Source organism: Eschrichtius robustus, chromosome 5 (genome assembly GCF_028021215.1).
Source record: "Eschrichtius robustus isolate mEscRob2 chromosome 5, mEscRob2.pri, whole genome shotgun sequence".
Taxonomy (NCBI): Eukaryota; Metazoa; Chordata; class Mammalia; order Artiodactyla; family Eschrichtiidae; genus Eschrichtius; species Eschrichtius robustus.
The window spans coordinates 57,528,764-57,587,789 of record NC_090828.1 but is presented as its reverse complement, the minus strand read 5'-3'; the positions used below and the strand labels follow the sequence as shown (position 1 = coordinate 57,587,789).

Genomic DNA, 59,026 nt, shown 5'->3' with positions numbered 1-59,026 from the left:
ACTTCAGGTAACAGAGATAACATTAAATAACATACATTCTATGCACCAAGAACAATGTTTTATGTACCGAGTCTCTTATCCGTCTCTCCTAATGACTTCCCTTAGCGGGTTGTTAGTACTTGACAGCAGGTCTCCGTGCGGGGAACTTTTCTCCAATTCCACATTCAAAGGAGGTCCATCAGAGAGCATGATTGGCAATTTTCGTCATAATCTGCACATTATTAGCATCAAAATTGACGTGGCAGTTAACACTGGTGGGTTTTGATGTGCCTTTCTTCAAGTTCAAGGAAACCCCTCCAGTAGCTGGGGTTGGCAGAGCGGGTCTCAACAACCCAGCGGTGGCTTTGCAGAGGCGAAGGCGCAATAGACATGCGTGAGAAATAAGCCAAGAACCATTCTATCCGAGGAAAAGGAAAGCGAGGAGGGAAGGGGGTGAGGGGAAGAGTTCGAACTTAGAAAAGTGTCTAAGGAAATGCTTCAGGATAATATATATTTAGAAATTCAAGTATTTCCCAGATGGAGTGGAACCCAATCGTTGGAAAACTGAGCTGAAAACGCTTCTTCAAATACTACAGCGATCTGTCAGTCTTGCCCTCCCCATCCTTTCGTTTCCCTTTCCTTTCCTGGCCTGGCTGTGGCAATCTCATTAGCCATCACTTTTTGCATAAAATATGCAAGACGCCTCCATCCCAAACCGCAGATCAGAAGAGAGAAGGGGGTTGTGGGCCGAGAGACAGGCGGCAAGACCGCCGCCCCTTCCCATCTCGGCTTTGGGGCTTTGTCCTTTCCGGGGACGGCGGCCACCGCCCCACCATCCTTGTCCCCCGCACGCAGTAAACAATCTCACACACACACCCGCAGCCGCCCGCGCTCTCCATCCGCCCTCCAGGCCTTCTTCTCAGACCTCCATTCTTCCGCTCTCCTCGGATAGGGCCCCTAACAAGCTCAGGATGAGAGAAAAACTGCTACCTCTTCTCACCCTCGTTTAAAGAAAAGAATGGATGGAAGAAACAGAGAAGCAGCAGGAACATCGGGGGTGGATTTCCCTCCCGCACAAAGCACTAGCGCACACCATTCCCTTCTCTTTGTTGTGGTTCTCCTTGCTTCTGGCCACGTGGCTCAGCCGAGTAACCGGGCCTGACGGCTTAAGCCAGGACCCGAGACCCCAGAGGACTAGTTTGGGGGCGAGGAGATTGTCTTGGGGAGACCAAGAACTCGGGACAGAGGCAAAAGAGCGGGGTCTGGGCGGCGGGAAACATACTTAGAGGAGGGGAGGTGGCTGGGTAGCAAATACAAAAATAGAAATAATTTTGAGGGTAAGCACGCCGAGCTTTCGTGCCGGCTCTTCCCCCCAATTCGGGACAGGTTCCCTTAGGCCTCCCGCGCTGGGGCGCCCCCTGGCGACAGCCTCAGCAGCGGGCAGAGCGCAGAGGGCACGTGGGCGCACAGGGGGCACAGGGGGCGCTCAGGGGACTCCCGGGCACACTCGGAGCGGCGGGCGCGGCCCCCGGGCGGCGGCGACGTAGTTATCTGGTGAGCGGCGCCTCGTCCCTCTGGTCCGGCGGGCTCACGGCGGTCTTGCTAAGCACAGCGGCTGAGTAGGGCAGGAAGCCGCTCTCGGGGCGTGGCGCTGCGGCGCTGCAGCCGAAGTCCGAGCCCCCGGCGGCCCCAGCGCCGCCGCCACCGCCGCTGCCACCCCCGCCGCCTCCGCCGCCGCCACCCCGGGAGCCCAGGGCGGCGGCGGCAGCGGCTGCGGCCGCCGCGGCCGACTGACTGCTGTGGCAACTGAGGCACGAGCAGGGTGCGGAGCCGCCGCTGGGGGGCGCCCCGGCCGCCGCGGCCGCCGCAGCAGCTGCTGCCGCTGCGGCCGAGGCCGCGCTGTTGAGCCCCGCGGCGGCCGCGGGTGTCTGGTAGAGGCCCGGGTGACGGAAGCTGCACAGCAGCTCCGGCCGCGAGTAGGGATGCGAGAGCGCGCGGAAGGTGTCCAGCGGGCGGATGGAAGTGGCGAAGGGCGATGAGGCCGCAGCCGCTGCGCCGGAGGCCGCAGCGGCCGCGGCCGCAGCCGTGACACCCACGTGCGGGTAGTAGTGCAGCGGCACGTGCGAGTGGAAGGGGTAGGGCAGGCTTCCGGTAGCGGCCGCGTGCGTCATCATGTAGGTGTAGAAGCTGGGGTCGGCCGGGTGCGGCCACGACATGGCCAGGCGCTGCCGCTTGTCCTTCATGCGCCGGTTCTGGAACCACACCTGCGGGGAGAGCCGCGCCGCAGCCCGAGTTAGGGAGCGTCCCGAGGCCCCAGCCCCCGCCCTGCGCCTCCCCGCGCCTCCCGGACCTCCGAATAGCCTGGCCTACGCCCCTCCGACCGGGCCCAGCCCCGAGTCCCCTCTCCTCTTCCAGCTGGGACAGTGTGGGCGGCAGTGTGGAGCGCCGTAGGCACACCCTCCTAAGCGAACAGAGTCTTCTTCCCTGTGTCCAATTGCTGCGGCTCCTCGGGCTTCTGCTCCCTTGCTTTGGGCTGCGTTTTCTCGTCCCAACCCAACCTTTCCTCCCCTTCCCGCCACCCACCGGTGCCCGGCCTCGCCAAGCACCCGTCTCTCAATACCAGGATTTGCACGGGGATTCTAGGCCTCCTTTGACGAGAAGCTGCCGCTGCAGCTTTTCTAAAAAGTCGCCGCGCGAGGTCTTGAGTCCTCTGAGCTGCAAGGAATTGTCCCGAGGGGCACGGGTCCGGTTCTGATATTGAAGGGATGGTTTTGTTGGAATCTCTTGCTTCAAATGAGTGGCGGGAGCAACATCCTCTTAAACTGGGAAAGGGACTTTTCTACCCCTCCCCACACGGTATCTAATGAAGACATCATTCGTCACAACTCTAAATTAAAGAAAGCCCGACCAAACCGAAGGGAGACTTTCACACTCCTCCCCTATCCTGTGGAGTTTCCTCTTTTCTTTTTCTAGAGTGCCAGATCCTCCGTGAGGATAGCCCAGCCTCCCGGCTATCTCTCCTGGACTTATAATAAAATTAATCGCCTAAAGATATGTAAATAAGGACAATTTCGTTGCTCCCCCCGGGAGGTTGCTTTTTTCCCTTTGCCCAGGAGAAAAAAATGTTTAGAAAACTTTCTCAACCTAATCGATTTTTAAAATACAGTATCCTTTCTCCTTGTTGTAACGATTTATGTGAAAAATAAATCTCCAAGATCAAGAGCAAATGGAAAGTTTCACCTTTGGTTCGTGCCAGAGGAACAAAGACCAGACGGCTTTGCCGCCGAGGGGAAAGTGAGGCCAAGGACATGGGCTAGGGGCACCTGGGCAGGCGCTGAGCTGAGGCGAGCGTTTGCGGCATGGGCTGCGCCGTTCGGGGGCTTCCCAGGTCAGCCAGGCCGGCCAACCCTTCGGATACGGCAGCTGAGAAATAAATATGCCAGTTCCTTTGGTGACTCTCCCCGCGGGTTTTCAGGCCCTCAGCTAAATCTAGCCACCCAGAAAGGAGAAACAAAAATCAACCCAGACACCCTGGGGGAGGCTAGGACAGGCGCATGCTGGAATCAATACCTTGATAGTGGTTTCGGGAAGGTTGAGCGCAGCGGCCAGCTCGCACCGGCGGGGCCGCGACACATAGTTCTCCCGGTAGAACTCCTTCTCCAGGCGCGCGATCTGTTCGCGGGTGAACGCCGTGCGGTAGCGCCGCACCTGATCCGCGCCAGAGCCGGAGCCGACCAGCGCTGCGCCCGCGCCGCCGCCGCCGCCGCCTCCATGCAGGCTGCCGAGGCCAGAGCCCGACGCAGACGTCGTGGTGCCCGCGGCTGAGCCACTCTCCGCGAACCCTGGCAAACAAACGGCCGACAGCGCATGAGTCACCGTAAGACCAAGATCTCCGCGCTGGGGCTGCACGAGGATGGGGGAAGCCGCGAGAGGAAGGCGAGGCGCTGCCTGAATTGATGGGATCTGTCATGCTTACAAATTGCTGCCGTTAATGGAATCAATAAAGTTTGGGGAGCTCTTCATAACCAAATAATAGGAACTCAATTGGGAGGGGGGGGGGTTGTTTTGTTTTAATAAAAGGAAATTTTCAACTCAGGAGGAAAATTGGCCAAGGGAAAATGCCTACATCTAGACTCAGTTTGAGAAGCTCTGGATTTGCCATGATCTGGAGACCGCAGGTCAGCTTTCTGTACGGCCTCTAACCTTTCTTTGACAGTCTTTGGGATTTGGTTTAAAATATTTTAAGATTGGAAAGACAGCAGTAAGTAGCTCAAACAGGAACCATTCGGGGGTGGACTCTACTTTTCAACTGTCTCCCGCTGACCCAAGAGGGTCTCCCAGAGGCGCCCAGCGAGGCTCCCTTCGACTTAGAATGCCCCCTTCACTCGGCCTTGGGGCTCAGAGGCCGCGGAGTTCGGAGCAGCTGCCCTGGGCAGCCTTCCCCCAACGCGACTCAGTGGATGCCTAGGGGTAGGTCGGCTCGCACGGGTGTTTAGACCCGCTCGCAGAAACATTTTCTCGGACTCAGGAGCGAGGGCAGGCCCCAGGCCTGCGTCTCTCTGGGAGGTTCAAGGAGCAGAGCCGGAGGGCACGGTTCCACGCCTGCGTCCCGCCCCCGCCTGAACCAGCTCTGTGCAGCTCGCTGCAGAGGGTCGGAGAGGGGCAAAGGCACCAAGAACAGCCGGCAGGGCAGCGGAGGAACAGAGAGGATGGGACTGGAGAGCGCGTCGCGGGCGGCGCGATTACCTTTGCCATTGTTTTCCTTGAGCGGCGCGGCGCCGAGGCCGCCGGGCGAGCGCAGCGCCGAGCAGCCCACCTCCACGTCGCTGCTCATGTCCGCCTCGGCTGCCGCCTCTGAATAATGACCCGGCTTTTTTCGGCCCTCCGCGGCGGACGCGATTTCGGAGGAGACGGTGCTTTCGCTGCCCGGGTGCTGCAGGTTGAACAAAGTATCTATTTCGAATTTGCCCTTGGCAGGGAGGTCTCCCAGAGCGCTGTGCAGGGGGGCGGACGGCAGGCGCGGGCTGAGGCGAGCCGGGTGCTGCGAATTTTCCAGGGCCTCGAGCACAGCATTGCCAGCCGAGTCGGACAAATTGGAGAACCTCTTGCCGGCCGTGGGGCTGTGCAGCCCTCTCTCCATCAGAATCATCTCTTTTCTTATTCTTTCCATCATCTCAGCTTTCTAAAAAATGTCACAGTGGCCCGGCTGTCCCGTCCTAATGATGGGCTGCGCCTAGGGCTAATTCTCATTCAGCCCCAGCGAGCGCCTCTAAATATTATTATCTCTTTTGGAGGGAGGCGGAAAAATTGTGGGATGCCACAGCGAGGGAATGACTGGTCAAAATGACCCATACATCCTTCCGAGCCCGAGATGTCATTCATCAAAAAGTAGCGCTCGCTCGTCATTAAGGTACGAATGACGCCGTTCGAATAATCATTTATTGTAACAGGTTTATAAGCAAATAAATACACGCTCCTGTCAGTGGGTAATGAAGGCGGCTTCAGAGCAGACAAATAGATCCAGGTAGGAGGCGAGAAGAGACAAGAAGTGAGGAGGAAGGCTCCCGGTCCTTTGCCCGCTCAGAGCAGGTTCTGCTCGCCCGGGGGTTTGGCCTCGGGGGGTGAAATTGACAGTCTGATTAATAGAGCGCGCAGCGGCACATTTCCCCCTTCATTTAGGGGCATCATTACGCTCTCAGTTTGCTGGGTTGCCCCTTAGGTCCTAATCATGCAGCGCCTTCCTCATTTTTCCTCGGACACAGATACGTGTTAAATAATAGATAATGCTTTGATTTTCCAGAGTAGATCGTCGGGAAGTTTTGTTTGTTTGTTTGTTTTTAACATTTACAAGCGGGAGGAGGGTAAGGGGGGGACGGGGGAGGATGTAGGAAGAGTTGCGTAAGGAGAAGACCTTGCGCTCCTGTCTGGATTACTTATCTTTCGAATTTCAGAACCAAATATGTATTTTATTTAACAAATAAGACGCCGCGTTCTCTCTCTCCCAACTTCTTCGCCTCAGGCTGGCTACTCTCCTCCCACCCAGGAGGGAGAGACAGAGAGAGAGAGAGCGAGAGGAGAGACAGGGAGAGAGAGAATCTCATAGAGTTTTGAAAGCACTTTAGTGCTACGTGGCTGGGGAGGTGCGTTGGGCCCGCGCCTCCAAACGGAAATCATTAGGTCCTCTCTGATTTTTTAATACCGTTTGCAGAGTGAGTCCTGAACTTGAAGTCCCAGGTTTTTTACTTTTATAATCCTGCTGATGGATAGGCTTCTCGCCTACGCATTTTCCCTAGGGGAAATGAACTCGGCTGGACGATTTCATTGCAGAATTCAACAGCTAACTTTAAACACAGTCGCAATTTACAGCGCCATATGGGCCGCCCCAAATCCACTTTTACTTTGCCAGCTTTCCCCCTCCCTCCTCAAATCGAATTATTTGTGGCAAAGTTGCCGGGTTTCGAGGTCAAGGATGGGAAAGAAGAGACTTAGTTTCCTTCCCCTACCATCCCCCTGCCCTCTCTTCCCCACTCTGCTCTTCTTCCTTCTCTCCTTCCTCCTCTCCCCCACCCCAGCCTCTTACCTGTGGCCCCCGATATTCCCTGCGCTGAGTGTGGGCGCGAAAAATCGCGGACTAGCCTTGCTGCTGCTCCTCCCGACCTGAGCTTGGCGGCTGAGCCTCTTGGCGATAACTTTGATGGTCATAATGACGCTGGTGGCAACCATTTTAACGAAGATCAATCTTCACTCAAGGCCGTTGCACGTCTCCTCCCTCGCTTGCGCCCCACGATGCTCGGACCCCCAACGAGCTGTGCGGGTCCACCCACCAGCTGCCCAAGGGGAGAGATCCACGGCCACCGGCAGGAACAAGGGCGGATAGAGACGGGACCCGGAGGTCGGCCTGCGAGCTTCCGAAGCTGCCGAGAGACCCTGGCAATCTGGGCGCTGGTCTCGGGTCCTGCATCGCCAACCCAGACCCCAACCCAGGGCCCCCCCTTTCCTCCCTGCCGCCACACCCAGCACATCGGGGGTGTGTTAGGGGCAAACCCGAGATCTATTTGCCCATCTCTCTGTTGGCGCTTTCCTTTTAACTTTGGACCCGTTGGGGGCGCGTCAGGAATGTAAAGGGAGGCGAGGTGTGAAGTATATTTATATACATTTATACACAGAGTCAATGCCAAAAGTTTATCTCCTGCTCCCCTTGGCACCCACTTATTTCAACAACGCGAGTTCTGCTTCGAAAATCAATTCTGCCTCTTTAAGGTAATAAAACGGAATTCTCCCCCAAGGTGAGAAATGGAAAGCTGGATAGGCACCTGGTGACTGGAGAGGTGAGAGGTGGGACGCATAATGGGCGTCGGGAGCTCAGAGGAGGACATCACTCGGGTCCACCTCCGCCCCTGCCCCAGAGGCCACCCGACTCCGAGCACTATGAGCCCTTCTCGCGCCGGCTTTCCGGCCATTAACGTGGTCAGAGCTCAGCCTTGCGGATTATCCCACCTCTCCTTCCCTCTCCTTCCACAGTCCGAATGCCCAGTTCCACCATCCCTGGCAGGCCGCGCCCAGCGGAGGGGGGTTGCTGTCCCAGGAACTTGGGAAGGGTACCCCCTAGTCCCACTTAGCTTTAGGGACTGAATGGGACACTTCGGTCCAGGCTCCGGTCCGTGGCGGGGGTGGGGGGGGGGCAAGGCCCTGGCAGGGGGTGGGATCGGGCGGAGGCGCGACTTAAGCGGAAGTCGCAGATGCCTTTATTGCTGTCGTTTGGCGCCCCCGTCTGTTTTCCTCGCGGTTTCGGCGGCTGTGAGCTGCTTTCAATCGCAGGAGCCGCCGCTGGGGGCGGGGTACTGACGGCAGCCCCTTCCTCCTTCACCCCGCGGGTGGGTCTCCAGCTTCCTCCCTTCCTCGGGGACCCCTCGGCCCTCGTGCCAAAACCTGTGGCAAACCGGACCTCAGTCTGTTGAAAAGGGAAAACACCATTTCTCGGCGACACCTTCATTCATTAGTGGTTTCCAAAACTATTTTGCACCTTTTAAATAACACTAACATTGCGTATTCTAGCACATTTATCATGAAAAGTATGTTCGAGACCATGTCAGGAAAACTACTCACACTAAAAGACACCCATAATTTTTCACTGAACTGCGCTTAGCAGACAATGTTTCATGGGAGACGGTGAACATTCCATTACAATATTTAATGTCCCTTAATTTATGTAGATTCCACATTTACCAGTAGTAGTAATATTGGCCCACCTATATAGAGCTTTAACTCTGAAATTACAAGTGCTTTTTACATATATTAGCTTCTCTAATGCTCAGAGCAACTCTAGAAATCATTCTATTATTATCCCTTTTTCAGAGGTAAGAAAGCTTCCACACAGAGATTAGAGAACTTGCTTGTGATTTAAGTTATCTCTGATAGTATCCAAACTATACGGTATTTTAAAGCTTTGGGCAGCATTTATTGTTGGTTCTTTTATTTTGCATATGTCTTCTTTAAATACTCAAAAACATTGAATCTGCATAGAGGTAGTGAGAAGACTGACACAGTTCTGTTGGGGTTCATTATTGAAATGCCCAAACCTTGCAGCTCTCCCGAAATGTCTAGGCTGAGACTGGAAACCACCTGTCAAAAGTCCCTGGTTATCAGACGCAGCCTCCAGGCCATCAAAACCTCCTACTCACTACCAAGGCACAAGACTCACTCAAAAAAAAAAAAAATCAACCCATGCCCGCGTGGTTTGGCAGGAATTTTTAAGATGCGTTGGGGTTGAGGGTTCGGAAAGGGCTTTCTCCAGAAGGGCTGAAAAGCACTTTTTACTCCAAAGGAGGAATTACATGAAAGAGGCCTAAATTTGTTTTTGTTGTTAGGCCTCCAGACTAAATATTTGTTTCTTGAGCAGCGGCGGGTCCTCCGAGGTGAAGTGGTAAACACTTTTGGCCTTCGACTGAAGGTTGTAAAAATTTGTCCAGGCTGCCCGAGGGGAGGAGCGCCGGTAGAGCCGGAGCTGTCGCTGAGCCCCGCAAGCTCCGGGGCCTGGCTCCTGCCTTCGGCGAGGAAGGCTCCGGGCCAACGGGGCCCGAAACCCGCAGGCCCGCAGCCGGACGCAAGCTCGCTCGAGGACTGGGGCCGCCGAGTGCGGCGGGACAGCAGGACGGCTAGAACCCGGGCTGAGAACACCGGGTACGTTTTCCTTAGGCTGAGTGCGGTCCCCACGGCTCGGAGGTTTCGGTTTATAAGGGAAGATGCGGGTCTGGCGACTACAGGGCGGACTCTGTACTGGCAACTTTTTGCTGCCATCCCTCGGCAGGCCGGCCTCGCGCCGTCTCCTCCCGGCCTCTCTGGCTCCTTCTATTTCTCCTCCTCCTTTCCCCTACAATCCCGCGCCCACCAGGACCGCCTTGGGTGGGGGCTGGGAGAGTACTTTGTCCCTGGACTCCGGGGCTACCCCGACTGAAGCCTGCCTGATGCTCGTGCACCCTCGACGCGACAGGAAAACTTGCAGGGACATCTAGCGCCGAGCCTGGGGAACTGCGCGCCGCCCAGCCGGGAAGCTTACCCGGACCACTTACTCCTCCGCTTCCTCCTCTTGGCCTCCTCCGCCCACCGCGCCCCGCCCCGCCCCGCCCCGCCCCGCCCCTTCGTGGTTAGGCATTTCCCTAACCTTCATCCCTTCCTGCTGCCGGTGACCACAACTGGATTTCCCACCGAGACGGTGGGGCTCTGCGGAATGTGGGTGGGGGTGAGACAGATAGAGAGAGAGAGGGACATTTATTTTCTTTCATCTCAAAGGGCCGACAGAGTGAGCACTTACTGGACTTCAGTTAACAATGATACTGCTAGAGAAGTATTCCGAGGATAACCCCACACCTTGAGTTGTCGGACAAAACAGCGGAAGATGGTTTTCGGTCCCATCTTTTGTTTTGCGAAAAAAGCAGCAAGCTACCCGGGTCCTCGGGCTCTGCACCCACCCTCCGGCTCCCCCTTCGCAGTGAGATTAGTGCTTCTTTGAGAGGGAAGACTCTCGCTGTGTTTAATTCCCGCCAGGACTGTAGGAGTTCTCTCCATCCCAAACAAGGGCCCACCGCCCTGCGGGAGGTAAACCTGGTTTCACCAAATAACGCTTCGGTTTGAAGAGGTTTTTTTGTTGTTGCAAACAATTTACATTTAATAAAGCCTAATTGTGTTATTAAATCCAAATGGAATACATCTCAGACACAGAAAGTGCCTAAACTCAGGATGCCACTGTCTGGCTTTTGCTAGAGACCCCTTTCTTCACCCCGGGTTTGCTGTTTTTTAAATCCTTTTGATATCTCCAGCCTGAGCGAAATTGGGTATTGCCTGCAGAGGGAAAATTAGCGCCAAAGCTGGCAGAGCACAGACTTGGTTAAGAGCACTGTCCAGCCAGTTCTGCTGGACTTTACTTTGGAATTAAGACTTTATTTCTACACTGAAGTTTTGGCTTCTTACAAGTTAATTAGAGTGGTGTCCTGCATTTTCTGCTGTGGCCATCAAGGAACACACTTTCAAAGGAGTCCCCAGGACCCCATTCTGTTAGGACCCGGCTATTGTTGTCCTGGCCCTAATGGCCACCGATTAGGTCGTTAATTGAGCTCATTTCTGTCTTGGCAAGCAGAGGAACTTGTGTTCTTCAATAAATCTAAATCGCAGTCTGCATCTACCCCTTCCCCAACCCAGGACAGGGACATGATTTGAAAGATCAGCTACAAGGAGGAAAAGAGAGGATGTGACTTCCAGAATATCATCAGTTCCCAAAAAAGGGTGCTTGGGCAGGCAAAGGAGGGAAAGGAGCAAGTGATGGGAGGGGAGAGCAGAGGTGACCTGATTTTCTCTGGTAGAGTAGGACTTTGGGCAATGAAGGGCCACCTTGAGTTTCTCACCAAAATCAGGAAAGATGGCAAAAATCACTGAATAACAACACATCAGTTTTTGGAGACATTTTTGTTTGCAAAGACTTTCGTTTAACAGAGACTATTTCTGTTGTTAAAGCCCCAACATAATACACCTATCCACCCACACACAGCGTTCAGTCTGTGCTCCTGGCCAGCTAAAGAAAATTATTCCCATTAAGTTTAAACCTAAAATCACCTTGGATACAGGGTATACAAGCTAAATGAAATGTTCCTGCAAATTCAGCCTCAAAATTCCTCCACTACCTACCACCCCAGCTTGTAAACTATGTGTCGTCTTAGTTCATAAACAGAGCAGCCCTGACTTTGCCTGGTACTCAACCACTGCCCTATGATCCAATAGGAGCAGCTGCCCTGGGATGCTAGGTTTAGGGGACCTTCATAGGGTCCAGTCAGAGCCTCTTTCCTAAGGGGAATCCCCTCCCCCAGGGCCAGGACCTAGAAGGCTGTACTGGAAGAAGGTTCAGCTGCAGAATAGCAAGAGGCTATGCTCCTTACTGTTCAAAACTTCCCTGGTCTCTGAATACCTGCTAGGATGGGTAGAGAAGCTCCAAGTCTTGCCAGAGTTCCACAAGGAAACTGGAGGCAAGGCCACCATTGAGAAGTGTCTTTCAACCAGAGCATTAATTCAGACTTTGCTTCCAGTCCTGCACAACTTAATTTGCTGCATGGAAAAGTAAGCCAAAAGTGAAGGGCTGTCCGAAATCAGCAAACCTTGACAAGTTCTTCCTTCCTATCTTAATTTCACTTTCTTCACTTTTTTAGCATATAATCAGTCATTAAAATGTATTTATCAGATGGAAAATGGAGCAGAAATTCCAGGGCACAAAAATCACAGAGATATTTAGTTTTGAGAGAGTGAAAGTTTGTTGGTTCCAGTTATGTCTTAGAAATATTTCAACAAATTTATTTGAGGTAACAGAAAAAATTTTTTTTAAGTATCTCCGTGCTTTCCCTCTCTGAGAAAAAGAAGGGGATACAAAGGAAAAATAAGAGCATTTCAGGGGGCAGCATCCCATGACTGGTTTGGTACTGAAATTGTTGGGTAAAGAGAACCCAGCCAAACTCTTCCAAAAAGTCAGCAACCCTGTCACCTGGCTCTGGCTGGCATTTAAAAAAAACAAACAAAAACAAATCCAGCTTCTCTTGCTAACTTCTGCCTTCTCTCAAGAAACCGAAATTGTTCTTACTAGCAAACTTCCATTCTCTACAATTTTCTGCAGAGGCTTAGGCCCCTCCCGTCTTGAATTGATCATGAACATGTCTAGGACTTCAAAAAGGTCAAACAAATTCGCCTGCTTTTCCTTTCCAGCACCCCTCTCATAACTTTCCCCTTTATTTGAGCCTTTTATGGTTACTGCGTTTTGCGTGTCAACACTCCCAACACCAGCAGCCCACCCTGCGATGACGGGCCAGGTCCAAGAGGGCCTCCCTGGCTCTTTTAGTTGCCCCATCCAGGTCCTGTCTTGGTCCAGAACAGTGGGGCTAGGTGACAAGCTGGCTTCACCAATCACAGGCTCAGGGGAGTGATTTTCTTGGAGGTGGGCTGGACTGGGGTGTTGCTGCTACAGAACGAAATGGGCTCACTCTGAGGGCTCTCCCACCCACCCCAGTACTGTCGGCCCATCAGATCTAATGTCGCTCCTAAAGTGGAGCCTTAGAGTTGCCGCAGGACTCACATAGGCTCCCCGCTAATGTCTAAGATGGAGGATGATGGACTGGGGTTCTGTGGCTGAGGAATGGAAGGAAGGGATGAAGAGAGGGCTCAGGGTTGTGATCCCCACACCCTGGCGGGGCTGCCCGGAGCCCACCCTACCCCCTCGAAGTCAGACCCTGTTGCTCCGGGCTGCTCCCATCACGAGCCCCAAATTTGCTTGGGAAAAACACCCTCTTAACTTGCCCCTCTCACTTCTCTGCAGTTGGCAGCTTGGAAAAGAAAACGAAAACAAAGGTTCCTGGGAAAGTGAAGTTTTCAATTAATTGGTGTGAGTAACGGGCGGGGGTGGGTGGTGTCTGCAAAATGCAAGAGGCAGTTCGGCTGCTGGGCGAGGCGCAGAAATTTCCTGGAGGGCGGCAGAGTGGCTTTCTCCCGGCGCCCTTCAGAGGGTCTTTCTGCGGACCCGGGGAGGCTGCGCCAGGGCTGGGGAGCCCAGCTCGGGAGGCAACTCCCGGCTGGCCTGAGTGTAGAGGCGAATAGCGTGGACCAGGCGTTCGGACTTTTTTCGCTGGGGCAGATCCTCTGGTTCGCCGCGCCGAGGACGGGTCTTTTCGTCCGCTTGATTTATTTGTAAGTCTCTGTCCCCGGCCCCAAGGGCGGCTTCGTGGGCATTTTCCGGGTGGACGGTGTGTGCGTATTGGGGGAGGGGGGGGTCTGCTCCAATTGGTCTTAATTCGGAGGATCGCCCGGGAGAGCACGCGTTAAATGCCTTTGCCCCGTAGCAATACGCAAGGTAGAGAAAATTAGCTTCCTCGGGTTTGGGGTCTAATCCGAGGAATTAAACAACAGGATCAAAAATCGGTCTGTTTTCACATCATTCTGATCATCCCTGTCCTTCTCCTTCATTTAGCTGTGCAGCTCAGGGAGCCAAGGAGAGGTGGCAAAAACTGCCGTGGCCGAGACAAGGCGCAGGCCTCGGCGCCCGCCTCAGTCGCAGACGGGGCCTAGGATGGGCGGTCGCGCAATCAGCTCGTGGGGGTGGCTGCGGAGCAAACGCCTGGGTCCGGGGGAGGGCGGGAAGGGGCGGTGGGCTGCGCGAGGGCTGGGGAGGGGTAGGGGCCGGGGTGGGTGGGTCCAAGGGGCCGGGGCCCGGAGCCAGGCTGTCCCGCGCCCCCACCCCCACGTGGCCCTGCGCAGCCAATGGCACGGCCCCGAGCGGGAGCCCTCGGGGAGGGAGGTGGCCCCCCGACCGGCTCAGGCCCCCTCCCAACCTGAACTTCGTTTTTATAAACGTCCCGCGATGAGCTAACCTGTTGGAGGGCGGGCTGGCGGGCGGGCGGGAGGCTCGCAGAGGGAGAGAGGGCGAGAGGAAGAGGGCGGGAGCGAGAGAACGAGAGAGAAAGGAGAGGAGGGAGGAGGCGCGCCGCGCCATGGGGTCGTGCACGGGGCCGGGGCCGGGGCCGGGGCCGGGGCCGGGCCAGGCCGGGCCATGAGCCGCGCCGGGAGCTGGGACATGGACGGGCTGCGGGCAGACGGCGGGGCCGCCGGGGCGGCCCCGGCCTCCTCCTCCTCCTCCTCCTCCTCCTCCGTGGCGGCAGCGGCGCCGGGCCAGTGTCGCGGCTTCCTCTCGGCGCCAGTGTTCGCCGGGACACACTCCGGACGAGCGGCAGCGGCGGCGGCGGCGGCGGCAGCAGCGGCGGCGGCGGCGGCGGCCTCGGGCTTCGCGTACCCGGGGACCTCTGAGCGCGCGGGTTCCGCCTCGTCGTCGTCATCTTCGGCTGTGGTCGCGGCGCGCCCGGAGGCTTCCTCCTCCAAAGAGTGCCCGGCGCCCGGCGCGGCCGCTGCAGCGCCCCCGGGCGCCCCGGCCCTGGGCTACGGCTACCACTTCGGTAACGGTTACTATAGCTGCCGCATGTCGCACGGCGTGGGCTTACAGCAGAATGCTCTCAAGTCGTCGCCGCACGCCTCGCTGGGAGGCTTCCCGGTAGAGAAGTACATGGACGTGTCGGGCCTGGCAAGCAGCAGCGTACCGGCCAACGAGGTGCCCGCGCGAGCCAAGGAGGTGTCCTTCTACCAGGGCTACACGAGCCCCTACCAGCATGTGCCCGGCTACATCGACATGGTGTCTACCTTCGGCTCCGGGGAGCCTCGGCACGAGGCGTACATCTCCATGGAGGGCTACCAGTCCTGGACGCTGGCCAACGGGTGGAACAGCCAGGTGTACTGCGCCAAGGACCAGCCACAGGGCTCCCACTTTTGGAAATCATCCTTCCCAGGTAGGGACGTTGGGAAAAGGGGAAGGACAAGAGGGAGAGATGCAGGGAGGGAGGAAGAGGAAGAGAGAAAGAAGGAAAAGAATGGACTGGGAGTCTACGCCCCTGCTTGGGAGTTGGGCACCTATCCTCCTCTCCCCAACCATGGTTAACCCAGTGGAACAGTCGGTCCAGTTTGTGTGAAATCTGTAAATTCATCCTTTTGATTTAAATTGCCTCTCTCACAACCCTTTTCTTCCTGTGTGCGGGCACAGGCCTATTTTTCTCCTAAAGTTGAAGGTCTTTGCTGCCCTTTGCTCAGGCCTTGGCCCCTCCTCCCCAAAGAGGTGTCACGGAGTTGAGCCCCACTTTTGAAGGATATGAATACCCCAGAGTGACCACTAAAGCTTCCAAGAGCTCACAAGCTCCAAACACAGGAACACGAAAAGTCAAAGTTTGAACAAGCAGCCTAGGTATTTCTTTTTAAGTCTGTGTATGTTTGTGTGTTTGCAACCAGCATTTGCAGAAACTGTCCTTATGAGAGTCCCCAGCAACTACACCATAAAATCTCAGGCTTGTTAAGATGCCGGTTTGAGAAACCATGATGATCCATCATACTGGCCTTCACTTTGAAGTGTAAATAATCTTTCTTTAATAACATGTAAATAATATGTCTGTGTAAATAATAATAAAGTGTAAACAGCCTGTCTTTCTTCATTCTCTGTACCCCCTCCAAGTCTACACACACAGTCCCCAGCTGGGTGCTCCAGACATCCCGGTCTAATTTCTCCTGTGCTGTTTTTTTATACCAGGGGATGTGGCTCTAAATCAGCCAGACATGTGTGTCTACCGTCGGGGGAGGAAGAAGAGGGTGCCCTACACCAAACTGCAGCTCAAAGAACTGGAGAACGAGTATGCCATTAACAAGTTCATTAACAAGGACAAGCGGCGGCGGATCTCAGCTGCCACGAACCTATCCGAGAGACAAGTGACCATTTGGTTTCAGAACCGAAGAGTGAAAGACAAGAAAATCGTCTCCAAGCTCAAAGATACTGTCTCCTGATGTGGGCCAGATTGGCCACAGAGAGTTTAAATGCTTCCACTTGCCTCCAAAAGACCTTTGGAAAGACTTGAATATGTATTTAATTCCCCCATTCCCCTGCCAGTAATGGCAAATTTTGTGAATTGTTTTTCTCTCTTCCCCTAATCTGGCTCTAAAACCTCTTGCTGCCCAACCTGACTTCGTAGTTCTGTTTCTTACTTGTTTATTTTTGATTTTGCTCTTGTCTAGGTTTATTTTTTATGACTTTTTAATGTTCTGTTTCTCCCTCCAGGCCAGTATAAAGGACTTGAAGTATTTTAAAATAATCCCCCCAAATGAATTTCAGAAGTGCCATTTTGATTTTAGGGTTTTATTTTTTTAAATCACTTTTTATGCCTGTTTCCAGCACTTCTTATCTTCATAATCCATTAGGGCAGAATGATTTGCAGTCATTCATATCCTGTGATTGGGTAATTGAATCATTAGCTCTCAGGAGTCTCCCTGAGGCAAATGGAAACAACTCTGGGCAAGCAGTGTTCTAGGGTCACTGGGAAAGTCTAAAAATAGGAGGCTGGAGAGACTGTGATGGCTTTAAAAGCAGCTACCTTATTAAATAGGGTTTGTATCAATATTGGAGTGAAGACAATCTTTCTGACTTTGGGTCTTTCACTTGCTGTTGTAATTGTGTTTAATACACCTTGTAGATTTGTGCTTTTATAATCTTTAATTTGGAAATAATGTGTCCACATGGACGCCTTCATTTCTCTAGATGCAGATATTTAAATGGCTGCAATTGGCAGAGTGACCCACGGATGGTATAAACGCATCCCCTCTCCTTGGCCTCCAGTCTGTGGGGCTAGATTTGAGACCATCTCCTCAGTTCCCTGAAAGAGGCTTGAATCAGTGTGGCCATGGGTGGGAACTTTTATCCAGAACCCAGCGAAGAACTTGACTGTCTGAACAAATGTATTGGGCTCTCGTGGAGCTTTAAAACATCTAACAAATGTGGAGCTCTGAAGTCCAGGAAGAAAAAAAAAGATGTTTCTGAAAGTGATGATAAATAACTACTTTTAAAGTGCTGCATATTTATACAACTGAGAGATTATTTTTGTAGATGCAATGTCTGTGAGCTGAGATACATGGGCAGTGCTTCAGGCATTTAAAAATCATTTTTTACTCCTAGGGAGATGCAAATAAACAGAACTCTCTTGTTTCTTCTGAGTCTATACATTTGTTTTCTTTTTCCAAGCTTGTGTTGCCTCTAGAAACTGGTCTTATTTATTATAAAATCTTGTTATCCTGAATGCTATGGGATTCCCTATAGATGAAGGAAACTCAACACCAGTTCTGGTCTGTAAAACCTCCAGGCTCACCACTTCCATCACCCCTTCCCTCTCCTTTTCCTGTGCCTTTAAGATAAATAGTGATAACTTTAAATTAGGATATAATTTGTGGTGTCTAAAATTATAGTTTTTACCAGACCAGCTCAAAAAAAATTCCCAATTAAATTCTACTTCTGAAAAAGAAACATTTCAGGCTTATCCCTTATCGCCTTCTCCCGGCAGGCTGCACACAGCAGTTGAAGACTGAAACCGTAATTATACACCCTAAACCTCTAGACGCAATTTTTAGGCACTACGAACTTTCTTTCTGAGGGCTTTTTGCTACTCAGAGAAATGGCCGCTGAGGAGCTGGATGCCTCGTCGTTGTTAGCACCCGGGCGCGATGAATTCAATGGCTGCTTACTTTTGGTATGTGAGTTAAATACAGTTGTGTAAAACCTCACACGATATGTAAACTCTTCTGGCGGGAGGATTCCCCTATGGATCTGCCAGAGAAGGCGCAGAGACCCAAGGTTCGGAGCTACTTTCGTTTTCTCCTCCTCGGCTTGATTTCTTTCGTATCTTGCAACCGACTTCGAGCAGGCAACTTCGTTTTAATTGAGACAGGCAGAGAGAGAGAGAGAGAGACAGAGAGACAGAAAAGGAAAAGTGACCACGATTCAATCTTTCAAGTAGAAATAACCCCTGAAAATGGGGCCACACCGTCCCGACCTTCCACTTCGGGAAGAGTTACTAACATTTTCTTTTTCTCACAAGACGTGTTTTCATTTGAAACGGGCCTGTTTCCCCTTCTTCTCCATCGTCCCCCCCACCCCCCGCCTTCTTTTTTGTAAATTCCAGACTCCAGGGCCGCATCCTATTTCCCAGGTCCATTTCTCAGGTTCCCTGACGTGGATAGGGAGGATTGCCTCGAGGTTTTCCTTTCATCTGTAGTCTGCCGGTCAGTTTTCCCCGCCTAAGAGAAATGGGAGGTTTGCTGAAGATTAAAACTGCGCTCAAACGCTCTCCAGTGGAATTTGAATTGACGACTAAATCAATAACAGATGAAGACTTTGTTATTTATATGCATTCCTTTTATATTCTGAATTGAGGAGGGAGGAGCGGAGCCGGTCGGTGGTCGGAGGGCTTATAGGGAGGCCCGCGAGGCGAAGGGAGCTTCAGGGAGAGGCCTTTGCTTCGGGTGGAGACTGAAAGGCCGCAGGGAGAGCGCCTCCAAAACCTGGAAGGTTACGAGCGCCGCCTGTGGAGAATCAAGGCTGGTGCGTCTACGCGTGATTCAAGAGGCGAAGGAGGCTTCGGATCTGGGACGTACTGCCACACAAAGGGGCGGCCGCGACGCTTTCCAGTCTCTGGCAGCCCGCTGTGTCCCTCTGACTCCACTGTCCCGGCCAGCTTTGCTGCTACGATCTCCGGCTTTCCGAGACGCTCGGCCGCGCCTGACAGCGGGCCTTGACCGCACGAGCTGGCGACCCCAGGCCGGCTGCGCCGCCCTTCACTGTTGATCTTGACCGTGCGGCGGCGCCTCACCAGGCGTGGAGCTCGCTCGCCATCTCCTGGGCAGTCCGCGGCATTGGCAGAGCTCGCCGTTTAGCTCCGCAACCAAATCCTCTTTTCCCATTCTCCAGCTCACCAGCAAAGCCTCCCTCCCCCCCTCCCTCCCTCCCTGTCCCGTCCCCAGCTGCCAGCTCCACGGTACAACTTTGTCTGCTGCACCTAGGAAATTATAAACCCAGGAGATGAGGTGGGGCGGCTGGGCATCATCTGAGCCAAAGAGAAATGGAGTCTAGTTGTTCTAGTCTTTTCTATTTCTCTTTTAATTCCTTTACACCTCTAGTCCCATAGGGCAAACCGCAGCTATGCGGCTGCCAAAGCGTCCGAAGAAGACACACCTGGACCTGGAAATACCGGAGAATCGTTGTATAGTACTGAGGTAGGAAGAGAGAAGACTGCAGGGACCCGTTGGAGCTGGAGCTTTCAGACCTAGGGAGGCTGTAGCTCCTGGAAAACAGGGCAAGTTTCTCAAAATGAGAGCCTAGGTTCCCTAAGTCCCTAGGAACTGAGGTTGCAGCTTGCGCCTACACCCCGCGCCCCCCCCCCCCCATGAAAGGACAGGGAATGGAATACGTCTCTGTTTCTGAGCTCCTAAGGAAACTCCGACAGAGCCCTGAGGAGCCCAGACTTGCCCAACCCCTACCCCTACCCCTACCCCCACCCGCACCCCCTACCCCCGCCCTAGAGCAAGAAGAAGAGGCCGATTGCGTTCCCCAGAGCCGCCCAATTGGTCGCCATAACTCACACAATAAAGTCGCAGCGCGCTGGTCAGCCTTGCCCTCCGGCGGCGCCTGTGTGGTCTCCGTGCCGGAGCTGGCGGTCTAACCAATTCCAGCTTGGCTCGGGGACCGCGAGGCGGGCTGCAGGCTGGGGCGGGCGCCAGTCACGGGGTAGCTGGGGGTCTTGGGACCGGAGGCAGGAAAGGAGGATCCTTAACCCTCCGGCCACACTAGACTGGAGGAACAGCGGCGGGGACTGCCACATTGCTCCCAGCGAGGGAGCGCTGCCGCCTGCCACCCTGTTCGCCAGACCTCCGAACCCGCCAGCGGCCCGCGCGCCCCTGGAGGCTCTGAGCAGAGGAACGCTGCTAGTCCGCTGCCTCGGTGTGCCCTGCTGTTCCCGGCCGGTGGCTCTGGCTCTTCTGTTCTTCCACATCAGATCAGGGGAGCTCGTCCTGCACGCCATGGAGTGGATTAACACCTTGGAGTTCTGGTTTGAAGGGCTGCAGTCTCCAAGGTGACTGCTGGCGATTAAAAGAATGTAGCCTTTGGCCACGATTGGCCAATCAAGCTGTCCGGGTCCCCAGGCCAGCATTCTCCATGGACCTGGATGGTGACTTTCTTAGGAGCAGAGGGCTGGACCATGGAGAAGCACACCAGGAGTGATGTGAATCCTCCTTCCTGGGCGCCAAACTTAGGCAGAATTTGTGATGCATTCCTCTTCTATCAGCAAACTATGCCTGCGGCCGGGGATCTAGGGCTCAGGCAGCGCTGGGTCTTCACTGCCAGATCATGCGTGCAGAGTCCAGTCCAGAGGGATGAGGTGGGAGGGACGGGGTAGGAGTAGCTTTGCTCAGGCCTAGCGACAGAGTTAATGGCTCCACCAGACCAAGGGCTCTCTGGACAAGCCAAGAAGTGCACCGTACTGGAAAAGGCCTCAGCTGCGAGTTAAAGCTGGTAGAAGCAAGCCTGGCCCATGTAGCCAGCGGAAAATGGGAGTGCAAAGCCGGTCAAGACCAAGAAGGGCCCCAAGAGACATTGAAGCAAACGCACCCGATGCCCAATGCCCCCAGCTGCTGAAATCAACCTGGAAACTCGAAGAGGCTTCACCTTTGCTCAACATGCCTTAGCTCTGCTTGGCAGCCTCGTCATTCTCCATCGAATACTGCGGGTGTTATCATAATACCCTGAATGGGGGGGGGAGGGGAGAAACGGGTCGGGGGATGTAGGCGGTGCTGAAATGACCGGCTTTGAAGAACCTGCAGGCAAAGTTTCGTCCAATCGTTTGAGCCTGTCCTCTTATTCCCGGTTGTAACTAAATACTGCTGCAAGCGCAGCCCAAGCCCTTTGTTGGAGATGTGTGAGCACAGTCTCTACAGAGCCGGCTATGTGGGCTCGCTTCTGAATCTACAGTCGCCCGACTCCTTCTACTTTTCCAACCTGCGGCCGAATGGCGGCCAGTTGGCCGCGCTTCCCTCCATCTCATACCCGCGCGGCGCGCTGCCCTGGGCCACCACGCCCGCCTCCTGCGCCCCAGCGCAGCCTGCCAGTGCCACCAACTTCGGCAGCTTTTCCCAGCCCTACCTGGCTGGCTCTGGGCCTCTTGGCCTGCAGCCCCTGGGCGCCAAGGACGGATCCGAAGAACAGGCCAAGTTTTATACTCCCGACGCGGCCGCCGGGCCGGAGGAGCGTGGCCGTGCGCGGCCTCCCTTCATCCCGGAGTCTAGCCTGGCCCCCGCGGCCGCTGCTCTCAAAGCGGCCAAGTACGACTACGCGGTTGTGGGCCGCGTCGCGCCGGGCTCTTCGGCCCTTCTCGAGGGGACACCCTGCTCCTCCGGCTTCAAGGACGAGACCAAGGGCCCGCTCAACTTGAACATGACAGTGCAGGCGGCGGGCGTCACCTCCTGCCTGCAACCTTCGCTGCCCGACGGTAAAGGGTGGCCACGCTCCGCGAGCGGCACACCCCGGGCCGGGGTGGGAGGTGGGGTGCAGGGGAGAGTGTGTAGAGGGAGGGAGCCGCCAGGGGCGGGCAGGCAACCGGGAGCGGGCCGGGCTGACTGGGGTTGGGGCTGTGTTGCAGGCCTGCCGTGGGGGGCGGCCCCGGGGAGGGCCCGCAAGAAGCGGAAACCCTACACTAAGCAGCAGATTGCGGAGCTGGAGAACGAATTCCTTCTCAACGAATTCATCAACCGGCAGAAGCGCAAGGAATTGTCCAACAGGCTGAACCTCAGCGACCAGCAAGTCAAAATCTGGTTCCAGAACCGGCGTATGAAGAAGAAGCGCGTGGTGCTGCGTGAGCAGGCGCTGGCGCTATACTAGCTCCCGGTGTGGCCCCGGCCGGGCCAGGCTGGGCCTGCCTTTTTTCACCGAGGCCTGGCGTGAAGGAAGAGAGGGGATAGGGCTTTTCCTTCTGCTCCTTCTCTGCTGGTTCCAGGTACCCTCCCGCTCAGACGGCAGCCCCAGAAGCCTGCAGGAGGTTTGTTTGGAGGCCTGGCCGGTTGAGCATCCACTCTTTCCCCTTTCTCAGAGAAGCCTGCAGAAGTTGCAGCACAACCTTGGCCTTGAGGCTTCCAGAGTGGGGGTCTGGAGTCATCTGTCCTAACTCTTAACTGGGGCATTATTATACCCAGGGCTCACTCTAGTGTCCTTGTACTTGGATTTCTGCTTCCACCTGATTAGTCTTCTTTTCCCCTCCTCCCCAGCCCTTTCTGCATCTAGCAGGTACCTAACTAGAGCTCAGAGTGGAACTGAATTTAGGAAGAACTCCCGGGCAGATTAGAAAGGGCTGAGGGCACAATTTTGTCTCTTTGCAGCCAAAGCCCCTTGTGGCAAAGCCATAATCTCGACTTTGCAGGAAGGAAAAGGCGCCGTCCCCCTCCTGTATGCCCTGGCTGTTTTGGGAGGACAATAGCCGCCCTAGACCTTCAGACTTCAGGAGGAAAAGGGAGTAAGGGGCATGGTGGCCAGACTCCAGAGACACCTCAGAGTCTGGCTGAACTGACCCCTCCAGCTGGGCTGAATGGATTGGATGCATCCTTCCCATGGATGGGACGAGGGAGGCTGGGGCTCCACAGCAAACTGCAGCTTCCAGACCAGACTGGTAAAATCCCCCTCCTTCTTCCACCTCCTCACACATGCCCACTGCAGAGCCCTTCACTCTGCAACTGGACCCCCGGAGCTGAACTTTGGTGAGGAAAGCTGATAGTTGGCTTTCAGGCTGGGCTGCACTAGGAGGAGGGGGAAATATCTGGGGGGAGGATAAGGGAGTGAGCCAGGAAGGGAGGGTGTCCTACCTTCTGACTGTAAATATGGCTTTCCTGTCGAGGTAGGCAAAGGTGTCGACTTGTCTGTCTTTCTTGAATTATGGTAATGGACCACCATAGGGAGAGGTGAAGTCTCCCCCACCAGTCAACAGTCAGGAGGGCTAGGAAGGAGGCCCTTCAGATCCTCAGCCCCTTCTCTGCTCTAGACCAAGTAGAGAGAAGCAGAAGTTCCCCTCTCCTCACTCTCTCCACCGCCCACCAGTTCCACCAGGGGCCCTGCCACTGTGCTTCTTCTGAGGCCATGTCTGACCGGCTCCAGCAGAGCCTGAGAGACTCCGGATCCTGCCTGGCTTCCTTTGTGGAGGCTGCAGTTGCTGAATGCCAGATAGAGATGTCCTGGGTATGCTGGAGTGTCCTGCCTTAGCTTTCAGGGAACCCAAGGGCCCCCCAGGCTCCTTCTACCATCTCTGCCCCTTTTCTGTCTCCTTCAGAGAAGTAGCACCCCGCCCCAACTTCTAGCAAGATGCACAACAGCCAAAGAGTTGAAGATTCCTTACCAAAGTATGATGATGATTTATTTTTAGTGGAGGACCAGGCCCGAGATCTGGAGCGGGCACCTCACGGGGAGCCCTAAGCCTCATCACAACTGACCTCAGTTGATGTTTAGATGAATTGCATTTTTTCTGCTATCTAATAGTTTTCATGCATGTTTTGTTTTGTTTTGATTTTGTCAAAAACAATAGCGTGTATATATCAGACATACAGAAATGTTTTGAGTGGAAATAAATATCCAAGTCCCAGTCATGCTGTCATGGGACTGATGTCGATTTTTCAAAACGTTTCAGATTCCTTTCTAATGTTTTTCAGGCCACCAAATTCATTTTTCTTTCCTGGTTGCGTTTCACTATGGGTGCTGACTGTTCATTAAATGAGAAAATGGCTTCCAAGTCAGTCAGGAAATGGTGTATAAAAGCCTATAAACAAAATGTGTATAAAACATCCAAGGTGGGGGAACCGTGAGCAAATTTCAGCGTGTCTCACACACTAAGCGAACCCTCGGCTTGTTGCTGGCTGGGGCTTCCACGTTTTGCCTAAATTCTCAAACTTTGAAGCTTGCTGTTCAGGGGGCTGCCAAGATATGTTCCTCGGGTTTCAATACAAAACATCTCTCCCTGCCATGTTTTTGGGTCAGGCTTCTTGTGAGTAGGCTATGCCCTGTGGAAATCCTCCACACTGGCACCTCTGCCTGAAACCCAGCAGACTCCCTTGGGAAACATGACCTCTGCACCCCCTAGGCCTTCAGAGCCTCTATCTCAGGCCAGGAAAGCTAGGGGCTGCTTGGTATTCACCGAGCTCTTGCAGATCCCAGCTCCCAGCTAGCTCAGAGATGGAAACTAGAGAATTGCTAGCTTTTAGGAAGTGGGAGAATTAGCAAAACCGTTAAGTCTCTAATTCTGAGCATTCAGTGGTTCCAACTCCCCTTCCCTGAAGCTAATTTGATGAAATATATTTTAAACAGCTCCTTAAAAAAAAAAAACAGGAATAAAGGAAGCAAGAAGCTGCTGAGGGAGGCCCTATCGTTAGAAATGTTTCCCCACCTGGTGGGGCTCAGGGAGGTGACGGTACCAGAACTGAGTCTCTCTGAGTCCCAGAAGGTTTGCCCCCTTCAAGATAACTGAACAAAGGCAGAGGCCACACTCAGACCTCAGGTCTGGAGGGCTGGGTAAAGGGCCAGGGAACCAGACTTAGACCCAGGCCTAAGACAACACAGGGAGACCATTTATTTGCAATATATACCATTAAATCATTGTGTTCTTTTTTCTGTAGCCTGGGATGTAGGGTGGGAGGAGATATTCATGGAGACCACTCCCCAAAGAAATTAAAATTATTCTAAGTGTAAAATCTTGTCTGTCAATTGGAGCTTCAGCAGTGTTTTTCAAATCCATCCTTTTTACTGACCCATATGAATACAAAGGCGGTGGTGTCCTCTCTCCCTTCCTAACCAAAGTCCTGGCAGGGATTTGGAACCACGATGAAATTTGAAAGAAATAAATACCCGAGAGAAATGCTGAAATCTAAGTGTTTAACATTCCCTCGCACAAAGACAAATGCGTCCTCCGAAATGCTGCAGTCCAGGCAGGCCTCTTGACCAAGGAAAAGGTTTTTAAATGAGAAAAAACGGCTTGGTCTGGCATTCAATCGGCTGCGAGCTCAGAGGGCCGACCAGGAGACGCTTTTAAGGCCTGGGGGCTCTCCCCACGGGAGGCGGGCTGGGGAGGCTTCCGGGAGGCGGGCGGGCGGAGGAGAAATCCAGAACCGTTGTAAATATTCATGTCTGTGGAGGTGGAGGGAGGGTGTGCCCCTTCATCCCGCCTCTCCCAGCTGCATCCACCCCCCGTTAGTGGGGAGGGGGGGCTCGGTGCCTGTCCGACCGTCCTTGGACAAAGGTAATCTCCCCACATTTTTGTTCTTCAGTCACTTGACTTAAGGAGCCCATTCCGAAGGCTCTGCAGGGAAGGGACTGGCTCTGGGTGCTTTCCCCGCGTTTCTCCTCTTCTTTCGTTTCCTAAAAGAGCATAAATAATTAAAGTTTGGCAGGGAGGAAAAGCTTTCTTGCAGAACTGTAGTGGCAATAAATGAAATGACTCAGAATCCCTTCCCCAGTCAGCTTTTACGAGAGCTGCCAGACAGTGTCTGTTCACGTTCTCCAGATACCAGGGGCGCCCTGACAAAGTTAAGGTCAAGTTAGTGTCTTATCTTGGGTGGTTCGAAATTACCGCATCGCGTCCGGGCGCTGCGCGGAAAGCTACCGCTCGCGGAGCTGCTGGCTGTGCCCGGAGGGGCCAGTGCGCTCCCTGCGCTTCGAGTGGGGCCGCGCAGGCAAAGACAAGGCCACAGCTCTGGGATCTTCACGGTAGGTTCTCGAGCGGGACGCGCGGGTCGGGAGGCTGCGGTTTTCCTTGGGTTTCGGGGAAAGGATGGAGGAAAAACCTGCGGCCAAAGGGCGAAGCGGGCTGGGCCCAGAACGAAAGCCTTGGCTTGGGGGTGGGGGTGGGGGTGGGGGTCCGTGCTAACGCGCAGAGAGGGGCCAGCCGCCCCTTACCCCTGTGCACCCGCGCGCCGCTGCAGATGGCGCACCCTCCCCCGCCAAAGCACGGCTCCAGCCCGAGTGCCGTCGCCATGTCGTTGAACTTGAATGGTTCGTCCTCCCCCATTTCCCTCTTTAGCGGTCGGCAGGCTCTACTTTGGGGGCAGTGGGCTGCCTGCGCCCCACCCGTGCAGAGAGAAGGTACCAGAACCTTGCGCACTTGCAGACACGTAAAGACCCAGCCGGGGGCCCCTGCGGTCCCCGCCCTGGGTCCTGAGCAGCCCCTTGGCTAGTGTGCAGTGTCCGGGGAGCCATTTTAGGAGACAGATCCAGGGGCGTCGACTACGAGCCCGAAAGGGAGAGGCTTGGGCCGCGGATGGAGATGGGCAGGCAGATAAGTGTGCTGGCGGTCTGGGCTAAGGAGAAGGGGGCGAGCTGGCATCTGGGCGAGAGTGCCAGCTGCGTGGAAGGTGCACACAGGATGGGCAGTTCTTGGGGGTGGGGGCTTCTTGCCCTCCAGTCCCACCGACCTGTTTGCGCAGTGTTCTGAGGGAAGCTGAGATGGGAGGGGGGCGGAGAAGAGAGAGTGGGAGGGAGAATGGGAGGGAGGAGGAAAAAGAGGAAGGGGGGAACATTGGCCAGAAAATAGATATGATCTCTGATCACCCGCCTTTTCTCTGTCGGCATGGTGGGCAGAGCTCACGGCACCAGCACTGCGGCGGCCGGGGCCAGGGTGGGAACCAGCTTCACAACCTGCACTGCCTCTCCTAGGCGTAGGGCTGAGGCCCAGGACCAGTGCTGCGATTGCCTGGCAGAGGAATCCTGGGGAGAGGGGCAAATTCCTGCCCTCGGTTCTGGGATTTGGGTTTGGGGAGCTTCTTTCTGAGAGACTGATTTTATCTTTGGAAAACGCTGGCTTTCCCGAGGCGGGAGCCCAGGCCTCGCCTGGACCCCCCAGGCTAAAAAAGAGGAACGCAGCCACTGCCGAGGAGAGTGAGGCCTTGGGGCGAGTGGATGGGGGGCCCTCAGAGCCAAGTGGAGAAGAGGGGCTTGAACAAGGAGGCAAGAACTTCTGAGAGCCCGCCCCCCACCCCACCCCCAGAGCTAACGGACCTCCGGGGGGCCCACAGTGACTGTGCAGGCCCTAGGGTGCCGCAGGAGCCTTGGAAAGACACGGCACGGATGCGTAGGCCTTGGCGGGGCTCCGACGCCGAGAAGGGGCTGGATGTGAGGCTAGTTGGTCCCAGTCCAGGCCAGAAGGCAGAGAGGGTGAGGAGGGCGGAGGCACGGGCGTTTTGTCTCCGCTTGCGGGAAAGCGGGAAGCCAGGCACCCTGAGAGTAGGAATCCAGATCCTTTTGTTCACCAGACCCCCCAGCTTCTAGAGGGCCACGGGGTATCTTCGCTGGCTGAACTCCCTTCTTGCTTTAGCACTGGGAGAGAAAAGGCAGAGAGGTGACAGGGAGAGAGATAGAGGTGGTGACACATAGCTAGGGGAAAGGAGAAGAGGATCAGGGGACAGACTGAGACAGGAAAGGTGGGGAGTAATAAGAGGAAGGAAGAAGAAAAAAGGAAACGGGGAAGTGAGAGAAGAGAGGACAGGAGAGAAAAGTGAGAAGAATGAAGGGAGACAAGGAAGGAGAAAGAGAGACAGAAAGGAGAGAGGGCGACAGGGCCGAGGGGGCACCGAGGTCCTGGGCCGGGTGAGCTCCTGGTAGGGTTTTGGCGTGAGTTTTTTGAGGCTGGCATTCGTGCTCCCGGTCGTCCATGGAGAGACCCAAGTTACTCCGCGGCGTAGGCGCTGGGCAGAGAAATATGTAAATCAGGGCTCCATGCGCCCTGAGAGAGGCGCAATTACGCCCCTTGAACAAGAAGCAACAAGCTCCTGGCGGGCAAACTGAAGAGGGTGGCGGCGTCGCGGGGGAGGGAGCGGCTGCAGGAAGGGGTGTGGGGGGTGGGAAACTCACACCCTCACACCTAGTCCCCTGTGCCCGGAGCTGGGTCTCCCCCCTCAGCTCTCCGCTTCTTTCCCTTCCCTCTTCCTCCGCCTTCCTCCCCCTCCCTCCTCCTCCCTGCCGGCCTCGGTCCGCGTACTTAAAGGCGCGGGCGGGCGGGCGGCCCAGCCGGGCGGTGGCAGATGCACCCAGCAGTGGCAGCCGGCGGCGGCGCACAGGTGACCGGCCTGAGGCACAGCCTAATCAGGGGGTGCCCGGGGAGAGCTGGCTGGAGAGGGAGGCCGATCCGCCCCCAGCGCGCGCGCGTCTCGGCGCCAGGAACCGTCCCGGAGTGTGTTGGCGAGCACTGATATAGATATAAGGACATTTCTCTCCATGGCGTCACGTGACATAATTACCACCAGAATCAATCAAGATGAATAGCACGTCAGCTCCCGGTGGGGATTTTTGCTTAGTTGATCCTGGCCCAAGCCTCTTGTGCAATCGATGGCTCAGGTTGGCGGCGCGGGGAGCGGCCCGGGGCTCGCCGGCGCGCACGCCGCGGAGCCATGAACGACTTTGACGAGTGCGGCCCGAGCGCAGCCAGCATGTACTTGCCCGGCTGCGCCTACTATGTGGCCCCGTCGGACTTCGCCAGCAAGCCGTCGTTCCTGTCACAACCGTCGTCCTGCCAGATGACTTTCCCCTACTCTTCCAACCTGGCGCCGCACGTCCAGCCCGTGCGCGAAGTGGCCTTCCGCGACTACGGCCTGGAGCGCGCCAAGTGGCCATACCGCGGCGGCGGCGGAGGCGGTGCAGGGGGCGGCGGCGGCGGCGGCGGCCCCGGCGGGGGCGGCAGCGGCGGCGCCGGTAGCTACGCTCCCTACTACGCTGCGGCGGCGGCGGCGGCGGCGGCGGCGGCGGCGGCGGCCGAGGAGGCGGCCATGCAGCGCGAGCTCCTCCCGCCCGCGGGTCGCCGTCCGGATGTGCTCTTCAAGGCGCCGGAGCCGGTGTGCGCCGCGCCCGGGCCGCCGCACGGCCCCGCGGGCGCCGCCTCCAATTTCTACAGCGCCGTGGGCCGCAACGGCATCCTGCCGCAGGGCTTCGACCAGTTCTACGAGGCTGCACCCGGGCCCCCGTTCGCCGGACCGCAGCCCCCTCCGCCGCCCGCGCCGCCGCAGCCCGAGGGCGCCGCCGACAAGAGCAACCACAAGACGGCGGCCAGTGGCGGTGGGGGAAGTCCCTGCGCCAAGACGACCCCCGGCTCGGAGCCCAAGGGGGCGGCAGAGGGCGGCGACGGCGAGGTGCCCCCGGGGGAGGCGGGGGCTGAGAAGAGCGGCGGCGCAGGTAGGCACCGGACGTGGGGTGGGCGGCTGGGCGCGGGGGCCGCGGGCGCGGGGGGGCGGAGGGGCCTCCCTCTGCTTGCGCAGTTTTATGTGCTACTTTATAAGCGTTCGAAGGGGTTTATACATCCTATAAGATTTCCCGGGCCGTTGTAAAGCGTGTTTACGATAGGAAACCAATTTAGGTGGGCTTAAGGTAGACTTCGATGAGGACATTAATCGCTGCAGAGAGCTTTCCCCCAGTTTTGTGCGTGCGGTGAGGGGGGTTGGTCCTAGAGACCATGGAGGGAGGGAGGAGAGATTTCAAGCCAATTTTTGAGTGTGGACACTCGAGCCTCCTGCTTTTAAAGGGGTGGGGGGGGGCGTTGGGTTGGGGAGAGTTTGATGCTTGAACTGGACTTTATCCAAGCCGCTGGCTGCCCGGCGCGCTCGTGTTTCTCTCCCTTCCGAGTCCAGCTCAGAGCCTCCCTCGCCCTCTGCTTCCCCACCTCGATGCCAGGTCGTGTGTGTGTGTGTGCGCGCACGTGTGTGTGTCTGGGCGTGAACACACGTCCACGCCCGCACTCTCCTGTGAACGCCCATATATCATCCCCCACGACGCAGGCAGGGCCTTTCAGCGGCAGCAGGAGACGTCCCCAACGGGCCGAGGCCTGGCCCTCGCGCGGGCCTGGGCGGGCAGCCGGGGGGTGGGCAGGCAGTGGCCTCTCTCACCTCTTGGTCTTTTTGCCTTGCAGTGGCCCCCCAGCGATCCCGAAAAAAGCGCTGTCCCTACACCAAGTATCAGATCCGCGAACTGGAACGGGAGTTTTTCTTTAACGTGTACATAAACAAAGAGAAAAGACTCCAACTTTCTCGGATGCTCAACCTCACTGACCGGCAAGTCAAAATCTGGTTCCAGAATCGCAGAATGAAAGAAAAGAAACTGAACAGAGACCGTCTGCAGTATTTCACTGGAAACCCCTTATTTTGAGAGCTCCAGGAAGCACCCCTCTCCCCTGAGCCCCACTCACCCACTCTCCTCCCCACCAGCCTGCCCTGGGCAGGCCCAATGTCCTTGGGTTTAATGACGCCTCTTCTCTGTGGAACTCCACGATTCCTTCCCACGGTCAACTCGGGACCTCCCAGCGACCACTGCAGCCTGCGGACGAGGTCGGGGACTTGGCCGAACGGATCCTAATAAGGGGAAAATGGTAAATGCAAACGTCCCTTTACAATTTTACCGCCAATGCGCTGTTGTTCTCCCTCCCTCTCTCTGAGCTCCCGTGGGCACGCTGTGGGATCTGTAGAGAGTTAGGCCAAGGGGCTGGAAGGCGCTTGTTTTTGTTCTGAGTTTAAGGGACCGCATCCCTTCCCCTTGGTGAATGCAGATTATTTAAACTCTGGGGAATGTACCTCTGGTCTGTCGTATCAAGGCATGGGTCACTGTCTTTTGTGTGAATAAATGGTTTCTAGTAAAATGGAGGTTACAGCTTCAATACACTGTATGAATTTTCCTCTTTGAAGAAGTTTAGTGTCTGATTAGGATATTTTAGTGGCCAGAACCTTCTCTTCCAAGCAACTGAAAATCAAGTGAAATGCTTTTTAATCCCGCTAAAATAAGAGTCGTTCCCTCCCATCCTTTCTAGGCTGCACTGGCATTGAAAATCACTTTAAGGATGAATCTCTGAATTGAAGATGTGAGCCAGCCATACTGGTGCTGCCTTCTCCAGGCCATGAGGTTGGGGCAGCAGGAACCTAAGAAACAAATCTCCTTGCCCACCCCACCCCCAGTGTAGTAAACTTGGAATTCCTGAAAAAACAAAAGAAACTTTAAAAAAATAAAAACTGCTTAGGAGACCAAATTCACTCTTAACAAGCTGTCAAGGAGGCAGGGTCCCTTAAAAGAAGAAATTAAAACTAGAACCTCTCATTGGAAAAAAAGAAACTAGTTTGCTAAAGGGAAGGTATCAGTGGGTGGAGAGGGCCTGGGTCCTTGTTGGTGTCACAGGGGCTTGGAGCAGAGAAGGTAACCCCTCCTCCCTGGAAATAGGGCCCAGGGCTGCAGACCCACTTCTCACCACATTTACTGCTTCAAGGTAAAGAATGTGGTAGGGGCCGCACTGCACTTTATGTTGCAGGGCCAGGCCAGGCTGTTTACAAAACCTTGAACTGTCTAGACAACACCATAAAAGCTAAAGTTCTAAACAGCTTAATTGAGTTATATTATACACCTTCTGGTGGGCCCAAAGGAGATTTCCGCAATGTGCAATAAACGGGAAGAGTGAGAAGAGCTTCTCTTTCTCTGAAAAGAATAAAGTGAATCTTATGACTCGTAACCTCTCGTAAGCCCAAAGTCAAAAAATAAATCCATAAGAGGCACAGCACCCCATGCATCTTCCAAGGGGGCATGCATTTCCAAATGCAAAATTTTTTTGATTACCAAAGCTTTTGGGGGGAAGGAAAAACATAAGTGCATAAGTGTATGCCTTTGAACTTCCAAAATGTCAAGGTCATGACCTTTAACCTTTCTGAATAATTAGGTGCCTTAAGGTTCTTCTGTGATATTCAACTGCCACCCACTCTCATGCACACATGCTCACACACATCCAGACCCACACACACGCTTATGACCACACAGAATCATATCGGGGGCTCACCATAAACCTAAGCCAATTCCTGATTTCAGGATCAATAGCCTTAATTTCCCTTCAAACATTTGTGTAATTCAATAGCAATTGACTGCTTTTAAAAATACTGGTTATATTAAAATGTCTACCAGCATGCTTTTAGTACAGCTAGGAAATGCTGGGGTTGTTTTTTTTTGTGGGGGGGGAGTCATATATAGCAGTCCTTTAGCTCTAATGAAGAACCGAGGTTTTAAAAACAGGTATTTGAAAAAGGAAGGTATTACAGACTTAACTTCGTTATATTTGAAAAAATTTGTCACCCTATCAAATAAATTATTGCACTTCCTATGATATGGAACAAAAGAAAATATATTTATACTGTTTCCAAAAATGTCCCTCAACCTTTGGTTAAAGATGCAATAGAAACAAAGCCTACAGTGGAATAACTTCGTTCAGAAGGGGATTCCTTTGTTTGGAATTCTAGGCATCCGTTACAATGTCAGTGCCCTAGTAATGTGATCGTTCCAGGAGATTTAAACTGGTTTATTTCTTTCTCTCTCCGTCTATCTCTCTCTCTCGCTCTCGCTCTCTCTCTCTCTCTTTTAAACTGCGTCTAAATGTAGCAAGCTTGTATGTCCACCACCGTAGGAGAGCCGAACCTAGAGATACCATTTCGCGTTTGCCTGGCCTCGGAGAGCCACACGGGGGCGTGCTCACGTTCCAGAAGCCGCATTTGTCGGAGAGGCAGCGGTACCATATCTTTCCAATACTGGATTCTAATACTGGATTCTAATAGCGGTTAGAAATCGCTGAGGTGTTTGATGTTTGTTTATTCTAAGCAGCCATGAGGTTGGGAAGTTGTATAAAGACAGAGGAACGGGAGCAGATTCCTGAAACAAGAGATCACCTAATCGTTGTCTTCTTAAAGATAAAGCTGTTGCAAAGAATACCTCGGTATAACCTGGTGGTGTCGAGGAGAGGTTTTTAAAAGACAAATATGTGCATTTCAAAATAGGTCATGCCACTGCGAGTTAATTAAATTACGGAAATCAGTTTTCTTGGTGGTTTGAGTGTGGAGAGCCATAGGAAGGTAGAACCACCCCTGCCCAAAACCGCGTCCGCCTTGCACGCTCTCCGACCGCCTGGGGTGATTAAAAGGCTTTTGTTTAAGACAGATCAGGGAGCCGGCAACTTAGCTGAGTGTGGTCTCAGAAAAATGAGACGCGTGGGGACCTAGCGGGTCGTTCTGCGGGAGGGATCCCCCCACCCCCGGTCGTGCCTGGCGCTCGGGGCTACCGGGAGGCACAGGCAGGACTGAGTTGGGGCGCCCGGGCCAGACTGGGCTAATGTGGTTGCGCGGAGCGTCAGGCAGTCCGGGAAATGTTTAAACTTCAAGGCGTCGTGGAATGGGGAATGCATTTGAAGCAAACGGGCTTTGCTTTTGACAGAACCCTGGCCAGCCTTCCAAGCCGTCTGCTGGCCTTGAGCGCCGAGTTTGATTTTGGCACAAGCTCTTGGAAGCAGTTTTCTCACTGCGTGCCCTCCTCGACCCCACTCCCACCCTGAAAAGCCCCTGACATTGCAGAGGGCCTGTGCCACCATCCGCCGTCCAAAAGGGAAGTTCCAAAATGAAGGGTGGCAGTTCCAAAATGAAGGGTGGCAGTTCTTTCTTTCCCGAAGTTCATTGTAAGTACATGCAGCCTCGGAATTAGTGAGGACCTCCTCAGCCCCGCTGTCTCTACTCCCTCCCTCTAGGCCCTGGACCGAAGACTCTGGGTCCACCCCTGGGAGTTGGCATCTGCTTCAGTGGAGGCTGGGGGCCATGAGTCTCCCCACCCTATGGGAGGCGCCAGCCAGAGGCATTGATGTTCCCCACGCATACCCTGGCTCCTGCCTGTCTGACCGTGGGCCCAGCTTAGCTATTGTGAATCGACATTTCCGGGAGCCTAACCCGGGCCTCAGTCCAAGTGGGGTGAGAGCCCCCCTCCCCAAATGTCATTGCGTTCCTCTTTAGGCAGCTCCAGTGGGGGTGCTTGTGGCCTTTCAGGGACCCTTGGCTTTGACTGGCAGCCTCCCCCAGATCACGGATGCTTAGCAATCTGCAGTTCCTTTCCTCTCAGCAGCGCCCAAATTGAGCCTGAAAAAGGTCAGGGAATTGGATCAGGACTTCTGGGGGCTGCAGACCTGACCCCTCTTGATCATTCACAGTGTGTGGGGCTCATAGAGCATGGCCACATGTCTTGAGTCGCTGAGGTCTCAGATCCTGAAGTGGAGGGAAATTGGGAGAAGTAGTCTTTTGTGTCTGCAAAGGGAAGAGGTTCCTAGACTGCCGGTCCTTTTGCATGTCTCCTTAGACCCCTCTTTGCATTGGTGGTGGCTTCTCTAGCCTCCCCAGTTGCCCCCTTGACTTCTTTTCACATTGGCTGGGAGATGCACGGTGCAATCCGGAAGGGTGCTCTGAGGAAGCAGCTTTTAAAATTTCTGCCCATCCACTCTGCCCCCCAAAAGTGGCACAGCCCTGAGAGGCCACTCAGGGCCCAAATTCAGGGTGAACCTAGCCCCAGGTCCACTCAGGCCCAGGGCCGCTGCTCTTCTTCCCAGTGACAGGAGAGCAGAGATACAAGCCATTTCTTGATTACAAATGCTAATTTCTTGCTAAAGCGACCCTTTTAATTTTTCTCTGGAAAGAACTGTGCCAGGGAGAAGAATGTCTTGGTACAATTGTGGATATTCATCTCCTTTATTGTGCAATATTGATTTATTATTAATGGTAACTGCTCTAACTGATCTAAAGATGATCGAAAACAGCAGCTATGCAGCTGCATTAAATACTTGTAAGCAAAATAAAGCCTGGACTTGAAAGCCTTGCTTTTTCATTCCATTTGCTTTATCTTAGCCTTAGAGTCTTAGGCAAACTTTCCATCCTCCCAGGCTCAGATCATTATCTTGTATTATTTCTATTTTGCTTGATTTTTATAATAAAATCTCTCTGAAATATTGGCAGTCTCTGGCCTCAAGGAGCTGGTCTGAAGACAGAAATTTGAAAAAGAATAAAAGAGAATTTTGTAATAATAGATCCAAAATTATATCTGATACACATTTTTTCCCCTGTGAGTGAAGAATACCTATTTAAAACCAAATCCAATGTGGGAGTGACTTTTGAGCTTGAAGGCACAGGGAGCTGAAACAAAGTCCCCCCAAATTCGGAAGGCAGATCCTGCCTGTCCTGGCTCATGGCAGACCTACCCGTTCGGTGAGGAATCGCTGGTTTTTAGCTTGGATGTTTTATTCATGTATAAATAAAGATTATGAAAGGGCATTTGATGGGCATAAAATTCTCAATTAGATTGAACACTCTTGCCTCCCTTGTGGGATAGAGAGAATTGGACAACGGATTCCCAGCAGCTCCCTTGGCCGACAAGCAAAGGGAGGACAGTGCTGGAGCGCCAGGCTGGCGTCAGGGCGCCTGCCACGAGCGTGTGGAGTGGGCACTTTGTCCAGCCCTGGGCATGCTTAGCTGTGGCTGAGATCATGATCTCCGTCTTGAGAGAAAGCAAATTTCAGGGTGCTGGTCAGTGGCTGTTAGCTTTGAATAGGACCTTAGCAGACTAGAGTCAAAAGTTGGGTTTTTTCCCTGCCTTCCTCACTCCCCCACCCCCAAGCTTAAAAACAGCCACCCCTGCCGAAGGTAATGTTTAAACCTCCACTTCTTCGGCGGCATCCCGCAGCCAGAGCAGTTAGAGGCGCCAGGCTTTTAACCTGACAATGATGTTGTATTTGAACAGCTGCGTAAAGGTTTAAAAGGTCTGTCTCACTGCCACTGCGGAGTTTTTTAAAAGGGGTTATTGTTTGGGCGAGGGCACTGTGAGGGGACAGCCGAAGCGGTCCCAAGGATGAAAATAATGTCCAACGACTGTTTCCACCAGGTCAGGGGAGATTCCTTTTGGGGAGGGGTGGACAAAGGGTTTGTTGAAAAAGGTTTTTGTGAAGGAGCGAGCGGGCTATTATGTCCCCCAGTAGGCTGAGCATCAGGCTCCAAAAAAAAAAAAAAAAAAAAAAGTTCTGCTGAGGCAGAAACCCAATTTGCGCACAAGTTCAGTCTCTGGGCCTGAAATCCAAGGCCAGCCCATGACAGGACTAGTGTGGGGAGAAGAAAACACGGATGCCTTCCTGGGCAGAGAACTGGTTTACGATCAGAATTTTCGGGGCCCTTTTCCTCTCTCGGATGCAGGAAAGGGGATCCGGGAAGCCGGATCGGCTCCAGCGCCCTAGCTGGGGTCCCTCGTGCAGGGCAAACCTTTGGAAATCAAGGTTAAAGCTCCCTGCTGCTGCCCGGAGGCCACGGCTTCCGAAGGACTGCTCACCGCCTGCAACCAGAGAACAAGGGAGGAAGTTGTTGAAGAAGTTTCTCATAAAACTCTGAGTTTCCATGGTGGTGCTGGTGGTTGTTCTTTTAACGAGGTTGACCACAACCCCAGACTAAATCCTCTTTATAGAACTTTCCCTCACCAAAGGAAACAGAGGACTGAGGTTCCCCCACCTCTTTTTTCCCTCCCTTCCCTTACCCAAGCAGAATCGAATCATGTCAAATACTTTTAGGAATTGTCCAAAACTATAAAACTCAACTTCTGACAAAAGTGTAGCTTTTAATATTTGACAATTTGTGTTAAAACAAAAATTGACCTTCTTGGTTAGCAGCGAAGGGGAAAAATCAATAGTATAATTTTCAATAATTCATAAAGCAAACGCCATTATGCTAAATCTTAACTATTAATCTTATCCTTTACAAAGTCTCAATTGATTTGTTAATAAAATATCTTCCCGTGTGTGGCAACAGCGGGTATAACTCTTTAAAAACCTTCAGAAGCCAGAAAATTACCAAGTAGCCCAAGAATGTAGATGAGAATTTTATTGATCACCCTGATTCTTCTTAATATGTATTAATAAATTCCACAACCTTTTGTACCTTGCACTTGTCAGAAACCAGCGCTTTTACAAAATCCATAAAAGGAAAACATATTTTCTGTGCAGAAGAACCAAATGACACCTTTGCATCTCTCTCTCTCCTGCTTGGCCCAGTTTTCTAAAACTTCTGGAGTCTGAGGGCGAGAGTTTCCTCCTTTCCTAGAAAAGTCTTTTCTCTCTTCCTTCCTCTTTGCCCTCTACTATCAGGGCGTGTGGGGAGGGAATCCTTGGTTTAGTTGGTTTAGTTCTTCCGCTGGGAACCCGGGGGATGCTTTCGCGGATAGCGAACTTTTGGCGAGGGATTGTCTCCGGGCTGAAAGCTCCCAGCGGCCCGACCCGCGGAGATTGGGGTGTGGTTCCACGGAGAGCCGAAGGCTCGGGTAGCCCACCGGGGCGCGGAGGCGCTGGGAGCTGGGGCGGGCGGGCCGAGTCAGAGGACAGCGCCGGGGCCGGGCCGGTCCTCGGGGCTCCGCGGGGCCGGCCAGCTGCGTGGCCTCTCGGCCCTCGCGGCCCTTCTCGCCTCCGCTCCCCAAGATATCTTGGCCGCGTCTCCGCACCAGAGCTCTTTCCTGTGGACCCTTGGGGTGGTATGTCTCAGAGCCTGGGGAATCCAACTCACCTTCCCAGGCTGCCTGGGACAAAATGAACCAGGCTGGGCCCCCAACCCCGCCCTCGCCCCGGCCCTCTTGGGCGCCTTCTGCCTGGGCGTGTGCGGAGAATGCTTCTGTGTGCTGGCGCCACGGCGCCCCGGCTTCCCTCCCCGCGTGTGTCCTCCCGGAGACCCCTCGGGCCGAGACTTTCCTTCCGCCTGCGGGGCCCAGCGGCTGGAGTGGGGGACGCGAGTGGGGCGGGCGGGCCGAGCGAGCCCCGGGAGGCTGGCGGACGGCGGAGAGTGCTGGGCCGGTTGTCTCCAGCGCGCACTATCGCGGGCGCGTAGTAGATGTCGCTGTTGTCCGTGCTTACGCGGCCGGCTGGCCGGCTCTGGAGCACGTGACCTGCGAGGAGGCTGCGGCTCAAGGCCATTTTCAAATCTCATTGGCTTGGTTGTCATGTGGTCGGCAGAGGCATCCACAATTACACGGGGAATGTTTTCCTAGAGATGTCAGCCTACAAAGGACACAATCTCTCTTCTTCAAATTCCTCCCCAAAATGTCCTTTCCCAACAGCTCTCCTGCTGCTAATACTTTTTTAGTAGATTCCTTGATCAGTGCCTGCAGGAGTGACAGTTTTTATTCGAGCAGCGCCAGCATGTACATGCCACCACCTAGTGCAGACATGGGGACCTATGGAATGCAAACCTGTGGACTACTCTCGTCTCTGGCCAAAAGAGAAGTGAACCACCAAAATATGGGTATGAATGTGCATCCTTATATACCTCAAGTAGACAGTTGGACAGACCCGAACAGATCTTGTCGAATAGAGCAACCTGTTACACAGCAAGTCCCTACTTGCTCCTTCACCACCAACATTAAGGAAGAATCCAATTGCTGCATGTATTCTGATAAGCGCAACAAACTCATTTCTGCTGAGGTCCCTTCGTACCAGAGGCTGGTCCCTGAGTCCTGTCCCGTTGAGAACCCTGAGGTTCCTGTCCCTGGATATTTTAGACTGAGTCAGACCTACGCCACCGGGAAAACCCAAGAGTACAATAACAGCCCCGAAGGCAGCTCCACAGTCATGCTCCAGCTCAACCCTCGCGGCGCGGCCAAGCCGCAGCTCTCGGCCGCCCAGCTGCAGATGGAAAAGAAGATGAACAAGCCCGCAAGTGGCCAGGAGCCCGCCAAAGTCTCCCAGGTGGAGAGCCCCGAGGCCAAGGGCGGCCTTCCAGAAGAGAGGAGCTGCCTGGCTGAGGTCTCCGTGTCCAGTCCCGAAGTACAGGAGAAGGAAAGCAAAGGTCGGTATGAGCAGAGTTGCCACCCCAGCGGGGCGCGCAGCCCGGGAACCCGGCAGAGAGAGGGAACGCCTGGGTGCCCAGTGCCGAACCCAGCAGCCTGGGGCCCCGACTGGCAAGTGCCACTCCTCCCCGCTCTTGGAGGGGCAATCTTAGTCCCGAGATGGTTTCTGCTTTTCCCGCGCTGCCCTCGCCCTCCTGGCTACTCCTGGCCCCGCGCTGATGGCGCCCCGGCAGAGGAAGGGCTTGCTGGGTTTATTTTTCCTGCGCTAGACCTGAAATGCAACAAAAGAGCGCAAATGAGACCTGCGGCTGGTAAACACGGCCCCAGAACCTCCTTTCTCCAGCTCAGATTTGTAGTCCCAGCCCTGCCTTTCACCCAATGATGATTTTAAGGTGGTCCAAGGCACCGTGTTCGTGTTCAAGCGTATGCACCCCGCATCCTGCGAGCTTGGGGGCGGCAAGGGGAATGAGATGGCTGGGCCGGTTGGTGCTTGGGCCGAAGAACAGGGCTCCTTGCCTCTGCGGAGCTAGGTAACCTTGGCTTTGTCTGGGGAAAGTGCCGAAAGCTTTGCAATCCATTTGCAAAGGGGGCAAAGGCAGAAGGGGGAGAGAATGGAATGTGTGTGGCCCACCCAGCAGGGCCAGCCTTAGGGCTGGTCAGGGCAAAGAGCCAGGGGCTCTGGCTTTTCTGCCCCTGATCCTCTCCCCCAGTGCTCAGAGTTGGGCCACAGCAAGGAGCTACATTTCTGGGAGAATGTTTTTGTGTGGGGGCAAGAAGGCATAAGAATTCAGGAAATTCTTGGGCACACAACGATGCCCAAACAGGGCGGAGAAGTTGTACTCGGTTATCTTTTGAAAGAGAATTGGCACCTATAAACCTGGCTGTGCGGGGCTCCCTGCCTGCCTAGGAGAAGTGGGAACGAAGTGGCAGACTTGGGGATCTGAGGAAGCAGTGGGGTTTGTAGGCTTGTCAGGCTGTGGCTTGCTTCTTCCACTCTAGCCCTGTTGTAAGATGATCACTTAGAATGTTGCTGGTGAGATCCTGAAAGTTTACTATTGTACTAATATTTTGTGCGGGTCAGAAAGGAGAGAGAGAGAGAGAGAACGCTGACACAGAGGGCGAGAGTACCCACCCATCGTGTCATTTGGGGTATTTTAACTAATCTGGCATCATTTACAAATCCCTTCCAGGGCCCACCTCGTGTGAGTAATGTGTAATACCAGCATTTCCCAAAGGGCCTGGCTGCCAGAGGGGTCATGGCCAAGGGTACATTTGAACAGACTGAGAGAAAAAAAAATTCTTGATTTTTTTTCTTTCTCCCTTTAATTTTGTTAGAGGAAATCAAGTCTGATACTCCAACCAGCAATTGGCTCACTGCAAAGAGTGGCAGAAAGAAGAGGTGCCCTTACACTAAGCACCAAACGCTGGAATTAGAAAAAGAGTTCTTGTTCAATATGTACCTCACCCGCGAGCGCCGCCTAGAGATCAGTAAGAGCGTTAACCTCACCGACAGGCAGGTCAAGATTTGGTTTCAAAACCGCCGAATGAAACTCAAGAAGATGAGCCGAGAGAACCGGATCCGAGAACTGACCGCCAACCTCACCTTCTCTTAGGTCCGAGGCCCGTCAGAGGCCAGGATCGGAGAGGGGGCACCGACTTCCAGGGCCGAGTGCTGGAGGATTGGGAAGGCGGAAGCAAAACCTTCATTGCTCTCTGTTTTTTGATTTGTTTTTTTGTTTTTGTTTTTGTTTTTCCTGCTAGAATGTGACTTTGGGGTCATTCTGTTCATGCTGCAAGTGATCTGTAATCCCTATGAGTATATATATATATATTAAAAAACTAGCACATGTAATTTATTATTTTTTTCATCGTAATGCAGGGTAACTATTACTGCGAATTTTCATTTGGGTCTTAACTTATTGGAACTGTAGAGCATCCATCAATCCACTCGTCCATCCAGCAATGTGACTTTTTCATGTTTTTCCTAACACAAAAGGTCTGTGTGTGTGGTTAGTCCATGAGCTCATGGCGTTTTGAGTACATCCAGTACTTAAAAGTACTTTTACATATATATTTTAAAAAGATTAAGAAAACCCACAAGCTTTGTGGGGAGGGACTTAAAAAGCACATCACAATGTATCTTTTTGCAAATGAGTTTAGCAATTGTCCTTGGTGAGATGGAATATTGAGACTTTGCCTTGTAGCCTTTCCCTTGTGGTGCATCTATGGTTTGGTAGAAGTACAACAGCAACCTGTCCTTTCTGTGCATGTTCTGGTCGCATGTATAATGCAATAAACTCTGGAAACAAGTGTACTCCCTCTGCTTTCTGAAATGGAAATATGTTATGGTGGAAATGAAAGACTTTGGTGAGATTGTCTTCCTGTTAAACTGCTTGTTTGGGGCAGTTGTCGGGGTGGTAGAGAGCAGGGGAGGGGAAATGGGAGAGAAAAGCTGAAGGGGATCTTTGGTGCTGAAATTTGGCAGTGGTCAGGGGAGTGATAATCCAAACTGTATGTGCTGTTTTCCTAGTTGGGAAGAAGGAGGGTCCTCTCTCCCCCTCCCCCCATGATAGTAACATAATTGATTTGTCAGTGGGTGTGAGCTTCCCCTCTAGTCTCAGCCTGGTAAGTAAGCCTGTGCCCAAACCGCATTTTCCTCCCAGCTCCCCACTTGTGTGTCTTCCTCTCTTTGGTTTTGGTTGTGTTATTTTTAATGCTTTCAGTGGAGTCTTGGAGATTTCTGGCTGGTGTGCCATCATCAGGGGCTGAGTTGAAATCAGTCTTGCCCACCTGGAAGCCGCCATGCCTCCATTACAGGAGCAAGGACAAGCAGCAACTTAGCATTGCATCAGATCCAATTCGGCCCCCATTTTCCTCTCCCCCACCCCCATCCCCATTCCCCATCCCCATCCCAAGCGCAAGACAGCCAGGCCAAAGTGAAGTCGAGGATGGGTGAGTTTTCCCATCCCACGTTGCCCTGGTTTCCTTGTGGAAGGATTTTATGCTCAGTCATTACCTTTTAGTGACCTACATGAAAAATTTTTTTAAAGGAAGAAAAGGTTTTCCCCAGTTAATCCTCCCTCTATTTAATTACAAAATGCTGGTTGGAGCCATTGTATCTGGGAGGCAGGAAAATATACGAAGGGTGACCGAAAGAGAATTTACAGATGAACATGACTTCCCATGAAGTCGAATGTTCCAGCTACCACCATGACTCAGAAAACTCCAGCCAGCGTTCACGTGTGTGTGTGTATAGATAGATAGATAGATAGATAGATAGATAGATAGATAGATAGATAGATAGATAGATAGATTGCAGGATCCTCAGCCCAAGAGGGTCCAGACCTTAGTCTGGCCAGGGAGAAGAGAGGAGAGGCCTTGGGGGGATGAGCTGACAGAGAATTCGTTACCCCATGTTGTACTGTGGTTTCAGAGGGTCTCCAATAGATTCAAGCAGCTTCACAAAACACGTCCTTTTCATTTGTCCCCTTTTTTAGGGGGTCTGAGCCTTAAAACCGTCATCCAAGGAGTCTTTGGGAGACTCAGTATTTATTCAGAGTTTTAAACTTCCTCCCGAAAACGAAGAGTCTTTCCCAGTTCCAAGACAGAACACTTTAGGGGAGCCATTTCCTAGGGTGGAAGAGGGACGGCTGCGCATCAGTGCCAGGTTGAGAACACTGGAATAGATTTGCCCAGACCTCCATTGGTTGGGCAGAAGAGGAGGGCAATTTTAGCTTCTCAGTTTACCCCCTGCGATGTGGGGAGCACCATTCATTGTTGACAGGGGGCCGTGTCTCGGAGGAAAACCCGCGCTACAGGCAAAGGCAGCTCCTCTGGAATAAAATCAGAAAGCCATTGGCAAAGGCAATCGATTAGGCCAGAAGTAGCCATTTCCCCCTTCCTTTCCGGGGCTCGAGGTGGGCTGGGAGCCCTCCAAGGGTGCGCTGGGCAGCTTGTAGAGCGAGGAATATATCCTCCACCGCCGGCGCCCCGGCTGCTTTTGTCTCGGCTCCCAGCCGGGCTTCCGAGGCTCTGTACCATGGATTTGGGAGTGACAATGGGCATTTCCCTCAGATTCAAGGCTGCCCAGCCTTACCTTTGGAGGCTTTAAAAAAAAAAGAAAGAACAGAATTTCTAAGAGAGTAGCCCAAAGACCAAGCCATTTAAAAGACATATCCGGAATCCACTCAGAGGCCTTTAAGTGGGAACCATGGGAAGCGTCCTGGCCCAGGGAGATGCTGGCCTCTTTGAGGCGAGTCGGGGGCGGGGGGCAGCGGGTGGGAGCGGGCCTGCACTACAATCTGGGTTCTGCCCTTTGGCGTGTTCTCTTCCAGGACCTTTCCAGAAGTCCCGAAGAAGACAAGGCACCCTGGCCGCCACTGTCCGCGCGGTGCCCACTGCCAGCTTGCGGACACTTCCGAGGGCAGACAGAGCCCGGGCGGTGGCCGCCGCCACGCCCAGCCCACGGGCCAGGCCGCCCCAGCTCACCCCTCGGGCCTCGGCGTGTGCTCAGCCTCACGTCGGGGGTGTGTGTGGCTGCGCGCGCGTGAGTGTGGTAGGGGGAGGGGGCCCTCCGAGCTGCTCCATCCGTCCGTTTTATTAGGGACACATTAATCTATAATCAAATACACCTCATAAAATTTTTATTGAAAGGCATAATATCATTACAGAGGTCTTCCACCTGTTTTAAACAACACGACAAGCTGTGAGAGAGCGTGTGTGTGTGTGGGGGGGGGTATGCGTAGGGAGGGGTGGGTTTGGGTCGGGAGAGAGGCACGGGGAGAAGAACTCCCCTCGGGCGCCAAGGGGGCCGCCTCTGGAGGCCGTCCTGTCTCGGGCCGCACCGGCTCTGCGCTCCCCCACGGGCTACTCTGGGCTCTGCCAAGTGCTGGGGGCGCCCAGGACGCACGGCCGGTAGCTCCGAGCCCAGGCACTGGGGAGGCAGCACCAGCTCCGGACTGCAAGACCGAGTGCGGACAGAAGTGGGGAACAAATAGTCCCCAGCGCCTCCTCCGGCCGCGATCGGGCGTGTGGTCCCAGCCGCCGCCGGGCTGGCCGAGTCAGGCCGGGCTGAGCCCGGCGCACGGGTCGGGACCCGCGGGCTCTAATTGCCGCGCTTATGTTGATGATTTTTTTTTTTTTTTTAAATCACAGCAGCCCCCAGTTTAGCGGACTGATTTACTCCCGGTATTGGTAAATATGATCACGTGGGCCGCGCGACCAATGGTGGAGGCTGCAGCCTGCGAACTAGTCGGCGGCTCGGGCGCCGGCGGGGAGCGGCGCGGCGGCGGGCAGTGTAACCTTGGGTGGGAGCGCACGGCGCCTCAAAATGTCCTCCAGTGGCACCCTGAGCAACTACTACGTGGACTCGCTCATAGGCCATGAGGGCGACGAAGTGTTCGCTGCGCGCTTCGGACCTCCAGGGCCTGGCGCGCAGGGCAGGCCCGCAGGTGTGGCCGACAGCCCGGCCGCCGCAGCCGCCGAGTTTGCCTCGTGTAGTTTCGCCCCCAAATCGGCCGTGTTCTCCGCCTCGTGGTCCGCGGTGCCCGCCCAGCCCCCAGCGGCGGCGGCGATGAGCGGCCTCTACCACCCATACGTGCCCCCGCCGCCCCTGGCCGCCGCCGCCTCCGAGCCCGGCCGCTACATGCGCTCCTGGATGGAGCCGCTGTCCGGCTTCCCGGGCGGTGCGGGCGGTGGCGGAGGCGACGGTGGCCCGGGGCCCGGTCCCAGCCCTGGCCCCAGCGGTCCACCCAACGGGCGCCACTACGGGATTAAGCCTGAAAATGGAGCGGCACTGGCCGCCGCCACCGCCGCCACCACCACCTCCACCTCCACCTCCTCCTCCACTTCCTCGTCTTCCTCCTCCAAACGGACTGAGTGCTCCGCGGCCCGGGAGTCCCAGGGGAGCGGCGGCCCCGAGTTCTCGTGCAACTCGTTCCTACGGGACAAGGCGGCAGCAGTGGCTGGGGGAACCGGGCCCGGGGCGGGGATCGGGTCTGGGTCCAGGGCAGGCGGCTCATCGGAGCCCTCGGCTTGCAGCGACCACCCGAGCCCGGGCTGCCCGCTGAAGGAGGAGGAGAAGCAGCATCCGCAGCCGCCGCAGCAGCAACTTGACCCAAGTAAGTGCAAAAGAAATTGCCCCCTGATTTATTGCTGAAACCTGTAAGGCTCGAATGTGCAAAACTGATAGTTTTACTAACCTATAAAAACGTCTAGACGCCTACCCTAGCCTAGGCGAGCAACACACATCCATAAAAAAGCTTCCCATAACCACCTACCCTGGGCGCGCGGTTTGTACGGTAAACAGAGAGCGGGCATTAAGGCTTTTTATGATAATTCCCCCCAAGTTGTGAAAAGCAGCCATCCTTGGTGAAATTAATTTAACGACCTCTCTCCCCCACCCTGTCGTCTCTCCCTGCCTCCCCTCCGCCCCTCACTCCCCTTCTCCAAACACCCCTCTTCATAGACAACCCCGCAGCAAACTGGATCCACGCTCGCTCCACCCGGAAAAAGCGCTGTCCCTACACCAAATACCAGACGCTTGAGCTAGAGAAGGAATTCCTCTTCAACATGTACCTCACCCGGGACCGGCGCTATGAGGTGGCAAGGATTCTGAACCTCACAGAGAGACAGGTCAAAATCTGGTTCCAGAATCGTAGGATGAAAATGAAAAAGATGAGCAAGGAGAAATGCCCCAAAGGAGACTGACCCGGCGCGGCGCCGGTGGGACCGCTCGGCTTTGCAGTGGCAGAGGGTTTTTGTGTGTGTGTGGGTGCTTGATTTCCAGAAGTTCTCCAGCGATTCGGACATTTCCCCCCCCCCACCCACCCCGGCCTTTTTTTTTTTAGGTAGAAGTGACTGTGTGGTTGGTTTCTGTGAGGTATTTGGGGGACTGTATTTGCTCGCTTATGTGTTGGAGAAACCAAGTGGCTTTGGGGTGTTGCCCTATCCCGCTCCCCCGTTTCCTGTCCCTTTGGTTCCTTAGGAAATGCTATATTTTGTGAGTGCACGCCGGCTTGAGGAGCCCTCTCCTGTGTAAATGTCCCCTATGTTTCTGAAAAGTGCTGTAGTTTAGCCCCCAGCGCTGCTCAAGCAGGGGCCAAGCGCACCCCACTTCCGAGAGCGAAGGCAGAGCGACGACAATGAGGAGGCCGGCCTAGGCTGAGCCCGGCCGTGTTGCCCACCGGTTACGAAAGCCCACTTTCCTCAGGGAGCCCGCGGGCCCTCCACTGAGACCTGGAATGAGGCCGAGAGAGGAGCCCAGGGCCTCCGGTGGGTCGGGGGTTTCTTCTCAGTGCACTGGAGGAGCCGCTCTCTCCCCGGGAGGGCTTGGCTCCCGTGGGCGGCCGCGGGTGTAGGCCCTCCCGGTTCCTGCCTGAGGACCAGTTGTAAATGTTACCGCTTCCTACCAATAAATGCTGACCTGATCAAATGGAGCCCAGACGCTGGCCCTGAACATTGTGTGCTTGCTTTCTCCGGCTCTCTGCAAAATGTCACCCTCATGGGACTTCTCCCCCATCCCTGGGAAGGAGACGCTGCTAAAAATCCGGGGCCCTTCCACCTGAGAGGTCTCTCTGATGTGCCTCTGAGTCTCCCTTTGGGTGGGCAGACCCAGTCTTGAGCACAGCCCCTGGGGGCACTTGGCCGTCCTCCCCCCGCGCCCCCGCCGCCCAGCCTGCTTCCAGTGCCTCTGCGAACTCTGTGCCCTGGGCCCAGTGTCAGCCTTGCAGCAGTGCCAGCGGCCCCACGGGCTCCAGAAGCCAGGCACCCTCTCGCTGGGGCTTTGACGTACCGTACCCCACATCTCCCTCTGCTCATGGAGTCGCAGCCATCGACACCCCGTCTCCAAACCAGGGAGAGGCCAATTCTGCACTCTGGGGCAACTCCTCCAGGTCCGCGGGGCGGGCTGGCTGGCTGGCTGGCTCCGGGAGGGCTGAGCCGGTTAGACTGTGAGCTTCCGCTCCTCCCCACAGGAGCCCCAAAGTGACCTTAGCAGATCAAAATGGTCAAGGCTCTCGTCCGCAGCTATCCCCACCCCGCTGCCCCCTCCCCCACCCAGTTTCTGTGTGTTTAGCCCCCAGCTCGGCCCTCTGAGGGCCGCGTTCAGAGGCTAAAATGAAGGTCATTGTAAGTGAAGGATCGGGCCCAGCCCAGCCTTTGCAGGTCGGAGAGGCAGGCTGCGGCGCCGGGCGGCCTGGGCTGGGCGGAAGGCGGGGGCGATGGCAGAGTTTTGGGGGATCCGGCTGAAAGAGGGGACTTGAAGGAAAAGCAGAGGGGGGCTGGGAGGGAAACCCAAGGCCCAGATCCGGCAGAAGGTGCTGCGTACCCCCGCCCCTGCGGCCAACCCGATACCTTGGGCTCTTTGAAAACAGGAAGAGACAAGGTGTCATAAAGCCATCGAGCCGGCGAGACGTCTGGAGGTAATGAGTTTACGACAAGCCCGGCGCTTCTCTTTGAAACCATCTCATTTTGATGTTTGTGTTTGTGGGAGGAAAGGAAAAATGTAGACAAAACTGGGTCTTAAAATCTGGACAATAAAATGTAAACAGGACTCTGTTGGACTAAGAAGGCAGGGGCTTGGGACCCCCGGATGAGGTGTGAGCACCTAGGGAATAAAAATGGAGGGCGGTAGGAAGGAGGAGACGATATATTTCTGATTTTTAAAATGGGCTGGGTATTAGAAGTAGCCGGTGGGTGGCTCTCAATAATATTTGACTATGGCCGCCTTCTAGCTTGTACTTTAAAAAAGAGAAAAATAGGCCTGTTATTTGGGGGTGGGAGAGTTAGTGATCTTGGGTCATTTACTTAGGCCGAGCGTCTCCCAGACGCATGGTCGGCGGGAAAAGATGCAGTTACTTAAATGACCTTTCACAAAAATATCTGGCTCTCCACTGCAAACCTCGTAGCAGAAACATTGTTGGAAATTATATCTATTTGCTTATAGAAAAATTAATCGTTACAGCTGAATTGGAGGAAAGAATTTTTGAAAATGAGAAAAAACATTAACCTCTCAGGAAACACCTATAAAGTCTTGGCTTTAAAAAAAAAAAATCAAGTGGAATGCTTAGTCAATTCACTTCACTATGTGACTTTTGATATAAATTTAATGTCTCATTTATTGTGCATAGAAGTTCCAGTGAACAGGGCCTTTTCAGACAGCCATTCAGAGATACAGCTTAAGCTTTTAATTTGACTTCTATCCCCCCCTCCATTGTCCAGTGAAATGGGCCTGAAGCATTAAAATTACAAAGTTAAAGTAGCAAATATTCACGATTTAATGCTAAGTGTAACGGCTTTAAAAGAAAAAAATTAACAAATGTAACTTCTATAATTTCTTAGTTTTTGCAGTCCCTGGCTCCATTGGGGAAAAAAACAGGCCTGTTGCAGTTGATATTTAGAAAGTTGTGATTTTTAAAAATCTAGCCCATCCTGTAATTGTGGGCGATTACAGAATGGGGACTTACTGTGTCTGGCAAAAGAAGGGCTGGAAGCTTTTGAAAAAGACACTACTGGAAGCTCTTGGGAGCCCAAATAGCTTTGGCATTCAGGAGCCCCTGTTTGCTGCACTTGACTCGTCGACAAAGGGATGAAGCATTATTAGTGTCAGTGATCCAAGCGCCAGTCAAACTAAAGAACAAGATTGGAAATGGTTTGAGTCGAATAAAGAGAAGGTAAGCTCCGTCGGCTAGAGGTGGCATTTAGCCACTAGAGGGCGCCGTTGCTCCACTTTGTGATAGTAAAGCGGGAGTTGCGGCGGAAGAAGGTTTTGATTAAAGACACTTACAATCTTATTTTAAATTCCAAATTACGATAAATTTAAGCAAAAAGAAGCAATGTGCACTGTTAAATTCTCCAGAAGGGTTTGTTAGTTATAAAATTTTGGCTTAGGATTTCAGAAAATTTGGACTACGGCACAGCTGAAACTATAAAACGTTATGGTAAGTCAATGCATTGTATCAAAACAGAAATGTGTAAAAGCATACATCTTTATTTACGAAGTTAATCGCACTCTGTTCCCATTCAGATTATAAACAGAATGCTTGAAGGAAAAAACAAAAAACTAAGTGTTTTGTCCCAAGAGGAAATGTTGTGTTATAATGTTTTCTTAATTAGGCCAGAATGCGTAGAAATGAATTCTGTAGTGTTTCTTTTTCGCTCCCCGCCCCCCCGCCCCAGGAATCACAAAGTTCTAGAAGGTGCCTTGTATTATTGAGATCTAGGCTCATTCTTCTTTTTCCCCCATTCCATTCCAAAACCCACTATCGAGGGTTTAAACACGCACACGCACACACGCCAAACAGTGAAATAAAAAGGCACAATTACATTCCAAGGCTTTATTGAAAATAATACTCTTTTAACTGGGTATTTGCAAGATTGGAGTACAAATCGTTAACTGTCAGAATCAGTTCGTTCGCCTTCGGATTTAAAGGAAACTTTACCTGGCGATAACTGGCAGAAAACAACAACAAAAAACCCTTACCCGTCACCACGCCGACAACAAAAGCCTCCTTGCACTCCCTGCTAATTTAAAAGTTAAACAAAGCATGCCTTTATCATTTGGAGATTCATTAGAAATCCGTTTACCTTAACCATTTTCAGCTATTCTCTGTAGAAACAATTGAGTCTTAAACTTTATCTTGTTATGCCTTTCCATCTCGACATTATTTTCTCCATTTGCAAAATATGATATTCAGTCCACTCGGACTGACCTCAGGAGCTCACTCACAAGCTGGGCCAACCCACAAGGATGGGGGGGGTAGTTGAAATCACTCGCCTGCTGCACCTTTGGGAGCCGTCTGGGGGTTTTAGACGTTCGCATTTGGCGTGAAAAGCCGGGGAGGTGTGTTTTAGCTTTAGCTGGAGCTTCCTCGGTGGGCTCGGGAGTGTTTCTGAGGTCGGTTCCCAAGGCCGGTGGGCCTGGCGTCCTCAACAACAATGGATCATCCCAAGGAAAAGGGTCACCCAAAGAACCCACGAAAAAGGCAGAATAGGCAAAGGAAAACGCACTGAAATGTAGAGACCTATTACATTTATTGGACATGAAAACGGGAGGGGGGAGTGGGAGATGTGGGAAAGAGAAGGCGAATGGTGGTGTAACGCCAAGCGGCTTCAAAGCGAGTTTCTAAAATCAGGAATATTTTGCCGATTCACACTCGATTTCCCCTCATGACACGGGACGTTCCTCTTCCTCATCGCTCATAAGCTAGAACGAGCCTTCTCTTTTTTTTTCTTTTGGAAAAATCGGTAACTTTCAAAGCTGAGCCCGGCACCCGCTCTCGGCGGTAACTTCACCGGCTTGTTGGATGAACTAGAATCGTTAGAAGACGCGCGCCGTCTGCAGCTGCTTGGAACCGGCGCGATCCGAACGCCGGCCCGGAGGCTCCTTGGGGGGACTCGCGGGCGTCGGTCCCCCGTGCTCCGCCCGGGGCCACCGCCTGCCCTGGTCCGCTCCGCGCAGGGGCTGAGACCCGGGAGTCGCGCGTCTTGCCCGAGGAAATACCACCCACCCCAGCGTGAGTCCTCCCTTCCCGCCTTGGAACATTTCTGTCCGCTTTTCTATTTACTCCCTCAGCAATGCTAATGTTCCCCCCCCCCGCCCCGCCACATTCTTCAGCCTCCCCCCTGCGCCTGGTACTGACGTCTATCGAGGGTGAAATGATGGAAACTATATTCATGGGCATGATTTCCATTAAATATCAATTAACCTGGGAGCTTCAGCCAGGCGTGCAGTGCTTCAAGGGTAAATGTACATCTCATTTCCACAAGGCCCGCTCGGCTGGAAAAGAAGGGCTTAGATTCGCTTTGATAATGCAAGGTATTGGGGTCACCCTTGTGGCCTTTAATCAAATTACTTGGATAGGACCTAACGCAAATGTTCGGTCCGGATCTTCTACACGGCTTGCCCTCGTTCCCTGGGCTGCGCCCGCGTGTCCAAAGGCGCAAAAGCCACAGCCAGCCTCTGAGGGGCTGCTCCAGGGGCCCGGGGAGGGAGTCATTTGCTCCACAGCCTCCTGGGAGTGGCCTCCCTGCCTCCCTCCCCGCCAAGTGTAAGGCTCTGCTGAGCCCCCGCCCCGCCAGCCGTGGCCCGCTTTCCCTCGGCCCCGGGGGCACGGCGAGCCCTTGGCAGTGCGGCTTTATGGGCCCCCTTTAAGGCCGGCGGAGGCATCTCCCAGCCACTGTGAGGCGTCCATCGTGTGCAGCAGTGTCGCGTCCGCGCGGATCCCTCCGCGCGGTTATCTCGCGTTCATCTCGCTCCCTCTCTGCGCAGTGGTTTGGTGCGAAAATGCCTCGCCGGGGCGCACCGGGGTGGCAGCCTCGGCAGCGGCGGCGAGAGCGGTGGGAGGGGGCTGCGGGGGGGGCGAGGTGAGAGGTGGCGGCGGGCAGAGGGTGTTTTTTTCCTTTTCCCTCCAGAGCGGGGGTTTGTAAACCGAAGCCAAAGAGTGTCCCCGTGGGCCGGGCGTACTTTTTTTCTTGTCCGGTGCGCTCAGGGACGCCTGGTGCCTGAGAGGAAACAGTGGAGGCAGCGGGGAGGGTCACCCGGGGCGTCGGCGATTTTATTGAGGCCGAGCCGGCGCGCGCCGGGAGAGGCCGGGCGGGCGGTGGAACGCGGGGGCTGGGTGAGGCCCCGCGACCCGCCAGGGAGGCGGCGCGAGGTAGAGGCGGCGGGCGCGAGAGCGGAGAATGAGCGCCCAGTAGCCGAGTGCCCGCGGCTACCCGGCCTCACAGGCGACGCGAGGGCGGGCGGGCGGCAGCAGCAACGTAGCCCGGCGGCCCCAGCGGCGCCAGCAGCCGCCCCAGAGGCCCCCGCGGCAGTGCGGTCGCGCTGAGGCGCGTTCCCTGCCTGCTCCGCGCCGCCCGCCCGCCCGGGGCCGCCCTTCCTCGGCCCCCGGCCGCCGCCGCCCCGATGAGCTCGTACTTCGTGAACCCGCTGTACTCCAAGTACAAGGCGGCGGGCGAGGCCATCAATCCCACTTACTACGACTGTCACTTCGCGCCCGAGGTCGGCGGCCGCCACGCCGCCGCCGCCGCCTTGCAGCTCTATGGCAACAGCGCCGCCGGCTTCCCGCACGCGCCCCCGCAGGCGCACGCGCACCCGCACCCGTCGCCGCCGCCTGCCGGGCCGGCTTGCGGTGGTGGGGGCGGCCCTGGTCCCGGCCAGGAGTACTTCCACCCCGGAGGGGGCAGCCCGGCCGCAGCCTACCAGGCCGCCCCCCCTCCGCCGCCGCCGCCTCCCCCCTGCGGCGGGATTGCCTGTCACCGGGAGCCCGCGAAGTTTTACGGATACGATAACTTACAGAGACAGCCGATTTTTACGACCCAGCAAGAGGCCGAGCTGGTACAATATCCTGACTGTAAATCGTCCAGTGGTAATATTGGCGAGGACCCAGACCACTTAAATCAGAGCTCGTCTCCTTCTCAAATGTTTCCCTGGATGAGACCACAAGGTTGGGATGCTTTTTTTTTTTTAAGCGGGGAGAGGGGGAGAAATCTGCTTTCATCTCACGTTCTAGCTTTAAAACTCCCTTTTCCTCTACCTCTCCTTTTCCTTTTTGTGTAGCTTACAGTGATTCTTGTAAACTTTTTTTTTAAAGTGGAAACCATGTAAAGATGATGGGGACAGAATAATTGCAAAGACGTTTTCTCTGCCCCTCTTGACTGCCCATCCTATATGTATATCAGACCTAAGGAGAGTTGTGTATATTTCACCCTTTAGACCCGTTCCATAAACCTTCAGCAACCTGCAGATGCACCATTACATTTTTAAAACATTTCTTTTCCTTTTTTTTTTTTCTGTTTGTTTTAATCAGCAGCTCCTGGTAGACGAAGAGGAAGACAAACCTACAGTCGATTCCAAACCCTAGAGCTGGAAAAGGAATTCCTTTTTAACCCTTATCTGACCAGGAAGAGAAGAATCGAGGTTTCCCACGCCTTAGCCCTCACCGAGAGACAGGTAAAAATTTGGTTCCAGAACAGGAGAATGAAATGGAAAAAGGAGAACAACAAGGACAAATTCCCGGTTTCCCGACAGGAGGTGAAGGATGGGGAAACCAAAAAGGAAGCCCAAGAGCTGGAGGAAGACCGAGCCGAAGGCCCGACAAATTAACTTCCACCTTAAAAATTTTACCGCAGATTATTGAAACTAATGATCAGCATATGCTGGTGAACACCACCTATTTTCTTTGTTGGAAAGGACTTTACTTGTATTTCAAGCTACCTTCATGTCACTGCTCTTGAGGTTTCTGCGCTTTGAGAGGGATTTGGGTGTTTAAAAAAAAAGTTTCTAGTGTCGTATAGAAACAGCCCTTGAGCTGTGCTATGTAAGAGTAATTTGATACTGACCTTGTAGCTATATTTTTATAATGGTAGTTTTTAATGGCTGAGCTGGTGATTTTGCCTCAACAACGTAAACTTCCTAATGATTAGCACTAAATAATTGAATATAAAATGCTTTATTAATCAAACAAGTGCACTTGAACATTTTAAATCTTTTCTTTATGGTGAGTAAATTAAAAGAAGTCTATTAATTTTTTTAAAAAAAATTATGCCCGCAGAATATTTACTTTATATTATTTGATTAAAATGTATTATTTATATTTTTTCTTTCTACTTTTATAATGAATGGTTCGGGTGCCTTTTGTTTACTCCTAAAAGGTTTCTTTGAGTATTTTGTAAATGTAATATCTCTGGGAAAAAGTCTGGGCCAAATATTCAAAAAGCACATGTTAGCTGAAGAGTGTAATGTGTAGTCCTGGCTCTGAAGCTTCCTTAAACTTGGGGAAAATGTTGGGCCAGTGACAGAAGTTTCAGGACAATGTCAAAGTTGACATTTAATAATTTTTCTATAGTTTATACAAATTATGGCAATTTAATCATCTAGAGTGAATGAATACTTGAAAAGCCAATTATAACATTTTCACTCATATACTTTTTACTTTGGCAAGTCGCCTTGTGGAACGCCTCTCGTTTCTGAACTTGCTTTCGTTTTGAACTGTGCTTGGTATTGCCTGAAATTGCTAGGTCTCTGTGCTGTGGCCGCCGCTGTGATTCCGTTTTTTTGAGGAGGTGCCATATTTATTTGTATTCCCTTCGCTCTGTTTGCACGCCCATTGTGAGCCAACTTGCTGTGCACGTCTCAGATGTCGGTTGGTACGTCCTCTACTGTTCTCCAGGTTGGCCTTACCTATTTGAAACAATCCTTGAGAGCAAATGCAGAAAAATCCGAGTGTAAACAACCGCTGCAGAACATAGCTAGCTCCTTAATAAAAGAATGAATCTTTTTCTAGAGGTAGTGTCTTTGAGCGCCATCAATAACCCTTTTCCTGAGTCAGGAACAATTGCCCGGGCTCACGTGAAGGCAACATCCTGCTAAAGCGTCTATTGGATTTTTTAAAAGGGGGGGAGTTATGTACACCCTTGCTGTAAAAATAAATAAATCAGTACAAGGAGGGGGGCCTCTCTTTCATTCCAGAGAGGGCTGGCTAGGCTATCCCAGCTTCATCTTGCTCTAAATAACCTTGATAAGTTACTTGGAAAGCTTTGAACTTCGCAAAGGACTGGAGTCATAGGTCCAGTGGGGAACAACCCAGAATCCAGGTTACACCACAGCTTATTCCACTGAGCTGGTGCTGATGCTGGGGTTTGGGATCTGTTATTAGCAAGATACCCATTTTCTATTTGAGGCTGCTCCTACAGCTGCCATTTTATGAGGGAAGAGGAGGGGGAAGAGGGGTGGGAGGGAAGAAGAGAAATTCAAGTAAACTAACATTTCTCCTCCCAAAAAGGGAAAGCACCTTTATCAGGTAGGCATTGAAGAATTCTCTTCTTTTTCTGGATGCCTGTATATTTTTAAAGAGGTACATTTTAATTTCTAGAGTGGCTTTTATTGCACAGGTAAGAAACTGGAATCCTGTAGTTTTAGGCCTGTATCACCCCCTCAGGCGTTGGTGAGCTGTTTGCCTGCTGTTTCAAGGACTAGGGAGATGTTGGCACTGGTTCGGCAAGAGGCGAAGCACCACCTGGCTTTCTATCCAGGGAAGAGGCCATGGCTGTGGCATCCGCTGACCTGAGCCAGGAAAGACAATTTTAAATCAAGGGTGGTGCACGAGAGGAGACAGCTGCAAACGTGCGTGCTGCATTTGGAAACATTTTGCTCTGTGTGTTGCCTGAGACTCTGCTGTTGACTGGTTTAGAGCAAGTATACCAAGTGCCTGAAAGCATGCCTAGGGAACAGCCTGGCTGGGGAGAGGGTGGGAGTAAGCTGGCTAGAGACTGGTGCTAGCTGAGCTCCAGCTGCCCTCCATTTAAGGGACTCCTCTATTAGCAAAATTCGCTCTCTGCTACACAACAGTGCTCCCCCAAAATCATTTTTAGAGCCATTGATTTGGGCAAGACTCTCTCTATGGTGTGGGACCTGGTGCATGGATATATGTGGAAATCAGTGAAGGAAGGGAGGTAAAAATGTTCTTATTTCCTCTCCATTTTGTGCTACTCTGAAAGTGTTGTACCTTCTGGCCCCATCGGCCCCCTAACCCATGGTAAACTCGTAGCTCATGTACAGAAAAAGGCTGTTGCAATAATTAGTACATTTGAGAGTATTTGTACATTTACAAATTTGGTATTTTTGGTATATATTTGGTGTATTTGTACATATACGTAGATTACTCAGGTGTAGAAAGTGTTGGTAATAAATGTAGCTGTATATGCTTCCTTTTGTAGCTAGGAAAAGCGTAGATTTGTCTCCAAATAAAGAGCTTGTGGAATTACAAATCACACACATTCACCACCTTCTTTCTTACAGTGGCTAGAAACCCCCATCACAGTGTTTCATGCAGACAACTCGCAATGACGAGTGCAGGAGATGCCCTTCTAATTGGCTCAAATCTGTAAACATCCGAGGGTTTGCGGCAATAAGCAAACCAACATTTTTGCTGCAGCAATTTGCATAAACCTTCAGAGAACCCTTTGCAAACAGCCAACACTCTGGTGCTCTGGACTGCTTAGAGAGTCTGCTTAGAGAGGTTTGTAAACCATTTACAGAAAAATCGGACCCTCCAATGTTAACACTGGATGAAAAAACCAAGAGTCCGAAGTGATTTAGGTTCTCTGCGTGGACCAGAAACACACAAAAGAGGGTGTGGGTCTCAATGGTTCCTAGAGAAAAGTCAGTTCAGGGGCTCCCATTTTGTGAGATTCCACAAAGCCCAGCACATGGCTTACAGGCTGCACAGTGGGAAGAAGTGCAAATATGGCTGCTTTTTCAAAAATGCAGAGTCTTTTCCCAGCCCTCCTTCCCCCAGCTGAAAAGGAGGGTCATAAAGCTCTGCCTTTATCTGGGTAGAGGAAAATTGACAATTGAAGTAATTTCTCAGAATATTTCAGAATTGAACAAGCTCTGTTCAGTTCCACACGTACAGACCAGTGTAAAGTGCTCTAGCTTGGGAGGGTCCAACAACGTGCTTGATTTTCCTGTATAATTAAAAATATTGTTTAATTATTCTTCAGTGCAGAAGGTGTTGCTATTTCACGACCAAATCTCTGTCCTCTGCTTCCCCAGTGTTTGCTGAATCCTCGAGCATCTGGTGGTGAACAGGGGAAGAGAGAGAACATTTTAATGGACCCTGGCTGCTGCTATGGTCACCTCCAGCAAAGTTGGAGCCCACTGACTTTTTCTAGAAAGAATATGACTTTTGCTGACACGTGGCAACAGAAGTACTTTAATCAAAAACATCCAAGGTCATCGGAGCTTTTTCAAGGGATACAAATGGCCTGCTCCAGAGGGTGCTGCGTGCTTCCTGCTTAAGTCCATGTCCACTTAGGTACTTACTGGGTGTGAGGATGTTAATAGAGAACTTTCAAATAGACATCCAATGCAAATATTTATAAACGTATTACTAGAAATCCAAAGACAGTGTCCTTGAAAGGATGGGGGGTGAGAGGTTACCTCTTAACAGGCAGGTTCTAAAGCCTGATGGCCATGCCCATGCATTAATGATGAGGGGAGCCAGCCAAGGACATTTACTTTCAGCTGGGGTTCATTGGGGCAGCTTCCATGAGAAGTGCAAAGGGAATGTGACTCCTGCCTTTGAAGAAGAAGGACTATATTTTTTTCAAGCCTGAAACTGGGGAGTTGCTGTTTTCCTAAACAAATGGAGCCCCTCTCCTCTTCAATGTTGCATTGACCAGGCTTTTCAGTGGACAAACATTTGGGGGGCAAGGGAAGAGGGGCTACAATTAATTCCATAGGAATGAGAATTGCACTTAGGGGAGACTTAAACAAGGGGTTTCAGAGGGAATCCAAAAAGATTGCCTCTCCTCTAACCCAGGACTGTTCAGGAGGATGTTTCTGCTGAGGAAAAGGATAGGCATTGGGAGTTCAAACTATTATTGTGGAGAAGTTGACAAGTACATAAAACCATTTCCAGCCTTTGAGCTGGTTGGCAATTCTCCTACCGCAGAAACTGGAAGAAATGGGAGGGACCCCAACTTATGTAGGAGAGGGTTGGTGGGGGGAGAGCACATTTTCTTGGCCTGCAGAGCCCACGTTTTCTGCGCAAGGTCAGACGGGCTGGCTTGCCTGGAGATGAGAGGGGCAAAAACCGAAAGTGCTTGTCTGCTCTTTCAGAGCGGCCTTTTGGTGAGGTAAGGGGAGGGGAAGCCAAGTGAGGGGAGAGTTGGAGGGGTGGCTGCCAGGATCACCTCCCCAGGCGAGCGCGGGGGGCAGTACACCGCACTCATCTCCCTGTAGCACAGCGCCCAATGAGAAGTTTCAAGCCAAACCACCAAAAGAAAAAATAAAAGGAAAAGAATTCCTAGAAAAAGGAATCGTGAAGGCAAGAAAGGCAGAGAGAGCAGTGGAGAGGGACATAGAGGAAGAAAGAGGAGAGGAGGGAGGGAGGGAGGAAGGAAGAGGAGGAGGAGGAGGAGGGGGAGGAAGAAGAGGAGAAAAACAGAGAAGAGGGAAGAGGAGAAAGAGAGGAAAAAACATGGCGCTTGCGAGCTGTATGTGCAAAATCCGCAAGGAATTGCAGTAAATTCCTTTTTGTTTGAAGAAAATTTACAACTTGGTAATAGACCTTTTTATGACCTATTTGCGGTCGTCATTGGCTGCGGCTGGTCATGTGCAGGCTCCGCTCGCCTTCACGGCCTTTTTCCTGATTTCCCAGGCGAATTTCCCCCCGCATTCTGCCTTCCTAGAGCCTCACCCCCTCTTTTTCTAACCTTTGTCTCCGCAGAGGTGGGCTCCAGTCGCCGGCTGCGGGATTGCGGGGTCCGCGGCGGTCTCGGCTCCCGCCCGGCGCCCAACTTGGCCCCGCCGCCCCTTCGCCCCGGCCGCGCCGCTGCCGCCCCCGGAGCCGGTGGGGAACCCGGCGGGCGGGAGAGCCCGGAAGGAATCCGGGGCGCCGAGGCCCCGGCCGGCGCCGACACCGCCCGCCGGGAGCAGCCGGCCTGCCCTGGGTGACCGAGCCGCGCGGTTCCGACGCGGCTCCTTCTCTAACATGAGCGGGTCCCTGCCGCGCAGAGCGCGCGTAGCCCGGCAGCGCCTAGTGGATTACAGCAGCCGCCCCGGCCGACCGCCGCCTCCAGCTCGGCACCTCCGGTAAGAGCCGTCCCCTTCCCGCGCCCCCAACGCTGCCACCGAGAAGCTCGAGGCGCCCACCCGTTTGGGCAGCTCGGAGATCCCTGCCCGACCCCCTCCCCTTCCCCGGGACCTGGGAGTGGCTGGCTGCGCCCCCTGCCCCAGATCACTCCATCTCGGAGCGGGCGTCCCCTGGGGCCCCGGGTGGGGTCCGGCTGAGCTCAGAAGTCGAAGGGAAGCCCTATTTCCTCTGGAGATTATGGGAGGTGGATAGAGGCATAGATGGAAAGCCCCTCGATCCCCACCCTGGGAAGAGTGTGCAGATGGTTCCTGGATGTGTCGGCTTTGCTGGGGGTCACTAAAGGCACTCTGTAGCATAGAGCAGTGTTTTAAGGTTTGTCTGTGGTCAGAGGTACCTGGGAGGCTAACAGGTGTGTTTTGAGGGTTGGAGCTTGGGGGTGGGGTGGATTCTGTGTATCCAGGATGTGCTTGGTTTGTTAATCTAGGCTTTGATGAGTGATGCTAATTTCTAGGGTTTATGGTTTATTGGGCCTTGTATATGAGATGGAATTTTAAATGTTAACTGCTTCTCTAGTTCTTAGATAATTTTTGTAACAATTCAAGAAAGGTTCCTCACACATCTAATAATCTGTCAGGTGAATTTGGATTATTCTATGCCACAAAATGGATGCATGTTTTGAGAGGTAGTAGTATCACAAAATCTGGTGCAGGTCTTGGGGAAAAACCAAGAGACATTTCAGAAATTCGAAGCATGTGTAAGTTCAGACATCGCGTGTGTTTCTTATTTGCCGGAGTGGGAAAAGAGTAGATATTTTGCTCTCTAAGTGTACTGTCGCGGTGTGTGTGTGTGTGTGTGTTGCCTACGA

The 59,026-nt window shown here is 53.4% G+C and overlaps 7 protein-coding genes across 8 annotated transcripts; 6 read left to right on the top strand and 1 right to left on the bottom strand.

Moving 5' to 3' along the window:
- Positions 1–1,526: 1,526 nt before the first annotated feature.
- EVX2 (even-skipped homeobox 2) lies at positions 1,527–5,152 on the bottom strand. Its single transcript, XM_068543900.1, has 3 exons — positions 4,726–5,152; positions 3,550–3,821; positions 1,527–2,243 (listed from the first exon to the last, which is right to left on the bottom strand). Exons 1-3 carry the CDS (start codon positions 5,150–5,152, stop codon positions 1,527–1,529), a joined length of 1,416 nt encoding a protein of 471 aa, XP_068400001.1.
- An 8,779-nt stretch (positions 5,153–13,931) lies between these two features.
- Positions 13,932–17,073, top strand: HOXD13 (homeobox D13). The gene is made up of 2 exons (XM_068544878.1): positions 13,932–14,840; positions 15,629–17,073. The coding sequence occupies exons 1-2, from the start codon at positions 14,054–14,056 to the stop codon at positions 15,877–15,879; spliced, it is 1,038 nt and encodes a 345-aa protein (XP_068400979.1). The 5' UTR covers positions 13,932–14,053; the 3' UTR covers positions 15,880–17,073.
- Positions 17,074–20,792: 3,719 nt separating this feature from the next.
- Positions 20,793–22,061, top strand: HOXD12 (homeobox D12). Its single transcript, XM_068543899.1, has 2 exons — positions 20,793–21,401; positions 21,552–22,061. Exons 1-2 carry the CDS (start codon positions 20,828–20,830, stop codon positions 21,788–21,790), a joined length of 813 nt encoding a protein of 270 aa, XP_068400000.1. The 5' UTR covers positions 20,793–20,827; the 3' UTR covers positions 21,791–22,061.
- A 4,393-nt stretch (positions 22,062–26,454) lies between these two features.
- Positions 26,455–30,558, top strand: HOXD11 (homeobox D11). The gene is made up of 2 exons (XM_068544874.1): positions 26,455–29,101; positions 29,832–30,558. The coding sequence occupies exons 1-2, from the start codon at positions 28,324–28,326 to the stop codon at positions 30,065–30,067; spliced, it is 1,014 nt and encodes a 337-aa protein (XP_068400975.1). The 5' UTR covers positions 26,455–28,323; the 3' UTR covers positions 30,068–30,558.
- Positions 30,185–40,874, top strand: HOXD10 (homeobox D10). The gene is made up of 3 exons (XM_068544869.1): positions 30,185–30,287; positions 32,327–38,562; positions 39,899–40,874. Exons 2-3 carry the CDS (start codon positions 37,311–37,313, stop codon positions 40,174–40,176), a joined length of 1,530 nt encoding a protein of 509 aa, XP_068400970.1. The 5' UTR covers positions 30,185–30,287; positions 32,327–37,310; the 3' UTR covers positions 40,177–40,874.
- A 2,686-nt stretch (positions 40,875–43,560) lies between these two features.
- Positions 43,561–46,019, top strand: HOXD9 (homeobox D9). Its single transcript, XM_068544873.1, has 2 exons — positions 43,561–44,682; positions 45,030–46,019. The coding sequence occupies exons 1-2, from the start codon at positions 43,893–43,895 to the stop codon at positions 45,269–45,271; spliced, it is 1,032 nt and encodes a 343-aa protein (XP_068400974.1). The 5' UTR covers positions 43,561–43,892; the 3' UTR covers positions 45,272–46,019.
- A 4,890-nt stretch (positions 46,020–50,909) lies between these two features.
- HOXD8 (homeobox D8) lies at positions 50,910–53,848 on the top strand. Of its 2 annotated transcripts, none has more exons than XM_068544876.1 (2): positions 50,910–52,008; positions 52,375–53,848. In XM_068544876.1, exons 1-2 carry the CDS (start codon positions 51,468–51,470, stop codon positions 52,665–52,667), a joined length of 834 nt encoding a protein of 277 aa, XP_068400977.1. In that variant the 5' UTR covers positions 50,910–51,467; the 3' UTR covers positions 52,668–53,848. The 2 variants fall into 2 exon arrangements, with proteins under 2 accessions (XP_068400977.1, XP_068400976.1); XM_068544875.1 differs by having other exon boundaries at positions 52,372–53,848.
- The last annotated feature ends 5,178 nt before the right edge of the window (positions 53,849–59,026 follow it).

Bases quoted from the DNA above. Each gene is read 5' to 3' on its own strand.
- HOXD13 (XM_068544878.1), top strand. From the start codon at position 14,054: ATGAGCCGCGCCGGGAGCTGGGACATGGACGGGCTGCGGGCAGACGGC. The intron at 14,841-15,628 runs GTAGGGACGTTG...TTTTTATACCAG, and splicing joins TTGGAAATCATCCTTCCCAG to GGGATGTGGCTCTAAATCAG.
- HOXD9 (XM_068544873.1), top strand. From the start codon at position 43,893: ATGTCCTCCAGTGGCACCCTGAGCAACTACTACGTGGACTCGCTCATA. The intron at 44,683-45,029 runs GTAAGTGCAAAA...CCCTCTTCATAG, and splicing joins GCAGCAGCAACTTGACCCAA to ACAACCCCGCAGCAAACTGG.
- HOXD10 (XM_068544869.1), top strand. From the start codon at position 37,311: ATGAACCAGGCTGGGCCCCCAACCCCGCCCTCGCCCCGGCCCTCTTGG. The intron at 38,563-39,898 runs GTCGGTATGAGC...TAATTTTGTTAG, and splicing joins ACAGGAGAAGGAAAGCAAAG to AGGAAATCAAGTCTGATACT.
- HOXD11 (XM_068544874.1), top strand. From the start codon at position 28,324: ATGAACGACTTTGACGAGTGCGGCCCGAGCGCAGCCAGCATGTACTTG. The intron at 29,102-29,831 runs GTAGGCACCGGA...TTTGCCTTGCAG, and splicing joins TGAGAAGAGCGGCGGCGCAG to TGGCCCCCCAGCGATCCCGA.
- EVX2 (XM_068543900.1), bottom strand. From the start codon at position 5,152: ATGATGGAAAGAATAAGAAAAGAGATGATTCTGATGGAGAGAGGGCTG. The intron at 3,822-4,725 runs GTAATCGCGCCG...TTTGTTTGCCAG, and splicing joins CAAGGAAAACAATGGCAAAG to GGTTCGCGGAGAGTGGCTCA. The intron at 2,244-3,549 runs GTATTGATTCCA...CTCTCCCCGCAG, and splicing joins TTCCCGAAACCACTATCAAG to GTGTGGTTCCAGAACCGGCG.
- HOXD8 (XM_068544875.1), top strand. From the start codon at position 51,468: ATGAGCTCGTACTTCGTGAACCCGCTGTACTCCAAGTACAAGGCGGCG. The intron at 52,009-52,371 runs GTTGGGATGCTT...TGTTTTAATCAG, and splicing joins TCCCTGGATGAGACCACAAG to CAGCTCCTGGTAGACGAAGA.
- HOXD12 (XM_068543899.1), top strand. From the start codon at position 20,828: ATGTGTGAGCACAGTCTCTACAGAGCCGGCTATGTGGGCTCGCTTCTG. The intron at 21,402-21,551 runs GTAAAGGGTGGC...GCTGTGTTGCAG, and splicing joins GCAACCTTCGCTGCCCGACG to GCCTGCCGTGGGGGGCGGCC.